General features: G+C 47.6%; 1 protein-coding gene across 2 annotated transcripts; it reads left to right on the top strand.

The window, feature by feature from the left end:
• The first annotated feature begins 8,826 nt into the window (after positions 1–8,826).
• Positions 8,827–43,099, top strand: LOC141270745 (uncharacterized). 2 transcript variants are annotated; one of them, XM_073680850.1, is made up of 6 exons: positions 8,827–8,958; positions 9,088–9,267; positions 9,350–9,473; positions 9,557–9,654; positions 17,776–17,866; positions 41,620–43,099. In XM_073680850.1, exons 1-6 carry the CDS (start codon positions 8,881–8,883, stop codon positions 42,624–42,626), a joined length of 1,578 nt encoding a protein of 525 aa, XP_073536951.1. In that variant the 5' UTR covers positions 8,827–8,880; the 3' UTR covers positions 42,627–43,099. The 2 variants fall into 2 exon arrangements, with proteins under 2 accessions (XP_073536951.1, XP_073536953.1); XM_073680852.1 differs by having other exon boundaries at positions 41,623–43,099.
• Positions 43,100–72,089: the final 28,990 nt, after the last annotated feature.

Below are 72,089 nucleotides of genomic sequence, written 5' to 3' on the forward strand. Positions count from 1 at the left end.
TGACAGGAGCCCATAGATTCTGCTGCCTCCAATAATATATACCTGATAGGAGCCCATACATTCTCCGGCCTCCAATAATATATACCTGACAGGAGCCCATACATTCTGCTGCCTCCAATAATATATACCTGACAGGAGCCCATACATTCTGCTGTCTCCAATAATATGTACCTGACAGGAGCCCATACATTCTCCTGCCTCCAATAATATATACCTGACAGGAGCCCATACATTCTCCTGCCTCTAATAATATATACCTGACAGGAGCCCATACATTCTGCTGCCTCCAATAATATATACCTGACAGGAGCCCATACATTCTGCTGCCTCCAATAATATATACCTGACAGGAGCCCATACATTCTGCTGTCTCCAATAATATATACCTGACAGGAGCCCATACATTCTCCTGCCTCCAATAATATATACCTGACAGGAGCCCATACATTCTCCTGCCTCTAATAATATATACCTGACAGGAGCCCATACATTCTCCTGCCTCTAATAATATATACCTGACAGGAGCCCATACATTCTCCTGCCCCCAATAATATATACCTGACAGGAGCCCATACATTCTCCTGCCCCCAATAATATATACCTGACAAGAGCCCATAGATTCTGCTGTCTCCAATAATATATACCTGAAAGGAGCCCATACATTCTGCAGCCTCCAATAATATATACCTGACAGGAGCCCATACATTCTCCTGTCTCCAATAATATATACCTGACAGGAGCCCATAGATTCTGCAGCCTCCAATAATATATACCTGACAGGAGCCCATACATTCTGCAGCCTCCAATAATATATACCTGACAGGAGCCCATACATTCTGCAGCCTCCAATAATATATACCTGACAGGAGCCCATACATTCTCCTGCCTCCAATAATATATACCTGACAGGAGCCCATACATTCTAGCGTCTTCACTAGTGAGCCAGGTAGAATGTATGGGCTGCAGTCAGGACCGGGAAGGAGCCCATACATTCTAGGCTCAACCCTGAATATATAGCTGCTCTGTGCTTCCAGGACCTGTGTTGATGTCACAGTCATGTGATCAGTCACATGGGGGAGGAGTAGGATGGGACTTGTAGGAAGTGAAGGGTTTTCTGTGTAGGAAGCGGCCACAGGTAAGAGCTGAAGCTGAGGAGAAGTCTACACTGGGGACCGGTAATGAGGGAGCAGGGACTGTGTGATAGAGGGGACAGGACTCAGTCCTGGGGGAAGCACCGGGACTCTACACTGGAGACCGGTAATGAGGGAGCAGGGACTGTGTGATAGAGGAGACAGGACTCAGTCCTGGAGGAAGCACCGGGACTCTGCACTGGTGACCGGTAATGAGGGAGCAGGGACTGTGTGATAGAGGGGACAGGACTCAGTCCTAGGGGAAGCACCGGGACTCTGCACTGGGGACCGGTAATGAGGGAGCAGGGACTGTGTGATAGAGGGGACAGGACTCAGTCCTAGGGGAAGCACCGGGACTCTGCACTGGGGACCGGTAATGAGGGAGCGGGGACTGTGTGATAGAGGGGACAGGACGCAGTCCTGGGGGAAGCACCGGGACTCTGCACTGGGGACCGGTAATGAGGGAGCAGGGACTGTGTGATAGAGGGGACAGGACTCAGTCCTGGGGGAAGCACCGGGACTCTACACTGGGGACCGGTAATGAGGGAGCAGGGACTGTGTGATAGAGGGGACAGGACTCAGTCCAGGGGGAAGCACCGGGACTCTGCACTGGGGACCGGTAATGAGGGAGCAGGGACTGTGTGATAGAGGGGACAGGACTCAGTCCTGGAGGAAGCACCGGGACTCTACACTGGGGACCGGTAATGAGGGAGCAGGGACTGTGTGATAGAGGGGACAGGACTCAGTCCTGGAGGAAGCACCGGGACTCTACACTGGGGACCGGTAATGAGGGAGCAGGGACTGTGTGATAGAGGGGACAGGACTCAGTCCTGGAGGAAGCACCGGGACTCTACACTGGGGACCGGTAATGAGGGAGCAGGGACTGTGTGATAGAGGGGACAGGACTCAGTCCTGGGGGAAGCACCGGGACTCTACACTGGAGACCGGTAATGAGGGAGCGGGGACTGTGTGATAGAGGGGACAGGACTCAGTCCTGGGGGAAGCACCGGGACTCTGCACTGGGGACCGGTAATGAGGGAGCGGGGACTGTGTGATAGAGGGGACAGGACTCAGTCCTGGGGGAAGCACCGGGACTCTGCACTGGGGACCGGTAATGAGGGAGCAGGGACTGTGTGATAGAGGGGACAGGACTCAGTCCTGGGGGAAGCACCGGGACTCTACACTGGGGACCGGTAATGAGGGAGCAGGGACTGTGTGATAGAGGGGACAGGACTCAGTCCTGGGGGAAGCACCGGGACTCTACACTGGGGGCCGGTAATGAGGGAGCGGGGACTGTGTGATAGAGGGGACAGGACTCAGTCCTGGGGGAAGCACCGGGACTCTACACTGGGGACCGGTAATGAGGGAGCGGGGACTGTGTGATAAAGGGGACAGGACTCAGTCCTGGGGGAAGCACCGGGACTCTACACTGGGGACCGGTAATGAGGGAGCAGGGACTGTGTGATAGAGGGGACAGGACTCAGTCCTGGGGGAAGCACCGGGACTCTACACTGGGGTCGGTAATGAGGGAGCAGGGACTGTGTGATAGAGGGGACAGGACTCAGTCCTTGGGGAAGCACCGGGACTCTGCACTGGGGACCTGTAATGAGGGAGCAGGGACTGTGTGATGGAGGGGACAGGACTCAGTCCTGGGGGAAGCACCGGGACTCTGCACTGGGGACCGGTAATGAGGGAGCAGGGACTGTGTGATAGAGGGGACAGGACTCAGTCCTGGGGGAAGCACCGGGACTCTGCACTGGAGACCGGTAATGAGAGAGCAGGGACTGTGTGATAGAGGGGACAGGACTCAGTCCTGGGGGAAGCACCGGGACTCTACACTGGGGACCGGTAATGAGAGAGCAGGGACTGTGTGATAGAGGGGACAGGACTCAGTCCTGGGGGAAGCACCGGGACTCTACACTGGGGGCCGGTAATGAGGGAGCAGGGACTGTGTGATAGAGGGGACAGGACTCAGTCCTGGGGGAAGCACCGGGACTCTACACTGGGGACCGGTAATGAGGGAGCAGGGACTGTGTGATAGAGGGGACAGGACTAAGTCCTGGGGGAAGCACCGGGACTCTGCACTGGGGACCGGTAATGAGGGAGCAGGGACTGTGTGATAGAGGGGACAGGACTCAGTCCTGGGGGAAGCACCGGGACTCTGCACTGGGGACCGGTAATGAGGGAGCGGGGACTGTGTGATAGAGGGGACAGGACTCAGTCCTGGGGGAAGCACCGGGACTCTACACTGGGGACCGGTAATGAGGGAGCGGGGACTGTGTGATAGAGGGGACAGGACTCAGTCCTGGGGGAAGCACCGGGACTCTACACTGGGACCGGTAATGAGGGAGCGGGGACTGTGTGATAGAGGGGACAGGACTCAGTCCTGGGGAAAGCACCGGGACTCTACACTGGGGACCGGTAATGAGGGAGCGGGGACTGTGTGATAGAGGGGACAGGACTCAGTCCTGGGGGAAGCACCGGGACTCTACACTGGGGACCTGTAATGAGGGAGCGGGGACTGTGTGATAGAGGGGACAGGACTGAGTCCTGGGGGAAGCACCGGGACTCTGCACTGGGGACCGGTAATGAGGGAGCAGGGACTGTGTGATAGAGGGGACAGGACTCAGTCCTGGGGGAAGCACCGGGACTCTGCACTGGGGACCGGTAATGAGGGAGCAGGGACTGTGTGATAGAGGGGACAGGCTCAGTCCTGGGGGAAGCACCGGGACTCTGCACTGGGGACCGGTAATGAGGCAGCAGGGACTGTGTGATAGAGGGAACAGGACTCAGTCCTGGGGGAAGCACCGGGACTCTGCACTGGGGACTGGTAATGAGGGAGCAGGGACTGTGTGATAGAGGGGACAGGACTCAGTCCTGGGGGAAGTACCGGGACTCTTCACTGGTGACCAGTAAGAAGGGAATCTCGATTCTCCCTTGGCTGTTAACCTGGTAAACGCCACTGTCAATCTCTGACAGTAGTATTTAACATTGCCGTTCCAGAAGCCCGTCATAAGACTTGCCCCTCAGCACCCCTGTCACATGATCGCGGGGCTCCGATGGGTTAGCATGACAAGCTGGGGTCTGCAGGAGACCCATGTGCTTGTCATTACTGATCTGCTATGAGTGCCGCCCCGTGGCAAATTTTCTCAACAGTAATATATCATATGTAATTTAAAATGGGAAAGGCTCGTCGTAAGGGACGGGAAGTGGATGTGATGATGAGTGCAGAGGACATGTGTAAGGTGAAACTGTGCCTGCTGCAGGAACACAATAAACATCCACATCATGTCGACCTAGCTTCCTGTCCCACTTAGTAGGGGGGCGCGGAACACCACTATTGTAGCCAGACCAGTGTGAAAATGTTGTTGGTTGGATAGCAGATAATGCTTCCTGTCAGTTTGCCAGCACCACCCTGTCTTCCACACAGTCCAGTCTCAGTAGCCATGAGTCTGGACCACATAATCCTCACCCTGATCCTCTTTCCTCCCACCATGCTGAGTGCCTGGAGACAAGTGATTCTACATTTGAACACTCTGAAGAGCTGTTCACATTTCCATATATAGATTCTGGCCTCTCTCCCTGGCCTTTTCAAGCGGGACATGAGGAGATTGCTAGTAGCGATGCCGAAATATTTGAGCAGCCACTGTCAGAAGAAGGTGACGGTGGGAAACTGCAATTACTGTCGCAAGAGGTGGGTGATGATGAGACACAATTGCCAACAAGTGATGTTGTTAAGTCAGCAAGTAGGTAGGAGGACCAGGTTTTAGAAGTGGAAAACGAGGTGGTGGATGATAAAGTCACTGACCCAACCTGGGAAGGTGACATGCAGTGCAAAGGGGGAGGGATTTGCGGCACCACAACAGGCAGGAAGAGGAGGCAGTGGGGTGGCCAGAGGCAGAAGGAAGTTGCCAGGCCAAGGGTTAGGTGTTCCCGAATCTGAAGGTTTTTTAAAGATAGTCCAGTTAACTCAAAAAAGGCCACTTGCAACATCTGCCATGCGAGCATCAGCAGGGGCAGCACAACTACCAGCCTGACCACCACAAGCATGCTCAGGTACATGACAGCAAAGCACCGGACTAGTTGGGCCGAATGCCAGGGTCCAGGAACAGTGTCTGCGGGTGACACCACTGCCTATTCCCCTGATCTACGAGCATGCCAATCCTCGTCCATGACGCAGGAGAAGATGCCTCCCACCCTACATCCGTCGTTGCATACTTGCAACCACGTCCTTGTCCCAGCACAGCATTTAGTTGTCCTTACCCCAGTCCTTGGAACGCAAGAGTAACCCACCCACAAGCCGCAATACTAAACTGCCACATTTCCAGACTGCTTGCCCTGGAAATGTTGCCGTTTAGGCTTGTGGAGACGGAAGTTTTTCTCCACCTCATTGTGTCAGCTGTCCCTTGGTACTCTGCCCCCAGCCGCCATTATTTTTCCAGGTGTCTCATCCCCTTGTTACACATGCACGTGTCCAATAATATCAGCTGTTCCCTGACCAATTCTGTTACTGTGAAGGTCCACTTAACTACTTGAACAAGTGCTTGTGTCAAGGGACGCTACATTTCACTGACTGTGAACATTGTGGAAGCCGGGACCCAGTCAGACACTGGGCTACAGACACCGAGGATTGTGGGCTCTGTTTCCATCAGAGTTCCTGCACTTTCGCATCACTCTCCATCTCTGAAACGTCAACATCAGTCACACGCTGGAAGCACTGCCTTGGCCAAGCGGCTACAGGCTCTGTTGAAGTTAATCTGCTTAGGTGACAAACTGCATACCGCTGCAGAGTTATTGACAGGTCTAACAGACGAGACTGACCTGTAGCTCTCGCCCCTTAACCTATAACCAGGCATGGTCGTGTGTGGCGACTCTGAAGCTTGGCAACCTCACACATGTACATGCCTGGCCCACGTCAACTTAGTGGTTCAACGGTTTCTCAAAACCTACCCAGATCTGCCTGAACTACTTGTGCAACGTGCATGCCCATTTCCACAAGTCAGCTACAGCTGCCGCCGCCCTGTCAGTGCTGCAGCAGCGTTTGGAACTTCCAGCTCATCGACTGGTGTGCGATTTGACAACGCTTTGGAAATCAACATATGTTGGCAAGACTTTGTGAGCAGCTTAGGGCAGTAGTTGAATACTAGCTACAACATGCCCGTCGGTGTTCCCGTCAGCTTCGGCACATGAGAGTTGATGAGTGGGCATGGATGTCTGACATCTGTGGGGTTCTCCAAAACTTTGAGGACTCTACCAAGATGATGAGCAGCGATGACGCCATAATCAGCTAAACCATCCTGCTTCTTTATCTATTGAAATGCTTGCTGCTCAAAACTAAAGAGGAGGCTTTGCTGGCAGAGCAAGTTATGATGGAGCAAGAAACTTAACAGGGTGATGCTGCCCAGTCTTATCTAAACTTCTCAACGCGGATTGGGTCATAATGAGGGAAGTTTTGATTGTTGGCAATCTGTCACACATGGCTGAGTTTATGTTCCGCTGCCTTTCCCGTGGACCTCATGTACATTAATTACTGGTTGGTCACCCTTCTAGACCCACACTACAAAGAGAACTTTCCATCTCTCCTTCCCGTGGTGGAGAGGTTTAATAAAATGTTGAAGTACCAGAAGGCCCTAGTTGAAGAATTATTTTAAAAATTTCCATCTGACACCGCTGGCGGCAGAGTTCACAGTTCCTTGGACAACCAGAGATACCTGCTGTCCCTCTAAAAAATAGTGGAGTCAGCCTGCTGGCCCTCTAAATTGTGAGGGCCGCCTGCTGACCCTCCAAGTTTTACACTGTACAATATTAATGCAAAAAATAAAGTTTACCTATCTCAGATGGATAAATTATATTGCAGTAGCAATATACAGCTATGCAAAACATAACTGGCTGCTGGACCTCCTAAAATGCTAAGTGAGGGCTGGCGGCTGGCCCTCTAAAATTAGAGTGCGGGCCGGTGGCTGGCCCTGAAAAAGAAAAACTTTGTCTTTCAGAGTCCCTCCTTCATAAGTTAAAAAGGATGTCTGGTCATGTCTCATACAACACATGGCCAGATAAGGTAGTAAAATGTTAAAATTACATTTCCAAGAGTGTTTTTTTCACGTAATGCGAACATGCAAAAACCCTACTTGTTATTGGAGGAGCATTTTTTTTTCCTCATTTTTTTTGCCTTATAAACAGGTCTTTATTCTGGAAAGAATGTTTCTTTCCATTTTTCCCAGTAAAATCCATATTATCATTGTTTTTGTATGTTTTATTGTCAGTCCGTAAAAGTGGCGTAATACTCTGACAACATTGTTCCCAGCAGCAACCTGGGATTTATAAATGCTTGCAAACCACCCGTCCCTTTGCCTGAAGAAATGCCATGCCAGGGAGCTCCTATGAGCTTGCTTTGGTGTTCTCCGTTCGTTGGCGCAATGGGCAATAGCAGATGACCTACTGGCTAGGAGCCATCCACTTTGCTTTTCCACCCTGCTCCCTCTTTTGTTGTGCAGCTGGAGCAGCGTGGCCACCTCTTCAATCTGTAAACACCTACCATAGTGTCATTTCTGCTCTTCTCTCCTTGTATTCTTACCCAAACAGTTTCAACAGAGCTACCATTCTCTAAAGCTTGGATCTCTGTGGCGATATACTCTTTCCTAAAATACAATGAAACACCTCCTCCCCTCTTGTTAAGCCTGTTTCTTATGAATAAGTTGTAGGTTTCAAAGCTTGTATTCCAATCATGTGTATCATCCCACCAAGTTTCAGTGATACCTATGACATCATATCTCTCTTTCTGTGTTAGCAGCTCCAATTCTCCTTGTTTGCTTCTCATGCTCTGCATTTGTAAAGACACATTTTAGTTTGTAGTGGGTTTCTCTTGCGCCTCTATTTTCATTTAGAATTTATTGGTTGGCGCCTGTGTTTCCTTATCATCAGAGATGTGCTGCGGTGGTCCGCTGATTGTGTGTACTAATTTTCCCACGTATTCATCCTCCAACTGATCAAGTGATTGGTCATCAGTGCACTCAATCTCTTCCACTTGCGGGGCTGGGCCAGGTGGATGGTCCATGGAACACAAGCCAGCTGAGTCATCAAAAAGCATGAGTGACTGCTGCATGACTTGGGGCTCAGCCTGCTTGGCAGATTTGCAAGGGGGTGAGGTAGAAGCCGGATGACCATGGTCCACAGGTGCCAACTCTGCGCATTCAGAAGGGGACCAGGTGGAGGATAATGCAAAGAACTGGAGGCACTCTCAGCCATCCAATCTAAAACCGCCTCAACATGTTCAGGTCTCACCATTCTTCTAGCGGTACTCGGACCTACTAAATTACGCAGAACGTCCTGATGCCTGCCAACTCCTATGTATGGGTTTAATATCCTCCACATGTGCCCTTATTTCAGTCTGTACTGATATCTCTGTTACTGTGCATATGTGACCGCAAGGTCAGTTAAATATTTAACAAAGATTTAGATAATTTTAGATTTTTCTCTTAGATTTGTTCTGTGTTTTTGGTGCTGCATTGGAGAGATTATAAGATAAATCTCTGTATATGACTATAATGTGATTGTGTGTTATACCGGGGGCAGGACGCAGCCGTGACTGGATGTAGTGATCATGTGAAGCCGGTAACAGCTCCGGAGATTTCTTACATGGGATCTTTATGATGTTACATCGTCATCTTCTCCCCATTCAGGTCCCTACAATATCGGATCCTCTCAGTGGAGATCTTCTATATAAGAGTATTTTCCTCATTGACCATCAAGGATGGATAGGGACAGGGACAAGATGGCGGAGAGGATATTACACCTCACCCTAGAGATCCTCTTCCGGCTTACTGGAGAGGTGAGAGATTCTGATGACGTCACATTACATCATTCTCATCTATGGGAATAACAGATGGACAGAACTGGAGAGGTGAGGACTCTGGAAATGTCTGTAGTGAGATTTATTAATGTGTCTCTCCATAACCAGGATTACACAGTAGTGAAGAAGACCTCTAGTAAGCGCTGTCAGACCCCTGTGTCTGAGGGATGGGGAAGACCCCTGAGCCCAATTACAGGGCCTCCACCTCACCCCCTGATACATGAGGACCTCAATGAGCAGAAGATCATAGAACTCACCTACAAGATGATTGAGCTGCTGACTGAAGAGGTGACACTGCTGGGAATGCTGGGACATTGTACAGTAACGCTATGAAGGGATTGGGGGATGACGGAATCATTGTATGTGTCAGGTTCCTATAAGGTGTCAGGATGTCACCGTCTATTTTTCCATGGAGGAGTGGGAGTATTTAGAAGAACACAAAGATCTGTACAAGGACGTCATGATGGAGGTTCCCCAGCCCCTCACATCACCAGGTAATAAACAGGACTAAATACACACGGCCTATAATTATCTGTATGTAAAGAATGAATTCAGTCCCTGTATGTGTTTCCTATAGTTCTATCCAGTAAGAGGACAACACCAGAGAGATGTCCCCGTCCTCTTCATCTACTGGACTGTAAACAAGAATTTCCCAATGTTCCTCAAGATCATCAGGTAGATGGAGAGAAGGTGTCATGACATCTTTCCCATGATGTGTAGACGGCTGTGAAGGTCTTGTGTTCCTTTTTTTTTTTTTCATCCACCAGTATAAGGGAAGAGTCAATCAGTCATATATCACTGACTTAATTGCATCACAATGCTCGTACTGGCCGGCGGCTCTCCCTACCCGAGCATGACAACATGTATTTCTACGCACACCTAATATCATGCCTCAAGTGCCAGCAATGAGTAATAGCACAACCTCACTCTACAGAGTCCCACATAGACTGTAGATGTAGTGCATATTTCCTATTATATATACAGTGAACCACCTAGAAACATCTCCCAAGACTCCACCAGCTTCAGGACTGACCTTCTGTAACTCTCCCCTGCCTAGCTGCAAGGCTGACACTCTGTGACTCTCCCCTGCCCTGCTGCGGGGCTGACCCTCTGTGACTCTCCCCTGCCCTGCTGCGGGGCTGACCCTCTGTGACTCTCCCCTGCCCTGCTGCGGGGCTGACCCTCTGTGACTCTCCCCTGCCCAGCTGCAGGGCTGACCCTCTGTGACTCTCCCCTGCCCAGCTGCAGGGCTGACCCTCTGTAACTCTCCCCTGCCCAGATGCAGGGCTGACCCTCTGTAACTCTCCCCTGCCCAGCTGCAGGGTTGACCCTCTGTAACGCTCTCCTGCCCAGCTTCAGGACTGACCTTCTGTAACTCTTCCCTGTCTAGCTGCAGGGCTGACCCTCTGTAACTCTCCACTGCCTACCTGCAGGGCTGACCCTCTGTAACTCTCCCCTGTCCAGCTGCAGGGCTGACCCTCTGTAACTCTCCCCTGTCCAGCTGCAGGGCTGACCCTCTGTAACTCTCCCCTGTCCAGCTGCAGGGCTGACCCTCTGTAACTCTCCCCTGTCTAGCTGCAGGGCTGACCCTCTGTAACTCTCCCCTGCCCCGCTGCAGGGCTGACCATCTGTAACTCTCCCCTGCCCAGCTGCAGGGCTGACCTTCTGTAACTAACCTGCCCAGCTGCAGGGCTGACCCTCTGTAACTCTCCCCTGTCCAGCTGCAGGGCTGACCCTCCTGTAACTCTCCCCTGCCCGGCTCCAGGGCTGACCCTCTGTAACTCTCCCCTGCCCGGCTGCAGGGCTGACCCTCTGTAACTCTCCCCTGTCTAGCTGCAGGGCTGACCCTCTGTAACTCTCCCCTGCCCCGCTGCAGGGCTGACCATCTGTAACTCTCCCCTGCCCAGCTGCAGGGCTGACCTTCTGTAACTAACCTGCCCAGCTGCAGGGCTGACCCTCTGTAACTCTCCCCTGTCCAGCTGCAGGGCTGACCCTCCTGTAACTCTCCCCTGCCCGGCTGCAGGGCTGACCCTCCTGTAACTCTCCCCTGCCCGGCTGCAGGGCTGACCCTCTGTAACTCTCCCCTGCCCCGCTGCAGGGCTGACCATCTGTAACTCTCCCCTGCCCAGCTGCAGGGCTGACCTTCTGTAACTAACCTGCCCAGCTGCAGGGCTGACCCTCTGTAACTCTCCCCTGTCCAGCTGCAGGGCTGACCCTCCTGTAACTCTCCCCTGCCCGGCTGCAGGGCTGACCCTCTGTAACTCTCCCCTGCCCGGCTGCAGGGCTGACCCTCCTGTAACTCTCCCCTGCCCGGCTGCAGGGCTGACCCTCCTGTAACTCTCCCCTGCCCAGCTGCAGGACTGACCCTCTGTAACTCTCCCCTGCCCGGCTGCAGGGCTGACCCTCTGTAACTCTCCCCTGTCTAGCTGCAGGGCTGACCCTCTGTAACTCTCCCCTGCCCCGCTGCAGGGCTGACCATCTGTAACTCTCCCCTGCCCAGCTGCAGGGCTGACCTTCTGTAACTAACCTGCCCAGCTGCAGGGCTGACCCTCTGTAACTCTCCCCTGTCCAGCTGCAGGGCTGACCCTCCTGTAACTCTCCCCTGCCCAGCTCCAGGGCTGACCCTCTGTAACTCTCCCCTGCCCGGCTGCAGGGCTGACCCTCTGTAACTCTCCCCTGTCTAGCTGCAGGGCTGACCCTCTGTAACTCTCCCCTGCCCCGCTGCAGGGCTGACCATCTGTAACTCTCCCCTGCCCAGCTGCAGGGCTGACCTTCTGTAACTAACCTGCCCAGCTGCAGGGCTGACCCTCTGTAACTCTCCCCTGTCCAGCTGCAGGGCTGACCCTCTGTAACTCTCCCCTGCCCGGCTGCAGGGCTGACCCTCCTGTAACTCTCCCCTGCCCGGCTGCAGGGCTGACCCTCCTGTAACTCTCCCCTGCCCGGCTGCAGGGCTGACCCTCCTGTAACTCTCCCCTGCCCGGCTGCAGGGCTGACCCTCCTGTAACTCTCCCCTGCCCGGCTGCAGGGCTGACCCTCCTGTAACTCTCCCCTGCCCGGCTGCAGGGCTGACCCTCCTGTAACTCTCCCCTGCCCGGCTGCAGGGCTGACCCTCCTGTAACTCTCCCCTGCCCGGCTGCAGGGCTGACCCTCCTGTAACTCTCCCCTGCCCGGCTGCAGGGCTGACCCTCCTGTAACTCTCCCCTGCCCGGCTGCAGGGCTGACCCTCCTGTAACTCTCCCCTGCCCGGCTGCAGGGCTGACCCTCCTGTAACTCTCCCCTGCCCGGCTGCAGGGCTGACCCTCCTGTAACTCTCCCCTGCCCGGCTGCAGGGCTGACCCTCCTGTAACTCTCCCCTGCCCGGCTGCAGGGCTGACCCTCCTGTAACTCTCCCCTGCCCGGCTGCAGGGCTGACCCTCCTGTAACTCTCCCCTGCCCGGCTGCAGGGCTGACCCTCCTGTAACTCTCCCCTGCCCGGCTGCAGGGCTGACCCTCCTGTAACTCTCCCCTGCCCGGCTGCAGGGCTGACCCTCCTGTAACTCTCCCCTGCCCGGCTGCAGGGCTGACCCTCCTGTAACTCTCCCCTGCCCGGCTGCAGGGCTGACCCTCCTGTAACTCTCCCCTGCCCGGCTGCAGGGCTGACCCTCCTGTAACTCTCCCCTGCCCGGCTGCAGGGCTGACCCTCCTGTAACTCTCCCCTGCCCGGCTGCAGGGCTGACCCTCCTGTAACTCTCCCCTGCCCGGCTGCAGGGCTGACCCTCCTGTAACTCTCCCCTGCCCGGCAGTAGGGCTGACCCTCCTGTAACTCTCCCCTGCCCGGCTGCAGGGCTGACCCTCCTGTAACTCTCCCCTGCCCGGCTGCAGGGCTGACCCTCCTGTAACTCTCCCCTGCCCGGCTGCAGGGCTGACCCTCCTGTAACTCTCCCCTGCCCGGCTGCAGGGCTGACCCTCCTGTAACTCTCCCCTGCCCGGCTGCAGGGCTGACCCTCTGTAACTCTCCCCTGCCCAGCTGCAGGGCTGACCCTCCTGTAACTCTCCCCTGCCCGGCTGCAGGGCTGACCCTCCTGTAACTCTCCCCTGCCCGGCTGCAGGGCTGACCCTCCTGTAACTCTCCCCTGCCCGGCAGTAGGGCTGACCCTCCTGTAACTCTCCCCTGCCCGGCTGCAGGGCTGACCCTCCTGTAACTCTCCCCTGCCCGGCTGCAGGGCTGACCCTCTGTAAGCTGCAGGGCTGACCCTCTGTAACTCTCCCCTGCCCGGCTGCAGGGCTGACCCTCCTGTAACTCTCCCCTGCCCGGCTGCAGGGCTGACCCTCCTGTAACTCTCCCCTGCCCAGCTGCAGGGCTGACCCTCTGTAAGCTGCAGGGCTGACCCTCTGTAACTCTCCCCTACCCGGCTGCAGGGCTGACCCTCCTGTAACTCTCCCCTGCCCGGCTGCAGGGCTGACCCTCCTGTAACTCTCCCCTGCCCGGCTGCAGGGCTGACCCTCCTGTAACTCTCCCCTGCCCAGCTGCAGGACTGACCCTCTGTAACTCTCCCCTGCCCGGCAGTAGGGCTGACCCTCTGTAAGCTGCAGGGCTGACCCTCTGTAACTCTCCCCTGCCCGGCTGCAGGGCTGACCCTCTGTAACTCTCCCCTACCCGGCTGCAGGGCTGACCCTCCTGTAACTCTCCCCTGCCCGGCTGCAGGGCTGACCCTCCTGTAACTCTCCCCTGCCCAGCTGCAGGGCTGACCCTCTGTAACTCTCCCCTGCCCAGCTGCAGGGCTGACCCTCTGTAACTCTCCCCTGCCCAGCTGCAGGGCTGACCCTCTGTAAGCTGCAGGGCTGACCCTCTGTAACTCTCCCCTGCCCGGCTGCAGGGCTGACCCTCCTGTAACTCTCCCCTGCCCGGCTGCAGGGCTGACCCTCCTGTAACTCTCCCCTGCCCGGCTGCAGGGCTGACCCTCCTGTAACTCTCCCCTGCCCAGCTGCAGGACTGACCCTCTGTAACTCTCCCCTGCCCGGCAGTAGGGCTGACCCTCTGTAAGCTGCAGGGCTGACCCTCTGTAACTCTCCCCTGCCCCGCTGCAGGGCTGACCCTCTGTAACTCTCCCCTACCCGGCTGCAGGGCTGACCCTCCTGTAACTCTCCCCTGCCCGGCTGCAGGGCTGACCCTCCTGTAACTCTCCCCTGCCCAGCTGCAGGGCTGACCCTCTGTAACTCTCCCCTACCCAGCTGCAGGGCTGACCCTCTGTAACTCTCCCCTACCCGGCTGCAGGGCTGACCCTCCTGTAACTCTCCCCTGCCCGGCTGCAGGGCTGACCCTCCTGTAACTCTCCCCTGCCCGGCTGCAGGGCTGACCCTCCTGTAACTCTCCCCTGCCCGGCTGCAGGGCTGACCCTCCTGTAACTCTCCCCTGCCCGGCTGCAGGGCTGACCCTCCTGTAACTCTCCCCTGCCCGGCTGCAGGGCTGACCCTCCTGTAACTCTCCCCTGCCCGGCTGCAGGGCTGACCCTCCTGTAACTCTCCCCTGCCCGGCTGCAGGGCTGACCCTCCTGTAACTCTCCCCTGCCCGGCTGCAGGGCTGACCCTCCTGTAACTCTCCCCTGCCCGGCTGCAGGGCTGACCCTCCTGTAACTCTCCCCTGCCCGGCTGCAGGGCTGACCCTCCTGTAACTCTCCCCTGCCCGGCTGCAGGGCTGACCCTCCTGTAACTCTCCCCTGCCCGGCTGCAGGGCTGACCCTCCTGTAACTCTCCCCTGCCCGGCTGCAGGGCTGACCCTCCTGTAACTCTCCCCTGCCCGGCTGCAGGGCTGACCCTCCTGTAACTCTCCCCTGCCCGGCTGCAGGGCTGACCCTCCTGTAACTCTCCCCTGCCCGGCAGTAGGGCTGACCCTCCTGTAACTCTCCCCTGCCCGGCTGCAGGGCTGACCCTCCTGTAACTCTCCCCTGCCCGGCTGCAGGGCTGACCCTCCTGTAACTCTCCCCTGCCCGGCTGCAGGGCTGACCCTCCTGTAACTCTCCCCTGCCCGGCTGCAGGGCTGACCCTCTGTAACTCTCCCCTGCCCAGCTGCAGGGCTGACCCTCCTGTAACTCTCCCCTGCCCGGCTGCAGGGCTGACCCTCCTGTAACTCTCCCCTGCCCGGCTGCAGGGCTGACCCTCCTGTAACTCTCCCCTGCCCGGCAGTAGGGCTGACCCTCCTGTAACTCTCCCCTGCCCGGCTGCAGGGCTGACCCTCCTGTAACTCTCCCCTGCCCGGCTGCAGGGCTGACCCTCCTGTAACTCTCCCCTGCCCGGCTGCAGGGCTGACCCTCTGTAAGCTGCAGGGCTGACCCTCTGTAACTCTCCCCTGCCCGGCTGCAGGGCTGACCCTCCTGTAACTCTCCCCTGCCCGGCTGCAGGGCTGACCCTCCTGTAACTCTCCCCTGCCCAGCTGCAGGGCTGACCCTCTGTAAGCTGCAGGGCTGACCCTCTGTAACTCTCCCCTACCCGGCTGCAGGGCTGACCCTCCTGTAACTCTCCCCTGCCCGGCTGCAGGGCTGACCCTCCTGTAACTCTCCCCTGCCCGGCTGCAGGGCTGACCCTCCTGTAACTCTCCCCTGCCCAGCTGCAGGACTGACCCTCTGTAACTCTCCCCTGCCCGGCAGTAGGGCTGACCCTCTGTAAGCTGCAGGGTTGACCCTCTGTAACTCTCCCCTGCCCGGCTGCAGGGCTGACCCTCTGTAACTCTCCCCTACCCGGCTGCAGGGCTGACCCTCCTGTAACTCTCCCCTGCCCGGCTGCAGGGCTGACCCTCCTGTAACTCTCCCCTGCCCAGCTGCAGGGCTGACCCTCTGTAACTCTCCCCTGCCCAGCTGCAGGGCTGACCCTCTGTAACTCTCCCCTGCCCAGCTGCAGGGCTGACCCTCTGTAAGCTGCAGGGCTGACCCTCTGTAACTCTCCCCTGCCCGGCTGCAGGGCTGACCCTCCTGTAACTCTCCCCTGCCCGGCTGCAGGGCTGACCCTCCTGTAACTCTCCCCTGCCCGGCTGCAGGGCTGACCCTCCTGTAACTCTCCCCTGCCCAGCTGCAGGACTGACCCTCTGTAACTCTCCCCTGCCCAGCTGCAGGGCTGACCCTCTGTAAGCTGCAGGGCTGACCCTCTGTAACTCTCCCCTACCCGGCTGCAGGGCTGACCCTCTGTAACTCTCCCCTGCCCGGCTGCAGGGCTGACCCTCCTGTAACTCTCCCCTGCCCGGCTGCAGGGCTGACCCTCCTGTAACTCTCCCCTGCCCGGCTGCAGGGCTGACCCTCCTGTAACTCTCCCCTGCCCGGCTGCAGGGCTGACCCTCCTGTAACTCTCCCCTGCCCGGCTGCAGGGCTGACCCTCCTGTAACTCTCCCCTGCCCGGCTGCAGGGCTGACCCTCCTGTAACTCTCCCCTGCCCAGCTGCAGGACTGACCCTCTGTAACTCTCCCCTGCCCGGCAGTAGGGCTGACCCTCTGTAACTCTCCCCTGCCCGGCAGTAGGGCTGACCCTCCTGTAACTCTCCCCTGCCCGGCTGCAGGGCTGACCCTCCTGTAACTCTCCCCTGCCCGGCTGCAGGGCTGACCCTCCTGTAACTCTCCCCTGCCCGGCTGCAGGACTGACCCTCCTGTAACTCTCCCCTGCCCGGCAGTAGGGCTGACCCTCTGTAACTCTCCCCTGCCCGGCTGCAGGGCTGACCCTCTGTAACTCTCCCCTGCCCAGCTGCAGGGCTGACCCTCTGTAACTCTCCCCTGCCCAGCTGCAGGGCTGACCCTCTGTAAGCTGCAGGGCTGACCCTCTGTAACTCTCCCCTACCCGGCTGCAGGGCTGACCCTCCTGTAACTCTCCCCTGCCCGGCTGCAGGGCTGACCCTCCTGTAACTCTCCCCTGCCCGGCTGCAGGGCTGACCCTCCTTTAACTCTCCCCTGCCCAGCTGCAGGACTGACCCTCTGTAACTCTCCCCTGCCCGGCAGTAGGGCTGACCCTCTGTAACTCTCCCCTGCCCGGCAGTAGGGCTGACCCTCTGTAACTCTCCCCTGCCCAGCTGCAGGGCTGACCCTCTGTAACTCTCCCCTGCCCGGCAGTAGGGCTGACCCTCTGTAACTCTCCCCTGTCCAGCTGCAGGGCTGACCCTCTGTAACTGTTCCCTGCCCAGCTGCAGGGCTGACCCTCTGTAACTCTCCCCTGCCCATCTGCCTACAGTCCATAACGATCTCCTAAAAGTGACTACAATAAACCATTAGCATTACCCATATAGTTACAGTACTTTTCCTCAGTGTCCTGTAATAACAATATATCCTGCAGCACCACATGTAAAGCTTTATGTCATACATCAATTCTCTTTAGGAGGTGTCAGCAAATTCCATTACCTTACACCAGGAACATGACAGTGAGTTTTCCTTGTTTTCCAGCCTTCACCATTTTCAGATCTTAACCCTATAAAGCATCTCTGGGACGAGGTAGAATTGGTTGTTCAGAACATCTCAGCACCTTCATCTAATTTGCAGCAGCTGCAAGAACCTATCCTGTTGGCATGGGCCAGTATTCCTGGAGAACAATCTCAACATCTTGTGCAATCTATGGGTGTCTCTAGTAATGTGGCCATTCAGTGTATGTTTTATACTTGGTGGAGATGACAGGATAAAGCTGATCATAGACATTAGATGTTGTCTGGATCTTCTCACAATGTGACCATTCAGTGTATGTTTTATACTTGGTGGAGATGACAGGATAAAGCTGATCATAGACATTAGATGTTGTCTGGATCTTCTCAAATGTCTTCATCTGTCTGTGACTTTTACAATATTTCTTACAGGGTAAAGATCTGACCCATGTTAATACTACAGAGACATATGTGATGGTTGATGAGCGGTGTAAAGAGGAGATTCCTACAGATAACCGCACAGGTGAGTAGTGACCACTAAATGCAGAGAAGTCACCGGTTCTAATCAGTCACTGGCTTGTAGAGTAACTTTAGGTGTTTGGTTTTTTTTCAGTTGTGTTCACATTAAATTTTTGATGTAGATGTAGGAGCTGATTCATTACGGATTTACCGGGACTATTTTTTTTTTTATTTTCACAATGTGCTAAGAACTATCATGCCAGTAGTCACTTCCTACCTACCTTTTGTGCCTGCTGCTGATCTCTACTGACACATAGTGGTCACAGACGGCTCTTACTGGTGATTCAGCTTCTCTTCCACTCTGCTCTGTTGATGGGGCGTGACTGTTGGTGTCATGCTGATTGATAGTTTAACTGCGGAAAGCTGGCTGTCAATCACCATGACATCGGAAGTCATACCCTATCGACAGAGCAGCTCAGAAGAAGAAGAGCTGCTCGTTGATGTGGAGCAGCTAAATCACCGGCCAGAGTAGTCTGTGACCACTCTTACCGAGCTCTGTGTACAGCGGACAAGTAATTGCCTCTGTTTGCAAATACCTGCCTGTTTAGTTTTAGGCCCATAGTAGAAAAAAAAAAAAAGTAAGTCTTGAACAATCTCCTCAAGATTGACACTCTGCACACCAGTCTTTAATGAAGGGGGTAGTGGGGTAAGTAATGCTGAATTTATTCAGATATGCACACTCTACATCTACTTAGTGGTATGCGCCAGAAATGGTACCCAAGTTAAAGGCGGATTTGAGCAACATTTCTGATGGGTGTAAGTTGATGCCTGTGCCTTGACCACACCAAGCTCTTGGGACTCTGTGCCACACTTTGTGTCTATGAACACTCAGTCACAGGGTAGACTTTAGCGTTCCCATGAATACAGCAGACACCCACCATCTTCCCAGGAATGAGAAAGTGTGATCGTCACTAGGGTTGGCAAACTTCCTGAGTCCAACAGACCAGTCATTGCTACTCTGTTCACTGATACAGGACATACCTGCGGCCCCTCACTGGTTTGAGGGTGAGCACTTACGGCAGGATATGCATAATGCGAACAGCACTCACTGAAGCTTTGTCAGTTGCCTCTGTGATCATGGGGCAACAGGCAGCTATGTATCCTGGGGCCTGACACTTTAAACAAATCACATTTTGCCTTTGGCAAGACGTGGCTCTAGTTCCCTTCTATTGGGTGTCAGCCCCCCTTTGGTAACCCCAGTATGGAGATGTTAAGACCCCTTGCTTCCCCAAGGAACTCACAACTGTCTGGTACCTTTCCACCAGGACCATTCCAAGGATCTCCCGGGGCAACCCACGACTGTACCGGCCTCTGAAGGGAGTGTATGAAGCTGTCCATGATGAGTCTGTCTAGCATATGAGCTGGGGAGGAAGATTATGGTTTTGAACCGGGTGTAGGAGATCAAACATTTGGGACCGGTGTGGGTCAATATGATAGGCCCAGTGGTGCATACGTTGTGCCCTTACAATCAGTCACTGAACGGCTGTGTCAGGAGGCTTGGCTTGTTTTAAAAAGTGGGTGCTTTAAATATGCAAGTAATGCATGATGGGGGAGAGGATGTGCGTCATTACCACGGCGAGGCCCACGACGCCACCAGGGCAGAGCAGCGCTTGCGCAGAGTGCGTCTGTGCTGCCGGAGCTGCAAGCGATGTCATGAGGGTGAGACCACGCCAACAGCGGCAGGAGGAGTGGTCTGCTCATGGTACCACAACAGCGCAGCCCAGCCGCTTCTCGGTGGAGACTGAGATGAACAGCTAGAAAAGTGTGTCCACAAATAGTGACATTGTAGAGTAAGCAATATGTAGTAAACAAAATAGTGTTATGGTAATTCTCGGACAGGAATCTAAACATGAGTGACACAGTTCACATTAACAATAAAGGATCAAAAAGAAAGTGAAAACAAAATGAATATTAATGCTTGATAGTAGTCATCATGAATTTGGCGGACATGCTTAGATTTCTGGAGGTATCAAAGATCCAAATGGTCTAGTAATGTAAACAGACCGGAGCTCATGTAATATAAAGGTGTAGAAGATCAAACCAAATTAGGTCATAGAGGTACCTGTATAACAAAACACAAAAGATGATGAGGACATACAGTTATAAAAATATAAAAGATGTACTAAATAAAAGAAAAAGTGTTAAATCATCAAAGAAAAACTGGCCATTTCATTTAACCTTTTGGGAGCTACAGTATCCAACAGAATGATCCAGCATGTTTCTTTTTGAATCCGCTTATGTTTTCTGTTGCCACCTCTAATGGCTATATCTATATCTCTATATTGAACCCATTCTACGCCTGGGTGGCGAGTATTTTTATTTATACATTTTTAATTTTAATAATGGTGCCGGAGTCAGCATGTGCCCATACAGCGCTATCCTGCACCATTTTTAAAAGACACTGTCTTCAAATTCACGTATTCAGTGTCTTCAGTAAAATGGCGCTATAGTGCGGTTTGCACACGTGCTGACTCCGGCGCCTCACTGCGCAGGCGCCACCCATCCCGGCTTTGGACAGAAGGACGCGTCCAGCATAGATAAGATGTACTGAGAATACAGGGGGGGTGTACTCACTTAAGCTGAGCGCTGTATATATAACGTACTGAGAATACAGGGGGGTGTACTCATTTGCGCAGAGAGCTGTATATATAACGTACTGAGAATACAGGCGGTGTAATCACGCTGAGCGCTGAATGTATAAAGTGCTGAGAATACAGGGGGTGTACTCACTTATGCTGAGCGCTGTATGTACAGTCATGGCCAAAAGTTTTGAGAATGACACCAAAATTATATTTTCCCATGATCTGCTGGCCTCTGGTTTTTATTAGTGTTTGTCTGATGTTTATATCACATACAGAAATATAATTGCAATCATATTATGAGTACCAATAGGTTATATTGACAGTTAGAATGAGTTAATGCAGCAAGTCAATATTTGCAGTGTTGCCCCTTCTTCTTCAAGACCTCTGTAATTCTCCCTGGCATGCTCTCAATCAACTTTTGGACCAAATCCTGACTGATAGCAGTCCATTCTTGCATAATCAATGCTTGCATTTTGCCAGAATTTGTTGGTTTTTGTTTGTCCACCCGTCTCTTGATGATTGACCACAAGTTCTCAATGGGATTAAGATCTGGGGAGTTTCCAGGCCATGGACCCAAAATCTCTATGTTTTGTTCCATGAGCCATTTAGTTATCACCTTTGCTTTATGGCAAGGTGCTCCATCATGCTGGAAAAGGCATTGTTGGGCGCCAAACTGCTCTTGGACGGTTGGGAGAAGTTGCTCTTGGAGGACATTCTGGTACCATTCTTTATTCATGGCTGTGTTTTTAGGCAAGACTGTGAGTGAGCCGATTCCCTTGGCTGAGAAGCAACCCCACACATGAATTGGTTTCAGGATGCTTTACAGTTGGCATGAGACAATACTGGTGGTAGCGCTCACCTCTTCTCCGAATAAGCTGTTTTCCAGATGTCCCAAACAATCGAAAAGGGGATTCATCAGAGAAAATGACTTTGCCCCAGTCCTCAGCAGTCCCCTCCCTGTACCTTTTGCAGAATATCAGTCGGTCCCTGATGTTTTTTCTGGAGAGAAGTGGCTCCTTTGCTGCCCTCCTTGAAACCAGCCCTTGCTCAAAGAGTCTCCGCCTCACAGTGCGTGCAGAAGCACTCACACCAGCCTGCTGCCATTCCTGAGCAAGCTCGGCACTGCTGGTAGTCCCATCCCGCAGCTGAAACAGTTTTAAGATACGGTCCTGGCGCTTGCTGGTCTTTCTTGGGCGCCCTGGAGCCTTTTTGACAACAATGGAAGCTCTCTCCTTGAAGTTCTTGATGATGCGATAGATTGTTGACTGAGGTGCAATCTTTGTAGCTGCGATACTCTTCCCTGTTAGGCCATTTTTGTGCAGTGCAATGATGGCTGCACGTGTTTCTTTAGAGATAACCATGGTTAACTGAAGAGAAACAATGATACCAAGAACCAGCCTCCTTTTAAAGTGTCCAGTGATGTCATTCTTACTTAATCATGACTGATCGCCAGCCCTGTCCTCATCAACACCCACACCTGTGTTAATGGATCAATCACTAAAACGATGTTAGCTGCTCCTTTTAAGGCAGGACTGCAATGATGTTGAAATGTGTTTTGGGGGTTAAAGTTCATTTTCTGGGCAAATATTGACTTTGCAAGTACAGTAATTGCTGTTAAGCTGATCACTCTTTGACATTCAGGAGTATATGCAAATTGCCATTACAAAAAATGAAGCAGTAAACTTTGGAAAAATTACTATTTGTCTCATTCTCAATACTTTTGGCCATGACTGTATAACGCACTGAGAATACAGGGGGGTGTACTCACGCTGAGCGCTGTAGATGTAACATACTGAGAATACAGGTGGTGTACTCACACTGAGCGCTGTATGTATAAAGTACTGAGAATACAGGGGGTATACTCGCGCTGTAGATGTAACATACTAAGAATACAAGGGGTGTACTCACTTACGCTGAGCGCTGTATATTCAACGTACTGAGAATACAACCTGAGTGCTGTATGTATAACGTACTGAGAATGCTTGGGTTGTTCTCACGCTGAGCGCTGAATGTATAACGTATTAATAATACAGGGGGGTGTACTAATTTACGCTGAGCGCTGTATGTATAACGTACTAATAATACAGGGGGGTGTACTAATTTACGCTGAGCACTGTATGTATATCGTACTGAGAATACAGGGGGGTGTACTCATTCACGCTGAGTGCTGTGCATATATATAATGTACTGCGAATACAAGGGGGTGTACTCACAATGAGCGCTGACTGTATAAAGTACTGAGAATACAGGGGGTGTACTCACTTATGCTGAGCGCTGTATGTATAACGCACTGAGCATACAGGGGGTGTACTCGCGCTGAGCGCTGTATGTATAACGTACTAGAATACAGGGGGGTGTACTCACTCACGCTGAGTGCTGTGCATATATATACACTGTGTTCCAAATTATTATGCAAATATTTTCTCAGATTTTCCCAAATTACCTATATGAATTGCAGTCATTGTAATTTTCCAGTCAAATAACTATTTGAGTACAATTGAAAGGTTTTTGTACAAACTGCCTATGATAACAGTATATTTAAAAAAAAATAAAAGACTCAAACTGCACTCAAAATGCATGTTCCAAATTATTATGCACAGCAGAGTTTTCAACCTTTTCATTTTAATAAAGAACAAAAAAAAAAAATGGTCATTTTTGAAATTATAAGCATTAGCAGGTTATTACAGACTGAAATCAAACAGTTTTCAACTTAAAACTTTATTCTAGGTGATGTTACATTAGCACATAGGACCCCTTGTTCGAAAGGAGCTTCTGAACTCTCTCGTCCATTGAATTTGTCAGGTTTAGGATGGTTTCTGCTTCAATTGTTTTGCATGAGGACAGAATACTCTCCCAGAGCTGTTGCTTAGATGTGAACTGCCTCCCGCCATCATAGACACTCCTTTTGATGATGCTCCAGAGGTTCTCAATGGGGTTGAGGTCAGGGGAGCATGGGTGCCACACCATAAGTTTGTCCCCTTTTATGCCCATAGCAGCCAGAGATGCAGATGTGTTATGTGCAGCATGAGACGGGGCATTATCATGCATGAAATGATCTCGATGGTCTAGATGGATGGAGTGGAGGATGGCTGGTTGATGGACACCCCATGCAAACACGGCTACGGCGCTAACAAGGAGGAGGTGGAGTAATGTTTTGGGCTGGAATCATGGGGAGAGAGATTGTCGGCCCTTTTAGGATCCCTGAAGGGTTAAAGATGAACTCCATAATGTATATTGAGTTTCTCAAACAGCACTTCCTTCCATGGTTCAAGAAGAAGAACCGTGCATTCCGCAGCAAGATCATTTTCATGCATGATAATGCCCCGTCTCATGCTGCACATAACACATCTGCATCTCTGGCTGCTATGGGCATAAAAGGGGACAAACTTATGGTGTGGCACCCATGCTCTCCTGACCTCAACCCCATTGAGAACCTCTGGAGCATCATCAAAAGGATTGTCTATGATGGCGGGAAGCAGTTCACATCTAAGCAACAGCTCTGGGAGGGTATTCTGTCCTCATGCAAAACAATTAAAGCAGAAACCATCCAAAACCTGACAAATTCAATGGACGAGAGAGTTCATAGGACCCCTTGTTCGAAAGGAGCTTATGTGCAAATGTAACATCACCTAGAATAAAGTTTTTAGTTGAAAACTGTTTGATTTCAGTTTGTAATAACCTGCTAATGCTTATAATTTCAAAAATGACCATTTTTTTGTTCTTTATTAAAATGAAAAGGTTGAAAACTCTGCTGTGCATAATAATTTGGAACATGCATTTTGAGTGCAGTTTGAGTTTTTTATTTTTTAAAAAATATACTGTTATCATAGGCAGTTTGTACAAAAACCTGTCAATTGTACTCTAATAGTTATTTGACTGGAAAATTACAATGACTGCAATTCATATAGGTAATTTAGGAAAATCTGAGAAATTATTTGCATAATAATTTTGAACACAGTGTATAATGTACTGCGAATACAAGGTGGTGTACTCACACTGAGCGCTGAATGCATAAAGTACTGAGAATACAGGGGGGTGTACTCACGCTGAGCGCTGAATGTATAAAGTACTGAGAATACAGGGGGTGTACTCACTTATGCTGAGCGCTGTATGTATAACGCACTGAGCATACAGGGGGTGTACTCGCGCTGAGCGCTGTATGTATAACGTACTGCGAATACAAGGTGGTGTACTCACACTGAGTGCTGTATGTATAACGCACTGAGCATACAGGGGGTATGCTCGTGCTGAGCGCTGTATGTATAATGTACTGAGAATACAGGGGGGGTGTACTCACTCTGAGCGCTGTAGATGTAACATACTGAGAATACAGGGGGGTGTACTCACTTAAGCTGAGCACTGTATGTATAATGTACTAATAATACAGGGGGGTGTCCTCAAGCTGAGCACTGTATGTATAATGTACTAATAATACAGGGGGGTGTACTCACTGAGCGCTGTATGTATAACGTACTGAGAATACATGGGGGTGGACTCACTTAAGCTGAGCACTGTATGTATAATGTACTGAGAATACAGGGGGGTGTACTCACTGAGCGCTGTATGTATAACGTACTGAGAATACATGGGGGTGGACTCACTTAAGCTGAGCACTGTATGTATAACGTACTGAGAATACAGGGGGGTGTACTCGCTTAGGCTGAGCGCTGTATGTATAATGTACTGAGAATACTGGGGGGTGTACTCACTTATGCTGAGCGCTGTATGTATAACGCACTGAGCATACAGGGGGTGTACTCGCGCTGAGCGCTGTATGTATAACGTACTGCGAATACAAGGTGGTGTACTCACACTGAGTGCTGTATGTATAACGCACTGAGCATACAGGGGGTATGCTCGTGCTGAGCGCTGTATGTATAATGTACTGAGAATACAGGGGGGGTGTACTCACTCTGAGCGCTGTAGATGTAACATACTGAGAATACAGGGGGGTGTACTCACTTAAGCTGAGCACTGTATGTATAATGTACTAATAATACAGGGGGGTGTCCTCAAGCTGAGCACTGTATGTATAATGTACTAATAATACAGGGGGGTGTACTCACTGAGCGCTGTATGTATAACGTACTGAGAATACATGGGGGTGGACTCACTTAAGCTGAGCACTGTATGTATAATGTACTGAGAATACAGGGGGGTGTACTCACTGAGCGCTGTATGTATAACGTACTGAGAATACATGGGGGTGGACTCACTTAAGCTGAGCACTGTATGTATAATGTACTGAGAATACAGGGGGGTGTACTCAGTTACGCTGAGCACTGTATGTATAACGTACTGAGAATACAGGGGGGTGTACTCGCTTAGGCTGAGCGCTGTATGTATAATGTACTGAGAATACTGGGGGTATACTCGCGCTGTAGATGTAACATACTAAGAATACAAGGGGTGTACTCACTTACGCTGAGCGCTGTATATTTAACGTGCTGAGAATACAGAGGGGTGTACTCAACCTGAGTGCTGTATGTATAACGTACTGAGAATGCAGGGGGTGTCCTCAAGCTGAGCGCTGTATGTATAATGTACTAATAATACAGGGGGGTGTACTCACTGAGCGCTGTATGTATAACGTACTGAGAATACATGGGGGTTGACTCACTTATGCTGAGCGCTGTTTGTATAATGTACTGAGAATGTAGGGGGGTGTACTCAGTTACGCTGAGCATTGTATGTATAACGTACTGAGAATACAGGGGGTGTACTGTCTTATGCTGAGTGCTGTATGTATTATGTACTGAGAATACAGGGGTGTACTTTCACTGAGCGCTGTATGTATAACGTACTGAGAATACAGGGGGGTGTGCTCACATACGCTGAGCGCTGTTTGTATAACGTACTGAGAATACAGGGGGGTGTACTCACTTAAGCTGACCGCTGAATGTATAACGTACTAATAATACAGGGGGGTGTACTAATTTACGCTGAGCGCTGTATGTATAACGTACTGAGAATACAGGGGGGTGCACTCGCTCACGCTGAGTGCTGTGCACTCGCTCACGCTGAGTGCTGTGCATATATATAATATACTGCGAATACAGGGGGTGTACTCACACTGAGCGCTGAATGTATAAAGTACTGAGAATACTGGGGGGTGTACTCACGCTGAGCGCTGAATGTATAAAGTACTGAGAATACAGGGGTGTACTCGCGCTGTATGTATAACGTACTGAGAATACAGGGGGGGTGTACTCACGCTGAGCGCTGTAGATGTAACATACTGAGAATACAGGGGGGTGTACTCACTTACGCTGAGCGCTGTATACACTGTGTTCCAAATTACTATGCAAATAATATTTTCTCAGATGTTCCCAAATTACCCATATGAATTGCAGTCATTGTAATTTTCCAGTCAAATAACTATTAGAGTACAATTGACAGGTTTTTGTACAAACTGCCTATGATAACAGTATATTTTTTAAAAAATAAACTCAAACTGCACTCAAAATGCATGTTCCAAATTATTATGCACAGCAGAGTTTTCAACCTTTTCATTTTAATAAAGAACAAAATAATGGTCATTTTAGAAATTATAAGCATTAGCAGGTTATTACAAACTGAAATCAAACCGTTTTCAACTCAAAACTTTATTCTAGGTGCCCCGTCTCATGCTGCACATAACACATCTGCATCTCTGGCTGCTATGGGCATAAAAGGGGACAAACTTATGGTGTGGCCCCCATGCTCCCCTGACCTCAACCCCATTGAGAACCTCTGGAGCATCATCAAAAGGAGTGTCTATGATGGCGGGAGGCAGTTCACATCTAAGCAACAGCTCTGGGAGGGTATTCTGTCCTCATGCAAAACAATTAAAGCAGAAACCATCCAAAACCTGACAAATTCAATGGACGAGAGAGTTCAGAAGCTCCTTTCGAACAAGGGGTCCTATGTGCAAATGTAACATCACCTAGAATAAAGTTTTGAGTTGAAAACTGTTTGATTTCAGTTTGTAATAACCTGCTAATACTTATAATTTCTAAAATGACCATTTTTTTGTTCTTTATTAAAATGAAAAGGTTGAAAACTCTGCTGTGCATAATAATTTGGAACATGCATTTTGAGTGCAGTTTGAGTTTTTTATTTTTTTTTTAAATATACTGTTGTCATAGGCAGTTTGTACAAAAACCTTTCAATTGTACTCAAATAGTTATTTGACTGGAAAATTACAATGACTGCAATTCATATAGGTAATTTGGGGAAATCTGAGAAAATATTATTTGCATAATAATTTGGAACCCAGTGTATTTAACGTACTGAGAATACAGGTGGTGTACTCATGCTGAGCGCTGTATGTATAACGTACTGAGAATACAGGGGGGTGGACTCACTTAAGCTGAGCACTGTATATATAATGTACTGAGAATACAGGGGGTGTACTCAGTTACGTTGAGCACTGTATATATAATGTACTGAGAATACAGGGGGTGTTCTCACGCTGAGCGCTGTACGTATAACGTACTGAGAATGCATGGGGTGTACTCAAGCTGAGCGCTCTATGTATAATGTACTAACATTACAGGGGGGTGTACTCACTCTGAGCGCTGTATGTATAACGTACTGAGAATACAGGGGGGTGTACTCACTCACGCTGAGTGCTGTGCATATATATAATGTACTGAGAATACTGGGGGTGTACTCCCTAATGCTGGGCGCTGTATGTATAATGTACTGAGAATACAGGGGTGTACTCACACTGAGCACTGTATGTATAACGTACTGAGAATACAGGGGGGTGTACTCACTCACGCTGAGTGCTGTGCATATATATAATGTACTGAGAATACTGGGGGTGTACTCCCTAATGCTGAGCGCTGTATGTATAATGTACTGAGAATACAGGGGGTGTACTCACACTGAGCACTGTATGTATAACGTACTGAGAATACAGGGGGGGGTACTCGCTTACGCTGAGCGCTGTTTGTATAACGTACTGAGAATACGGGGGGTGTACTCACTTACGCTGACTGCTGTACGTATAACTTACTGAGAATGCAGGGGGGTGTACTCAAGCTGAGCGCTGAATGTATAATGTACTAATAATACAGGGGGGTGTACTAATTTACGCTGAGCGCTGTATTTATAACTTACTAATAATACATTGGGGTGTACTAATTTACGCTGAGTGCTGTATGTATAAAGTACTAAGAATACAGGGGGGTGTACTCACTCACGCTGAGTGCTGTGCATATATATAATGTACTGCGAATACAGGGGGGTGTACTCACTGAGTGCTGTATGTATAAAGTACTGAGAATACAGTGGGTGTACTCACGCTGAGCGCTATGTGTATAACATACTGAGAATACAGGGGGGTGTACTCGCACTGAGCGCTGTATGTATAATGTACTGATAATACAGGCGGGTGTACTCACTTACGCTGAGCACTGTATGTATAACGAACTGAGAATACAAGGGGTGTACTCACTTACGCTGAGCGCTGTATGTATAACGTACTGATAATACAGGGGGGTGTACTCACGCTGAGCGCTGTAAATGTAACATACTGAGAATACAGGGGGTGTACTTAATTATGCTGAGTGCTGTATGTATAATGAACTGAGAATACAGGGGGCGGGGTGTACTCACTCACACTGAGTGCTGTATATATAATATACTGGGAATACAGGGGGTGTACTCACTCAACGCTGAGTGCTGTATGTATAACGTACTGAGAATACAGGAGGGTGTACAGCCGAACAGTGTGTTGTCTGCCGGGTGCTCGGGTTCGACATATTGCGGATCGGATAGACTGATTGCTGGGTGGGACTGGGTAAAACCCAGCGGTCATGGTACACATCGGTACCAATGACAAAGTTAATTGGAGGTGGAAGGTCCTTTATAAATGAGTACAGGGAACTAGGAGAGAAGCTGAAGGCCAGAACCTCCAAGGAGGTGTTTTCAGAAATACTGCCGGTACCCCGAGCGTCACTAGATAGACAGCAGGAGGTTAGGGAGATAAATAATAGGCTCATAAATTGGTGCAGGAAGGAAGGGTTTGGGTTCGGCCGACTTCGCTGTCGGCTACATGCTCTACTGTAGGGATGGGCTGCATCTCAACGGGGAGGGTGCAGCTATGCTGGGGGAAAAAATGGTCAGATGGATGGAGGAACTTTTAAACTAGGATCTGGGGGGAGGGTATTTGTGCTAATAAGGGGATAGATAGAGTAGACAGAGAGTGGGACAGCAGGGGTTATAGAGGATCTAGGGGGGCTGGGATACGCAAGGAAAGTAGGGAGCCGAGTAGGAGTAACAAATGTGCTAATGGTATTAAATGTTTGGCAAATGCAAGAAGTCTCGCAAGCAAAATGGCTGAACTGGAGACTCTCATGTCGGTTACGGAATATGATGTGGTGGGTATTACGGAAACCTGGCTGGATGAAAGCCAAGACTGGGTGACCTACATGGAGGGTTACACTACATTTAGAAAGGACAGGAAAGACAGAAAAGGTGGAGGAGTGTGTATTTTCCGAAGATCCAACTTAAAACCTGTGATCAATTACAACATTGGGGGGAGCTGCAACAATGTAAAGTCAGTCTGGGTAAATGTACATGGGATGGCCATAATGGAAATTTGCTGATTGGAGTTTGTTACAAGCCACCTAATACAGCTGAACTGGTAGAGGACGAAATGCTGGAACAAATTAAAAAGGCAGCGAATAATAATAGGGTTCTTATTATGGGAGATATTAAATATCAAGATATCCAATGGGATATAGAAGCGTCCAGTTGTGCTAAAAGCTGCAAGTTCTTATCCACAGTTCAGGACATTTAGGCTATGTGCCCACGTAGCAGTTTTGATGCAGAGCGTTTTTGCCTCTGCGTTTTTGCAGGTTTACATGCGTTTTTTCTGCCAGAGAGAAGCGTTTTTACATTCGTTTTCGCATGCGTTTTTTCAAGCAGTTTTCCAAGCGATTTTAGCATCACTTGGAAAAGTGCTTGACAACTTGTTCACACTATATAAATCCATGCAACCGGCATTGATTTATATAGTGTGACCAAGTAATAGTTAAAAAAAAGAATAAGAATGGTAAAAAATAATAAAAAAAAAAGATTATACTCACCTTCCTGTGTCTTCCCGGTGTCATCTCTGCTGTGTCCGGTCTCTTGCATTGCTTGCGGTGGTGTGAAGGACCTGCGGTGACGTCATTGAGTCATGTGATGGGTCATATGACTCAGTGACGTCATGGCAGGTCCTTCACAACAGCGCGAACATTGCAAGAGACCAGACGGCGTGGACAAAACACCGGGAGGACATCGGAAGGTGAGTATAAACTTTATTTTTTATTTTCAATTCTTTTTTTTTTACAGATTCTATGGCACCCAGGTCTGGATGAGTCTGCTCTCCTCCAGACTTGGGTACCATCTGCACATTAGAATGCGCCAATTACGCAAGTACAGATGCAGTCTTGCGGAATTGGCGCGTTCTAATACAAGTCAATGGTGGCGATTACGCTGCGTGTCCGCAAAATTAATGGACATGCGTATTTTTGAGCGCAGCATGGGCATTGAAAGTGTGGAATTGCATTGGAGACCATGGGGGAAGGTTTCCCAAGCGTTTACGCTGCGGAAATTCCGCAGCGTAAACGCTTGAAAGACGCATCGTGGGCACACAGCCTTACCTCTCTCAGCTGGTAGATGAACCAAACAGGGGAGTTAATCTGCTGAATCTAGTCAAATAGACCAGATACTGTTTCAGATCTACAGATGCGGGAGCATTTGGGAAACAGCGACCATAATATGGTAAGTTTCAGTATAATATTAAATAAAACATTTCAAAAAGGAAATGCAAAAACCTGGAATTTTAGGAAAGCTGATTTCAACAAATTAAGGGAAGAGCTTAATCGTGTAGACTGGGACCATGTCATGGTAACTGGTGATACCGAACGTAAATGGGGCATGTTTAAGGAAATGCTACTAGAATCCTGTAGAAAATGTATACCCTCTGCTAATAAAATGTCCAGGAATAAAAAGAAACAATTATGGATAAATAAGACAAAGTTTAATAAGACGAAAAAAAAAGGGCATTCAAAATCTTTAAGGCCGAGAATACAGAAATAGCATTTCAGGAGTATAAAGATCTAAATAAGAAATGTAAAAAAGAAATCAAGCTAGCAAAGTTATCTATAGAGAAACAAATCGCCAGCGACATTAAAATAAATCACAAAAATGTTATATATACAGTGGGTACTGAAAGTATTCAGACCCCTTTAAATTTTTCACTCTTTGTTTCATTGCAGACATTTGGTAAATTCTAAAAAGTTCATTTTTTTCTCAATAACGTACACTCTGCACCCCATCTTGACTGAAAAAAACAAATGTAGAAATTTTTGCAAATTTCTTAAAAAAAAAAAAAAAGAAAAACTGAAATATCACATGGTCATAAGTATTCAGACTCTTTGCTCAGTATTGAGTAGAAGCACCCTTTTGCGCTAGTACAGCCATGAGTCTTCTCGGGAATGATGCAACAAGTTTTTCACACCTGGATTTGGGGATCCTTTGCCATTCTTCCTTGCAGATCCTCTCCAGTTCCGTCAGGTTGGATGGAGAACGTTGGTGGACAGCCATTTTCAGGTCTCTCCAGAGATGCTAAATTGGGTTTAGGTCAGGGCTCTTGCTGGGCCAGTCAAGAATGGTCACAGAGTTGTTCTGCAGCCACTCCTTTGTTATTTTAGCTGTGTGCTTAGAGTCATTGTCTTGTTGGAAGGTGAACTTTCGGCCAAGTCTGAGGTCCAGAACGCTCTGGAAGAGGTTTTCATCCAGGATATCTATGTACTTGGTCGCATTCATGTTTTCTTCAATTGCAACCAGTCGTCCGGGCCCTGCAGCTGAAAAACACCACCCTAGCATGATGCTGCCACCACCATGTTTCACTGTTGGGATTGGGATTACTCAAGGTTCCTAAGGCCACTGTCCTCTTAGGAACCTTGAGTACTGCAGAAATTCTTTTGTAACCTTGGCCAGATCTGTGCCTTGCCACAATTCTGTCTCTGAGCTCATGGGGCAGTTCCTTTTGATCTCATGATTCTCATTTGGTCTGACATGCGCTGTGAGGTCTTATATAGACAGGTGTGTGCCTTTCCAAATCAAGTCCTATCAGTTTAATTAAACACCTCTGGACTCCAATGAAGGAGGAGAACCATCTCAAGGAGGATCACAAGGTACTGTTACCCCTTTATAAATCACTGGTGACAACACATCTGGGATATAGGATCCAGTTTTGAACTCCACATTTTAAAAAGGATATTCAGAAGTTAGTCAGTTCAAAGGTGGGCAAGTAGATTATTACAAGGGATGTAAGGGATCTCCTATGATGAGAGGTTGAAAAAGTTGAGTCTGTTTAGCTTAGAAAAACGACGCCTCAGAGGGAATCTCATTTACGTGTGTGTGTGTGTGTGTGTGTGTGTGTGTGTGTGTGTGTATGTATGTATGTATGTATGTATAATATATATATAATATGTATATATAATCAATGCCACAAGCTACCAGACCTCTGGGATTGGGGGTCAGAACAGGTATTTGCGCTCCTGATGTCCTTAATATGTTCTTGTATGTAGATTTTTAGGGGTCTGGTGGTCATCCCTATATAGATCAGTCTGCAGGGGCAGCTAATATGGTAAATTACTTCTTCTGTCTCACAGGTGATATAGGGGACTATTTTGAAAGTTTAATCTTTACTGGAGTTGAGAAAATTTTACTGTTAGGCTATGTGCACACGATGCGTTTTTAATGCGTTTCCGCAGCGGTTTTGTGCACATGCTGCGGAAATTTCCTCTGTGGATTATCATTGCGGAAAAAAACGCAGCACTACCAATTATTTTGCGGAAGTGCTGCGTCTTCGCCGCCATTGACTTGCATTAGACCGCATGGATTACGCATCACTGTATATGTAGATGCGTAATCCAAGCGTTCTAATGTGCGGATGGTACCCGGGTGTAGAGGTGAGGAGAGAATAAAATAAAAAGTAAATGTATATTTACCTTCTGGCGGCCCGCGCAGCGCTCCTCCTTGCTTCCCGGCACTTTACAGTGGATTGAAGGACCTGCGCTGACGTCAGAGTCATGTGACGGGTCACGCGACGCTGACGTGGGCAGGTCCTTCAATCCACTGCTGCCGGCAGCCCGGGACCGAGCGAAACAAGCCAGCGCGGGCCATCGGAGGGTAAGTATATATTTATTTTTTTATTTTCAGAGTGTGACCTAGTGTTAACAAGCACTTTCCAAGTGATGCTAATCTCTTGGAAAGCGCTTGTCAATCCGCATGCGGAAATGTCAGTGAAGAACGCTTCACATCCGCATGTCCCTGGCAGGAAAACGCATGTACAATCCGCATGCGTTTTTTTCTGCCAGGGAGATGCAGAAACGCTCAGGAAAGAATCCTGAGCATTTCTGCATCGTGGGCACATAGCCTTACTGTTTTAGGGTTATGTTTACAAACAGAGCATCTTCCACAGGGATAATAACCACATGGGGGACCCTTACTGCCAAACAGATACTGAATCTCTGGGGGAATATAATGACTATTGGATAACCTGTCGCCCAATGTATGTGATTTCCGCCAAGTCACCGATGCTGGTTTAGTGAGTTGGTGGCAAAGGTCTTTGTCTGTAAGCAGAATGGGCCAGTGTTTAGCAAGAATATTCCTGATGTTGGTACAATTGGCATTGAACATAGTGACGAATCTAGGTGTCGAGGCCCCTATTTGTCTTTTAAAGTTCATCAATTTTTTTTTTCTAACTTGCGAGGAGGGATTATCTGTCTATGTCTTTGGCTCTCAAGAAGCCTTTGTTGATATCATAGTTTTGTGTAGCCTCTATTCCGAAATAGAGATCTTTTGCTTGTTTCAAAAATATCATCGTTTGAACAGATTCGGTGAGCTCTTAAAAACCTGACCAATAGGAATAGAACTCTTGAATTTAAAGAGGTGTGAGGTAAAATGTAGTAAAGCAGGGGTCCTCAAACTTTTTAAACAGGGGGCCAGTTCACGGTCCCTCAGAACATTGGAGGGCCGGAATATAGTTTTTAAAAAAAGCTATAAACAAATTCCTATGCACACTGCACATATCTTATTTTGTAGTAAAAAAAACAATACAGGAACAAATACTATATTTAAAATGAAGAACAAGTAAAGTTAAATCAACCGGTATTTCAATAGGTAGGTAACTGTACCCAATAGGCAGCATAGGTCCTCAATAGGCAGGTAAATGTCCCCAATAGGCAGCATAGGTCCTCAATAGGCAGGTAAATGTTCCCAATAGGCAGCATAGGTTCCCAATAGGCAGCATAGGTTCCCAATAGGCAGCATAGGTCCCCAATAGGCAGGTAAATGTACCCAATAGGCAGCATAGGTCCCCAATAGGCAGCATAGGTCCCCAATAGGCAGCATAGGTTCCCAATAGGCAGGTAAATGTCCCCAATAGGCAGCATAGGTCCCCAGTAGGCAGGTAAATGTTCCCAATAGGCAGTATAGGTCCCCAATAGGCAGGTAAATGTCCCAGATAGGCAGTATAGGTCCCCAATAGGCAGCATAGGTCCTCAATAGGCAGGCTGTTTCCCCCTTATAATGCCCTATGCAGGCTGTTCCCCCCCCCCCCCTTATTACACCCCATGCAGGATTTCCCTTTCTCCCACCATATAATGCCCCGTGCAAGATATCACTCCCCTGTCTTTATAATGCCCCATTCAGGATGTCACCCCCCCCCCCCATATAATGCCCCATTCAGGATGTCACCCCCCCCCCATATAATGACGCAAGCAGGATATCACTCCCCTGTCTTTATAATGCCCCATGCTGGATGTCACCCCCCCATATAATGCCCCATGCAGGATGTCACCCCCCCCATATAATGCCCCTGTGACGGCACTCGGGAGGGCGCGGTGTAAAGACGTCACCGCGCCCTCTGACCTGAGACGTCACAGGGAGCGCAGACCAGGAAGACAGCGGATCTGCGGAGGCACGGGGAGAGGTAAGTATCGGGCTGCCGGGGCTCTGAGAAAGTGGGGGGTAAAGAATGGGAGAAGAGGGTTGCATTGACAATCCAACACAATTGGCAGCACTTTGAACACATTTTATAAGTGGTCATGAAAGAATAAAGTTACGTTAAAACCAAGCACACCATTGTTTTTCTTATGAAATTCTCAATAAGTTTGATGTATCATTGAAAAAAATAGTTGGATCCAAAATGGCCGACTTCAAAATGGCCACCATGGTCACCACCCATCTGGAAAAATTTCCCCCCTCCCATATACTAATGTGCCACAAACAGGAAGTTGATATCACCAACCATTCCCATTTTATTTAGGTGTATCCATATTAATGGCCCACCCTGTAGATCATTATTATTGAGGTGACAGATGAATTCGTCAAGCTGCAACATGGAGCCCTGCCAGATAAACAGCACGTCATCAATATAGCTTGACCAAGAGATAACTGCATCATGACATGATATGTTAAGGACCATTTCCCTTTCCCACAGCCTCAGGAAAAGATTAGCATGTGAGGGAGCACAATACGCCCCCATTACTGTGCCCTAGAGCTGTAGGAAGGGGCAGTCTTTAAAGATAAATTTATGAATGAGAATAAATTGAAGCAGTGTCAGGATGAAATCAATCAGTTCTGGGTCCAACTTAGTCATTTGAAGAAAATACTTGGCTGCTTGATTTTTGTGCAATGAACCATTGTCTTGATATCCTTATAAGGCAATCTTCCTTGGGAGCCTTGGTTGGGATTCTCCTGTCTCTTATCACAGGGAAAAATTCCATCTCTCCCTCCTTTTTTTTTAGCTGTGCTTCTCCCATTTTTCTAATTACTTGATTTTGTATAATTATTTATATGTATTTTTTTTAATAAACTTTAATATAATTCTTTCATCCCTCTTGCCTTTGGATTTCTTGAATAATTATGATATATATATATAGGGTCTTTTACTGGATATTTAAAAGAAACCTATTTTTTTTGGGTTATGTTATCTTCTCAATATTGTCTGCTTTTGCTCCTGCAGTCGCTTTTACCCAAGACATTCGGTTTCCCCGCGGCAGTTACATGTGCCCCTTGTGATTTGTGCCCCTTGTGATTTGTGCCCCTTGTGATTCGTGCAGATGCCTCTGCACCAACTGTAATGTTTCTACTCACTCTGTTGCGCTTCAGGTAAGCACGGGAAGTGGTTTAAGTAAAACATCCAGATTGGTTTATTAAGACTCCATAAACGGCCTGTCAGTGAAGGCAAAACAAACGGTTCAATTAATGGCACTTTAGTGATAATTTAGGACACTCAGGCTGGATAGCATTCAGTATACCAGACATCACACATGAGGCATTCTTACCTGATTGCTCATAACCTGGCTCTTGCCACACCCTATTAACACTCTCAGCGCCATACATGCTGGAGCTTACCACACCCTATTAACACTCTCAGCACCATACATGCTGGAGCTTACTTCCGGGCTTACATCACTGAGGACAACCACCTCCGTGGTACATATCCATAGCTCCCAACCGTTCCAGATTCGGCGGGACTGTCCCGATTTGAGGGACTGAGACAGTCCCGCGTCACATCACATCTCAGCTGTTCTCCCGGCTTCTATTTATACTTGCCTTTCTGACTCGTCTTCATCACTCCATAGCTCCTCCTCCTTGGGGGAGGGGCCATTCATCTCTTCTCAATGCATAAATTCAAATTGTATATTTACCTTTTCTCCTTCTTGTTATCGGGTCTCCCCGGGACTCAAACTTGCATCACAGTGTTCAGAGGCTGTTGCTCTACCACTGATCTACAGCCCATAGTGATCTTAATGGGTGAATTTGGTAATCTTGACCTCTATATTGCAGGCAATGCTTCAGAAGCAGAGTATACATCTCCATAGAAATACTTTGTGTATATAACAATGTATTTTTATGGTGGCTGTATACTGAGGTGAAGAAAAATAATTTTTTTTGGTTTTTATAAAAGTAGTAAAATAATAAGCAATTACAATTTTTTTTTCTTGCCTTTGAGTCTACCCACACCTTGAATGCACAACCTTGACATTATAGATGGGAGATTTATTATGCTGAGCCACAAACTCTAGTGATGTCACTGGCAGAATTTTGTGTACTTTATCTGTACAGCAGATTATACTGATATATTGTAGCCAGCAGTGTATTTCTATGTATTTTTATTCTAGAGGGAGAATAAGAGATTTTTTTAATAATGAAAACACTTGACAATGAAAGTCATTTTTCATACTTTTTTTTTAAATAATAAACATCAAAAATCAGAAAATAACATGGACATATTTGGTGTCCCTGTAATCACAACGACCCGCACAACACCGCGATCAGATTATTTACGAGGATCAGTAAAAGGCGTAAAAAAATGGCGTGATTTGATATTTTTCTCTATTAAACCCATAAAAAATGTAATAAAACTGTAATGCTGGGGCCGTGCGTTTTTTCTGCAGGTGTCCTCACCACACGGCGCAGTAACAATCTTATTGTGTGTTTGCGGCGTTTCTTTTATGTGTTTTCCCTCTTATTTGATGCGATTTCGGTGCAGATATGAAGCAGAGTTTTTAACTTTTCTTTATTACATTTAATACAAAATTCTGCACTTAAAAATGCAGCAGCGGTTTTTTCTTCATGCGTTTTTTCAGAAGAAGCCTATAGCGAGTGTACCCAAACCGCAGAGTTCAGCGGGGTCTTTAGATCACAGAGAGCAGAGATTTCATGGAATCACATTCACTTTGCTTCAAAATTTACACCTTGTTCAGATGTAGCGTAACTGCTGCTTATTTTCTATTTAACTGTCCAAGGAAAGTGGATGTGATTTCATGAGAACTGCGCCTGCTATTAGAATACGACAAACAGTATTTTACATTATTTAGAAGTTAGTATTTATCTATTTTCCTGTCTCTTCACTAGTTTTTACATGTGTTCTTCCTTTCCCTTTTCTTTCCTATTCCTTTTCTTCCCCTCGTACCTCTTAAATGTTTTATATATAAGGTATCTTATATGTGTATTATAACCCCTTTCCCTCGCCTATTCTGTACATGCCAATCATTTTCATTTTCCTTCTTTCCGTTTAATTTTTTCTTTTTCCTTTTTTCCCCCCCCATTTTCCTTACTAAATCATATTTTTCCTTCCCCCTTCTCATCCCTAACCCTTTCCACCATTTATTTTGCCTATATCTTTCATCCCATTAAAATTTGCTTTCTTTGCTTTTATTTTGTTCTTGTTTGCTTATATTTTACTGTGTATTTATAATATGTCCTCCCCCTTTTTCTATATTACTGTGTATTTATAATATGTCCTCCCCCTTTTTCTTTACCCCATTTATGTAAAAAATTCTTAAAGTAGTTTTTATTAACAAAAAAGACGCCACCTGGGTGTCCAAGTACGCGGCTGAACTCTAGGGTTTTGGTGCTTTTTTTTTCTCTAGATGCTTCCAGGTGTAGCCTAAAAAAATGCAGATACTTTATTAAGTGCAGAATCAAAGCTTTTCTGTATTATAAAAAGAACAATAAAAACACAGCTTCACATCTGCACCAAAAATGCATCAAATAAGGGGGAGAACATTGTTATTGTGTAGTTTGGTGCAGACAGCTGCAGAAAACAAAAAACAAAGTATTTCTGCAATGTGTGAACACGGCCTTACAGTCACAAAAAAAAGCCGGATGTCATATAGTGAAGCTACATAAAGTTGAGAGTTCTGGCGGCTCTGACTGTGAATGAAGGAACAAAATATAATCCCAACTAGAGAAGCGCAGAACGCACAGATGATGTCGCACCGGCCCTAGGTGAAAAAAAGCCGCACCAGGAATGCCAGAAAGTTAGAGATTCGCGACCTCCCGTCCAGTCACCAGGTAGCACTGATCTGGATGCTGGACCAGAGACTCGTGAATTGATCCGCTCATCTCTAGTTTCAACTGTCCCAGATACAGTGGACAGTCCTGGATTTGGGTCTACGCCCTGCAGTCTCGGGCGTCTGCTAAATTTCCCTCACTGCCGATGCCCCTCTGACATCTCCTGCCAGGGGAGAAAAAAATGGTAAATGGGTATGGATTGGGGTGTGGCCAGGGTGTGGCCAACATTTGGTCTGTCCCTCTTTCTGTTCTTCAAACTCCCATCAATGATGTGTCCGGAAGCCATCTTACAGAAGCTTTGAAAAATCTCAATTTTTACATGTGCGGAAAAAACTAATGACTCACAGATTGCAAAAACTGATACATCGACTAAAACTGGATCCAGGACAAAGTTATTCAAGAATGACCAAAAAAAACTGATTTCTGATTGAGGCCTAAAGCTGCAGTCACATTCTGAAGTGCTGTGCGCTGAGCACTCTGTCTGGGGTTTATGTCTTTATACACAAGAACGGTATGCACACGGGCCTTTGACGTGTCCTTTCACTGCAATGATTTTTTTTTTTATTATTTCAAAATCACTTTATTGGGATTTTACATAACACATTAATGTATTATAAAATGAACAAACTATTGTAAGAGCAGGAGGATGGGTAGAGGTAGTGAAAGGAGTGGATTGTGGTAATGGTTGAACTTAACTCCTTCATTTCCCAAGCGTGTTTTCACCAGGAATAATTTTACACTTATGACCACTGTCACTTTATGTGGTAACAACTCTAGAATGCTTCAACGGATCCCACTGACTGTTTTCGTGTTACATATTGTACTTCATGATTCGTGGTAAAATTTGTTTGATATGACTTACGTTTATTTGTGAAAAATCGGAAATGTGGCAAAAATTTTGAAACTTTTACAATTTTCAAACTTTTAATTTCCCACTTCTCTTCTTTACGTCAGCACAATTTTTGAAACCTAATTTTTTGTTAGGAAGTTAGAATGGTTAAAAGTTGACCAGTGACTTCTCATTTTTTTTTCAACAATTTACAAAAACATTTTATAGGGAACACATCACATTTGAAGTGACTTTGAGGGGTCTAAATGACAGAAAATACCCAAAAGTGACACCATTGTAAAACTGGACCCCACAAGGTGCTCAAAACCAAATTCAAGAAGTTTATCCATCCTTCAGGTGCTTTACAGGAACTGAAGCAACGTGAAAGGAAAAAAATAACATTTCATTTTTTTTCCAAACCTTTTAATTTAGACCCAATTTTTTTTTTTTCACAAAGGTAACAGGAGAAAATGGACTGCAAAATGTGTTGGGCAATTTCTCCTGAGCACGCCAATGCCCCATATATGGGGGAAAACTACTGTTTGGGCGCACAGCTCGGAAAGGAAGGAGCACTGTTTTGACTTTATGAACGTAAAAATTGGCTGGAAGCGAGAGCGGACACCATGTTGTGTTTGGAGAGCCCCTGATGTGCCTAAACAGTGGAAACCCTCCTCAAGTGACACCATTTTGGAATGTGTGATGAGCACCTTGAACCCCCAGGTGCCTCACAGAAGTTCAGATCGTAGTGCCATGAAAATAAAGTAATCCCATTTTTCCCACAAAAATGTTCTTTTAAACCATATTTTTTATTTCACAAGGGTAACAAGAGAAAATGCCTCTGTTAAGTGGTGTTCTTCTTTTCAGAAGGGCATGAAACTGTGGCTGACCGCGCTTTTATGCATGCCTTAAAAGACGGACACCACTGGATCGTAGACCAGGCGGCGTCCACAGTGCCTCCATCTGCCTCATCATTGGGAATCTTCCGCCGGGGGTTCTGTCTGAATCAAGTATTTCAGAGATTTACACGGAAACCCCGGTGTATGCGCTCAGTGCAGAGCGCAGAATAAATGTGAGCCGAGCCTTACTGCGATCTTTGGGAGGCAGAATGAACAAATCAACAGCAGGTGAAGAATTGGTTTTATGTTTTTTAACGCCGTTCCTTGTGCAGTGTAAGCAATTAGACGACTTTATTCTTCGTTTCTGTTCGATTGAAGCAATACCAGAAAAAACAGCAATACAGGAATTATGTGTTGTTTTTTTTTATGCTGTGCCACTTGTGGCAAAAGTGATAAACCAGGTTTATTCTTTGTGTCAGTATGACTGCAGAAATACCACATTTATATAATTTTATGTTTTGGCGTTTTACACAATAAAAAATATTTTTTTTCTAGAAAAAATAAATAGTTATATGCTATTAAGTATATAATATAAATAGTACTATAATTCCAATGCAATGTTACTGACAAATAATAAAATCATTTTTATTCTTAGCAGATGACTGTACCAGAAGTTCTGAAGGACAGCTGATATTCTCAGATTTTTCAGCAGATAATCTTGGTATCACAGCCGATACTTGTGAAGAACATGTCATTATACCAGATACACCTCAAGATATTATCAGAAAAAATCTGTCATCTGATCCTTTTCAGCAGGTCCTTGTTTCTGCTTCATCAAGGACAAATATGCAAAACAAAAGTCACACAAGGGCTGCTGACCATGAAATAGCTGACATATGGGAGAAACCATTTTCATGTTCGGAATGTGGGAAATGTTTTACAATGAAACACCACCTCTTTGCACATCAGCTAATACGCACAAGGAAGAAATCATTTTCATGTTCAGAATGTGGAAAACGATATAGTGGGAAATCCGTACTTTTTCACCATCAGAGAATTCACACAGGCGAGAAGCCATTTTCTTGTTCAGAATGCGGGAAATGTTTTACAGAGAAATCAAATCTTGTTACACATCAAAGAATTCACACAGGGGAGAAGCCATTTTCATGTTCAGAATGTGGGAAATGTTTTACAACAAAATCATGTCTTGTTAGACATCAGAAAATACACACAGGGGAGAAACCATTTTCATGTTCAGAATGTGGAAAACGATATAGTGAGAAATCCGACCTTTCTCACCATCAGAGAATTCACACAGGGGAGAAGCCATTTTCTTGTTCAAAATGTGGGAAATCTTTTACACACAATTCAAATTTTGTGATGCATCAGAGAATTCACACAGGGGAGAAGCCATTTTCATGTTCAGAATGTGGGAAATGTTTTACAGAGAAATCAAGTCTTGTTACACATCAGAGAATTCACACAGGGGAGAAGCCATTTTCTTGTTCAGAATGTGGGAAATGTTTTAGATATAAATCAAATCTTGTTACACATCAGAAAATTCATACAGGGGAGAAGCCATTTTCATGTTCAGAATGTGGGAAATGTTTTAATCGGAAAACAAATCTTATTACACATCTAAAAACTCACACAGGAAAGTAGCCATTTTCTTTTTATTCAAATTCAAAGTTTTATTGATTGTGTAACATCATAATATAACAATAAACACAAAATCAAAGACTGAAAGAGAAAAAAACAGAGAAAAGTGATATATCAACTTCATTACATAAAGAATCAAAGCATATAAATAAAGAGTGATAATCCTGGTATAAATATCCTGAAACCGATGTAGTATATGGATAAGCAAGACAATTCAAGGATGGGAAGTGAGGAGAAGAAAAAGAAAAATCAAGGGGATCCATGGGTATTCATCACTTTATAGTTTAGATTGGATTAAAAACTTAGGATAGTTTGGTAGAGTGGAAATGAGGGGAAGGTTTCCCAATGGAACCATTTATTAGGGTTTGTAATAGGCTCTTATTGTCTTTGGGCTATTATCTTTTCAATAGCATAGGTTCTAGCCATTTCTATGAAGCATTCTTCTAAAGAAAGGGGTCTACTGAATTCCAATGATGTGGTATTGTTTTAGCGGCCTAAAGTAGATGTCTTTTAATAGGGATTTTCTTATACATGTTTTCTATGCTCAAACAGGTATACAACTGTGTAGCCTCTGGTGTCCTAGGTACTGATACTCCTGTCACCTCCTTAATAACTCTGATGACCTCGTTCCAGAAAACTAGAGCCGGGCAAGACCACCATATATGTGACATAGTCTCACCCTGCAACGCCAACATAGAATGAATACCTCAGGGAACAATTTATGCAAAGCGGTGGGGACCCGGTACACACAACATTTCCAAAAGGGATTATAGAGACACGGGGTCGAGGGGTTTATTGAACCCTCAAACAGACAATAACATATAGAACAGTCCCACAAAATACCCACGTTGGTGCACAATTGCAAAATTACAGCGTGTTCAGAGCAGCTGCGACTTGAGGGCTTCCAAGGCCGACTACCCCCACCAGTGGCACCCCGCTTTTGCCAGGCACCCACAGAGAAGAGGTAACAACAAGCTTAGGAAGCTGTCAGTCTATTGAGGCACATGGCCAGGTGGCTGACTGGTCCCAACCTGGTTTCTCTGAATGCCTCCTTGGAGCTAGGTGACCGGATGCTCCCTGTGAAGGATCACCTCGCCTCCCACCTGACGTCACTATTACGCCAGACGGATCACGTGATACACATCCGTACTTTGCACCAACGTAACGTTCTGCACCCCTCTGGGACATGTAAGGTCAGATTGGTACAGTTTTACAGACACCGGGTTCTGGAAGGTACCGAGCGTGAGAAGAGGTGGCCCACTCAGTCACTGACGTGGCACCACACTCGCTCACATCACTGTCAGGCTGAGAGGCCCCTTTGACTAGCCCCAGTGAAACAGAACCTTTTCAGCCTGGTAGAGCCGCCACCAGTTCCTATTTGATATAAGACCCGGTCCGTTAACTGAAATTATATCGGGCCAGAAACAAGCCCCGGTAGCATGGGAATTAAACCGAACAACGGACATGTGGATTCGTGGAACGAGATAAAACAGCAGCCTAAGGTTAAATTATATACTTAATCGACTTAAGGGTACACTAGACAATACACCATATACACAAGTGTTATACACTTGAAACCAGAAGTTTACATACACTATATAAAAAGACACGCATGCATGTTTTTCACAATATCTGACATGAAATCAGAATAAAAATTTCCTGTTTTAGGTCAATTAGGATTACCATAATTTTTAATATTTGCCAAATGCCAGAATAATGAGAGAATGTTTTAAGGCATTTTTATTACTTACTGCAAAGTCAAAAGTTTACAGACACTAAGATTACTATGCTTTTAAACAATTCTGGACTGCCCATATGATAATGTCATGTGTTTGGAAGCTTCTGATAGTTTTTTTTGGCAACATCTGAATTTATTAGAGACACACCTGAAACACACTGCTTTTTTGTGTAGCATCATGGGACTTCAGGGCTCTAGCTATCATCCTCCCAGGTTTGTTTCCAAATTCATAGAATTTACTATAGCCCAGTTGAAGTAAGCGCCTATGGGAGATCTAGATATCTATATGTTTGGCTTCCATTCTGGTTTTAAGAAGGTTCCTAAGTGTTGTCATGAAAAGTGCCTGTTTGTAGATCATTTCTAGTTTAATGATATTCTGGAGGGCTGTTTTTAAAGCCTGTGCCCTGTTCTTTTTGATTCTTGCACCATGTTTGATGAACCCCACTCCCCCCTTAGGACACATATAAAAACTTCCAATTTAATTGCGGTGGCAGTATTTTCGGCAGGGCTGTGGAGTTGGAGTCGTGGAGTCGGTGCCCATTTTGTCGGAGTCAGTATAAAATGTACAAACTCCGACTCCTAAAATATATAATAAATTTGGTACAGTAGTTCAATGCAGTTTGTGGGGAATATTTTTTCATAAGAATTTGGGAAAGTTATGAAATGTCCTATAAATGTCTGTCCTATTCCTGATATAAGGGTCTAGACTTTTAGCTGAGATGAATCTGTGCTACAGTAAATTTATCTCTTAAACATGAGCCATGTATGAGGGAGTCGGTGTCATGGAAATTGAGGAGTCGGAGGTTTTTCTTACTGACTCCACAGCCCTGATTTTCGGATTAATGATCCACAATATAATTATGCAATTTTGTATGTCAGATGAGCATCGTGTATCTTGTAGTAAGGACTCATGAAGCAGCCAGGACCATATTGTTTGGTGAGAGAGGGCACTTTAAGGGAACAGAACACTGGGGCATGTTTGGACCAGGGAACATTTCCATTGCTAGTATGTTAAAGCCAGGGCAGGGCACTGTGATGAAGAAAAATATAGTCTAGTCTGCTATATAAGTCCTGAGGGTTAGAATAGAAACTGTATTCCTTATCCGAGGGATGTGGGAGTCTCCAGTGTCATACAGTTGTATTTACAATAGAGCTTTTTTTATACGTTTAATGACTGTATAAGAAAGATGGGATATACTCTTGAAGCGGTGTAATGTCAGGTTGAGAGTGGCATTTAAGTCACCACAGTGCAGGTCCGTCTCTTTTACCAATGGAAGTGAGGTATCAATCAGCTTAGAAATAAAATTAGCCTGGTCGTGTTTTGGGGCATACACATAATTGTAAATATTTGGCCGTCAATGCATAGCGAAAGAATAATATATCTCGCCTCAGAATCTATTGTACAGACAATAATTTGTTGTGTCAAGGATTTATGGATTGGAATTGCTACCCCCTTGGAGCAGTGACTGGATTATGGACAAAGTTCCAATTAGTATAATGTTTGTGTTTGATCGATGGTGAGTGATTGGATTTTCAATGTTTCCTTTTCCTGGAAGCATTTTTCAGGGGTATTGAGTATCTTTGTGCTGAAAGAAGCAATGTTTAATTCCACCATTTATATTTGATCAGGAATTCTTCACATAAGATTCAGATAAGAAACAACCAGGCTACTTGGTCCACTTTATCAAAGTAAGATTAAAAGAAGTTAGAAAGGACATAAACCAAATAGAGAAAATGGAAAACAAAGGCAGTGGGATAGCCTCTGCAATAGGAATTAGAGAATGAGAATCACATTTAACCCCTTAACCACCGCCTAAACGCCTTTTCACGTCGGTCGTTAAGAGTACTTATCCCTCAGCGCCGCTCTTTTACGGCACTGAGGAATAATGGTAGAGCGCCACCCAGAGACGGCAATTCCTGTGGGTGTCAGCCATATGTGACAGCTGACAGTCTGCAGTATCTTCCCCAGCAGGTTTTGAAGCCGATCGGGGCAGATTAACCACTTAAATAACGCTGTCAATCGTGACAATGGTATTTAAGTTAATATGAGGAAGAGAGAGAAGTGTGTACACAAGTAGTGATGAGTGAGCATGCTCGCTACTGCTCTGTATTCGCCCGAGCATCTCAGTGTTTGAGATGTGCGGCGAGTACTTCCGGGATGCTCGAGCGGGACGTGCAGGGGAGGGGAGGAAAATGCAAAATAAGCTGATAGGCGGGGATTTCAGGGCTTCCTAAGCAGATAGGCCTGACTTTCTTGGCGCCCCCCGGGCGCTAAGCTGAAAAAAACCAATTTTATAAAACTACATTTCTCTACAAGCAAACTGCTAATATGGGACCTACAGGTATGTATAGATTTACATTTCTATAACCTGTTTGCCCATATTAGAGGCCTGATATCTGCCAGGGGGTGACAGATTGGGGCATTATATGGGGAGGGGGAGGGACATCCTGCATGAGGCATTATATGGGGGGAAGGGACATCCTGCATGGGGCATTATATGGGGGGGAGGGACATCCTGCATGGGGCATTATATGGGGGGGGGGACATCCTGCATGGGGCATTATATGGGGGGGTGAAGTGACATCTTGCATGGGGCATTATATGGGGGGGAGAAGTGACATCCTGCATGGGGCAGGATATGGGGGGTGATATCCTGCATGGGGCATTATATGGGGGTGACATCCTGCATGGGGCATTATAAGGGGGAACAGCCTGCATAGGGCATTATGTGGGGGGAACTGCCTGCATGGAGCATTATATGGGGGCCAGTATCCTGTATGGAACGTTATAAGGGGACCAGTATCCTGTACGGATCGTTATATGGGGGCCAGTATTCTGTACGGAGCGTTTTATGGGGGCCAGTATTCTGTATGGAGCGTTATATGGGGGGCAGTATTCCGTATGGAGCATTTTATGGGGGCCAGTATTCTGTATGGAGCATTTTATGGGGGCCGGTATCCAGTATGGAGTGATTCTGGTTTCTGAGCTATTGTGGAATTTACAATAGTTACTGCTCATGTAATGTAAGAAGTGAAATCTTTGGCATTGTACTATATATATATTACTCTGCGGTATCTGTGCATCATGAATCGTGGTAGGGGGGCCCACTGAGACTCTAAATAATTTTAAGTTTTCTATGGGATTAAGGTCTGGAAACTGGCTAGGCCACTCCATGACCTTACTGTGCTTCTTTTTGAGCCACTCCTTTGTTTCCTTGGCTGTATGTTTTGGGTCATTGTCTTGCTGGAAGACCCAGCCATGACCTATCTTCAATGCTCTTACTGAGGAGAGGAGGTTGTTGGCCAAAATCTCGCGATACATGACCCCATCCATCTTCCCTTCAGTAGCGTGCAGTCGTCATGTCCCCTTTGAAGAAAAGATCCCCCAAAGTATAATGTTTCCCCCACCATGCTTCACAGTTGGGACGATGTTCTTAGGGTTGTACTCATCCTTCTTCCTCCAAACACAGCGAGTTGAGGTAATGCCAAAGAGCTCAATTTTTGTCTCATCTGACCACAGCACCTTCTCCCAATAACTCACAGAACCATCCAGGTGTTCATTGGCAAACTTCAGACGGGCCTGCACATGTGACATCTTTAGCAGGGCGACCTTGCGGGCACTGCAGGATTTTAAATCTCTAACGCGTAATGTGTAACCTATAGTTTTCTTGATGACTGTGGTCCCAGCTTCCTTGAGATCATTAACAAGTTCCCCCCGTGTAGTTTTAGACTGATCTCTCACCTTCCTCATGATCAAGGATACCCCACGAGGTGAGATTTTGCATGGTGCCCCAGATCGATGTCGATTGACAGTCATTTTGTATTTCTTCCATTTTCTTACTATTGCACCAACAGTTGTCTCCTTCCCACCCAGCGTCTTACTTATGGTTTTGTAGCCCATTCCTGCTTTGTGCAGGTCTATGATCTTGTCCCTGACATCCTTAGAAAGTTCTTTGGTCTTGCCCATGTTGTAGAGGTTAGAGTCTGACTGAGTCTGTGGACAGGAGTCTTTTATACAGGTGACTATGTAAGACACAGTGGCGTACCGCCAATCGCGATGGGGCCCATGAGCCGGGGAACCCGTGAGCCAGAAGGGCCCCGAAGCAGCAGGGGAACGAGGAGGATAGGTGAGTATTGGGGGGGGGGGGCAGCGGAGGAGCGGGGCACACGCAGTAGCGGCTGCTTCAGCTACCATATGTGCCCGCTGCTAAAGGGCCATGAATATTCCCTCTTCTCCACTCCCATGGACGTAAAGAAGAGGGAATATTCATTCTCTTTAGTAGCGGGCACGGAGGAGCGCTGAGCCGTGGCTCCCGCTGACAGTGCACCTCGGCATCTGATAGCTGCTCAGATGCTGACATGAGCTGCCTGGCAGACTGGACACAGCAGCGCTGGAGCAGAGGTAGGAAGGAAGGTGAGTATACCTTATTTTTCAAACTATAAGATGCACCGGACCATAAGACGCACCTAGGTTTTAGAGGAAGAAAATAGAAAAAAAAATTAAGCAAAAAATGTGGTCATGATGCACTCTTATGGGGGAGGGGGTCTGCTGCTGACACTGGTTTTGGGGTAATGTCCCCCAATTCTGTTACTATCCTCCATCCTGGTATGTATGGCCCCTCCTTCCTGGTATACGTGGCCCCCATCCCCACCCTGGTATACGTGGTCCCCATCCCCACCCTGGTATACGTGGCCCCCATCCCCATTCTGGTATGCATGGCACCCCAATCCCCCATTCTGGTATGCATGGCACCCCTTGATCCCCCATCCTGGTATGCATGGCACCCCTTGATCCCCCATCCTGGTATGCATGGCACCCCTTCATCCCCCATCCTGGCATGCATGGCAACCCTTCATCCCCCATCCTAGTATACATGGCACCCCTTGATCCTGGTATGCTTCGCACTCCTTGAACCTGGTATGCATGGCACTCCTTGATTCCCCCATCCTGGTATGCATGGCACCCCTTGATTCCCCCATCCTGGTATGCATGGCACCCCTTGATTCCCCCATCCTAGTATGCATGGCACCCTAATCCCCCATCTTGGTATGCATGGCACCCCTTGATCCTGGTATGCATGGCACCCCTTGATCCTGGTATGCTTGGCACTCCTTGATCCTGGTATGCATGGCACCTCTTGATCCTGGTATGCATGGCACCTCTTGATCCTGGTATGCATGGCACCCCTTGATCCCCTATCCTGGTATGCATGGCACCCCTTGATTCCCCAATCCTGGTATGCATGGCATCCCTTGATTCCCCCATCCTTGTGTGCATGGCATTCTTGATTCCTCCATCCTGGTATACATGGCACCCCAATCCCCCATCCTGGTATGCATGGCATCCCTTGATTCCCCCATCTTGGTATGCATGGCAACCCTTGATCCACCATCCTGGCATGCATGGCACCCCTTCATCCCCCATCCTGGTATGCATGGCACCCCTTGATCTTGGTATGCTTGGCACGCCTTGATCCTGGTATGCATGCATTCCCCCATCCTGGTATGCATGGCATCCCCTTGATTTCCCCATCCTGGTATGCTTGGCACCCCTTGATCCTGGTATGCATAGCACCCCTTGATCCTGGTATGCATGCATTCCCCCATCCTGGTATGCATGGCATCCCCTTGATTTCCCCATCCTGGTATGCTTGGCACCCCTTGATCCTGGTATGCATAGCACCCCTTGATCCTGGTATGCATGGCACCCCTTGATTCACCCATCCTAGTATGCATGGCACCCCTTGATTCCCCCATCCCGGTATGAATGGCACCCCTTGATCCTGGTATGCTTGGCACCCCTCCATCTTGTTATGCATGGCACCCTCTGAGCCCCATCATGCTCTCCACAAAAAAAATAAACAATCATACTCACCCCCTTTCTCCTCCAGCACTGTGCCCCGCTCTGCTGCCGACACTCCCACAGAGTGAGCAACGCATGGCAGGGCGCGCATGGCGTTCCTTCCATGCGCCCTCACACAGTGAAGTGCTGTGCCGGAATAGTCACTGCTCCCATTCACTCTCTTCAATAGCTGGCACACTGTAGCCGCAGCGCGGCTCCTGCTGCTGTTCTAAGGTCAGTGTGCCCATTATTAAAGACCATGAATATTCGCTACAACCCATGGGAGTGGGTTGTAGCGAATATTCATGGACTTTAATAGCGGGCACATCGGCCGCAGCAGGAGCCTCGCTGCGGCTACAGTGTGCGCACTATTAAGGAAAATGAATATTCCCTGCTCCCCACGCCCATGGGCATGGGGAGCAGGAAATACTCATTTTCTTTAGTACCCGGCACAGGGTAGGCTGCCTCCTGTGCCCCGCTCCTCCGCTGCTACCGCTCCCCCCATAACACCCACCACCCATAGCCACAGCCGAATATATGTTCGGATTGTGAGATGCACCCCCCCACTTTCCTCCTAAATTTTGGAGGAAAAAAGTGCATGTTATAGTCCGAAAAATACGGTGTTTATTTTTTTGTGTGTGCAGTGATGGGGCCACACATACCAGGATTGGGGGATGTGGAGGCCACGCATACCAGGATTGGGGGATGAGGGGGCCACGCATACCAGGATTGGGGGATGAGGGGGCCACGCATACCAGGATTGGGGGATGTGGAGGCCACGCATACCAGGATTGGGGGATGAGGGGGCCACGCATACCAGGATTGGGGGATGAGGAGGCCACACATACCAGGATTGGGGGATGAGGAGGCCACACATACTAGGATAGGGGGATGTGGGGGGCCACACATACAAGGATTGGGGGATGAGGGGTGCCATACGTACCAGGATGGGGAAATTTACCAGTAGCTGCTGCATTTCCCACCCTAGGCTTATACTTGAGTCAATATGTTTTCCCAGTTCTTTGTGGTAAAATTAGGGGCCTCGGCTTATACTCGGGTCGGCTTATTTAAAATATATGGTATTTTAAAATCAGCGAGTACGTGGTGACCATAATACTGCAGGACTCTGGGGAGCATTATACTATATGGGGGCTGCATTTTACCCTATGGGGCGAGTAATATACTGAATGGAGGACTATGGGGAGTGCATTATATTCTATGGAGGACCATGGGAATTTCATTATACTATATGGAGGATTATGGGGGGCGCATTATACTATATGGAGGATTATGGGTGGAGTATTATACTATATAGAAGGTTATGTGGCGCCATTATAATATTTTGAGGGCTATGTGGGGGACCATTATACTGTATGAAAGCAATTATACAATGTGAAGGTTTGTGTGGAGTCCCTCATACTGTTTGGAGGGCTGTGTGGGGGCCATTATACTGTTTGGATGGCTAGTGCGGGCCATTATACTTTATGTAGGCCCATTATACTGTATGGAGGCTGTGTGGGAGTCACAGTTGGGGGATCATACTGTGTTAGGGTCACCATACTTTGCCTTGGGAGATGAAGTGGGGTACAATAGGGTCATTATACTGTGCATGTGGAGGAATGCACCATGGGGGTATCATACTGTGTTTGGGGGCACTTTTATTGGCATCATACTTTATGGGGGCAATGAAAGAGGAATCTAGGACTTCAGCAGGAGGAAAATTACTAAGTAAAGGCTGGAAAGTTGTGAGATCTGCTCTTCTGAGACAAAGACAAATATTTATTTATTTTTTTGTGGGGGGTGGGAAGGGGGCCCAAATAGAGCTTCTGCTATGGGGTCCCATGATTTCTATGTACGCCCCTGGTAAGACAGCTGTCTTTAATGCAGGTAATGAGTTGATTAGGAGCGTCTAACTGGTCTGTAGGAGACAGAACTCATAATGGTTTGTTGGGGATGAAATACTTATTTCTCACAGCAAAATACAAAAAAAATTATCTAATTTATACAATGTGATTTTCTTGATTTTTTTGGGATATTCTATTTCTCAATGTTAAAATTAACCTACCGTATTTTTCGGACTATAAGACGCACCGGACCATAAGATGCACCTAGGTTTTAAAGGAGGAAAATAGGAAAAAAAATGTAAGCAAAAAATGTGGTCACGATGCCCTGTTATGGTGGAGGGGGTCTGCTGCTGACACTGGTATTGGGGTAATGTCCCCCAATTCTGTTAATATCCTCCATCCTGGTATGCATGGCACCCCTTTATCCCCCATCCTTGTATGTATGGCACCCCTTTATACCCCATCCTGGTATGCATGGCACCCCTTTATCCCCCATCCTGGTATGCATGGCACCCCTTTATCCCCCATCCTGGTATGCATGGCACCCTCTGAGCCCCCATCCTGGTATGTATGGCACCCCTTGAGCCCCCATCCTGGTATGTATGGCACCTTCTGAGCCCCCATCCTGGTATGTATGACACCTTCTGAGCCCCCATCCTGGTATGCATGGCACCCTCTGAGCCCCTATCCTGGTATGTATGGCACCCCTTGAGCCCCCATCCTGGTATGTATGGGACCTTCTGAGCTCCCATCCTGGTATGTATGGCACCCTCTGAGCCCCCATCCTGGTATGCATGGCACCCTCTGAGCCCCTATCCTGGTATGTATGGCACCTTCTGAGCCCCCATCCTAGTATGTATGGCTCCTTTTGAGCCCCCATCCTGGTATGCATGACATCCTCTGAGCCCCCATCCTTGTATTTATAGCACCCTCTGAGCCCCCATCAAGCTGCCTACAATAATAAAAAAAAACACTCATACTCACCTCCTCTCTGCTCCAGCGTTGTCCCGCACTGCGGCCGACACTCTCACTGTGTGAGCTCCGCATGGCAGGGCTCGCATGCCGTCCCTTCCATGCGCCCTCACACAGTGTGAGACGCTGTGCTTGAATAGTCACTGCTCCCCACGCCTGGACTCTGTGCATGGGGAGCAGTGACCATTCAGTCTGTTCAATAGCCGGCACACTGTACCGCAGCGCGGCTCCTGCTGCCGCTCTGTGGTCAGTGTGCCCGCTATTAAAGATCATGAATATTCACTACAACCCATGGGAGTGGGTTGTAGGGAATATTCATGAGCTTTAATAGCAGGCACACAGACCACAGAGCACAGCAGGAGCCGCGCTGCAGCTCCAGTGTGTTGGCTATTAACAGAAATGAATATTCATTGCTCTCCTTTCCCATGGGTGTGGGGAGCAGGAAATATTCATTTTCTTTAGTAGCAAGCACAGCTAGGCTACAGCAGGTGGCTGCTGTCTTCTGTGCCCCGCTGATCCCCTGCTGCCGCTCCCCCACACTCACCAACATGCGGCCATACATATAGTATTATATATAGAATTTGGACTATAAGATGCACCCCCCACTTTCCTACAAAATTTTGGAGGAAAAAAGTGCATCTTATAGTCTGAAAAATACGGTACCCTTAAAATTATAGATTGTTCATGTCTTTGTCAGTGGGCAAACTTACAAAAACAGCAAGGGATCAAATACTTATTTCCCCCACTGTATATATTCCTATATTTATTATAGGAATACATTAACAGTGACACAAGAATCTATACCCTATATTTGGAGCTGTATGTTGTATCTGTTTGAAAAACCCGAGTGTGGCATAGTGGAGGAGGACAGTGGGTCTTTACATGGACCTTGTGGATACCGAGTCAGATGGGGTAACCTCTCTGTATACCATTCATACCACGTGTCTTGGGTTTGTTGTAATTAGTCTGTTGCTATTTGATTTATGCATCTTGTCTGTTTAACATCTATCATCATTATCTTGGTTGTGGGGTTTCTTCTCCTGCTGTTTACTATAGGAATACCTTAACAGCAACAGAAGCATCTATACCCTATATTTGGAGCTGTGTGTTGTATCTATTTGAAAAACTTGAGTGTGGCATATTGGAGGAGGACAATGGATCTTCTAGATGATTACTGTAGCCAATGTGGACTTTTTAAATGCTTTTAATTGTGTAGTCTTTCATTGTTCAATAAAATTTATATATTCTTCATATCCTTGGTGATCCTGATTACCTAAGTACACACTTCTCTCTCTCTTCCTCATATTGTGTTACAATTTCAAGTGTGTTATCAGTGATCCCATTTGTGTATTGGTAGTGCCCTCAGTCTCTTTTGAATCAGTGGTATTTAAGTGGTTACAAGGGGGTTACAAGACCCCCTTAGTAACCATCGGACACCCGCGATGAGAATCGCGGGTCCTGATGGTTACCATGGTACCCTGTGATCATTTGATGATCCCAGGGTACGGTGGCCTGTGAGATCCAGCTATAAGCTGAGTCTCACATGCACAGTCAGTGAGTCACTCTCATGCACTGCAGTACACGAGTGATTAAAGTGAAAATTATACATGTCCCACAGTGGGATTTAGTGAAAAAGTAAAAAAAAAAAGTGAAATAATAAAACACTGCGTTTGTGATCAAACAAAAATAAACAAAAAAATATACACATAATTGGTATCGCCGCATCCGGAACAACCTGCTCTATAAAACTGTCATGTTATTTATTCCGTATGGTGAATGTCGTAAAAAAAATTAAAAAAACGCCCAAAATTTCGCTTTTAATCATACTGACTCACAAAAAAATGAATGAAAAGGATCATAAAGTCTTATGTGAAAAAATATTCTAGAAATAAAAATGCCAAACCGTCCCGCAAAAAAAAAGCCCTAATATGGCTCATTCAGCAGAAAAAAATAAAAAAGTTACATCGCTCAGAATGTGGCGATGCAAAAACAAATTCATTTTTGTAAAATATTGTATTTAGTCTGTAAAAATAGCAAAGCATAAGAAAAAAATCTGGTATCGATGTAATCATATCAACCCGACGAATAAATCTGTCTTATCACTTTTACCACACGGTGAACGGTGCAAAAAATAGAAAATAAAAACTTTAGCTGAAAATGCTGGTTTTTGTTCATTCTCTGTTTGAAAAATGTGAATAAAAAGCGATCAAAAAATATTATGTGCAAAATGGTACAAAAAAAATCTGCAACTCGTCCCAAATAATAAGCCCTCATACAGCTCTGTTCACCAAAAAATTAAAGAGTTACAGCTCTCAGAATATGGTGGCGAAAATAACTACTTATTATAAATAAACATTTTTACTGTCTGACAAAAGCAAAACCTAAGAAAAAACTGTATAAATGTGGTCTCGCTGTAATCGCACGACCCCTGGAATAAATTCGCCTTATCGCTTATACCGCACGGTGAACCGCGCAAAAATAAAAATAAGAACTATTCTTGTACTGCTGTTTATATGTTCATTCTGCCTCCCAAAAATCGAAACAAGACTCGGCACACATTTATCATGTGCTCTCCACTGAGCGCTAAAGTCGGAGTTTCCATGTAAATTCCCGAAAACTGTGAATCAGACGAAACCCCAGGCGGAACCACTCACTTATGAGGCAGATGCAGTCACTTTGGACTGGTCTCTGTTCCGGCTGTGTCCCATCATTTTAGGTGTCTTTTTAGTGCACAAGTGTGGGCCTAAAAAGATCGAAACCATCGGAGCAGACACCAAATGGACTCCAAAGTGTCTCCATCTGCCTTATTATGGTGGGTGATTCCATTGGGGGTTATGTCTGAATCGCGTTTTTGTGGGATTTGCACAGTAACCCAGAAGTAATTTGCTCAGAATAGAACTCAAGATTGTGATCTCAGCCTTATTCTGGAAGCAATCGAAAAATATTATGTACCCCAAAATGTTAGCAATAAAACCCCTAATTTATCCCACAAAAAACTAGCCCCCACTCAAGTCCGTCATTTGTCACTGAAAATATAGGGGGTTGCACATTACTTGTATAACAAAGACTCTGGAAAAGCGACATTGCTCCTACCCCCTCAAATAAAATCCTGTGAATTCTGTGCTCTCAAATCCAAACGCCCCCCTCCTTCTAAGCCCCACTGTGCTTAAACCACAGTAGGCGGCCACATGTTTTGCATTATTGTAGTGGGGAGAGAGCACTTAACAATTTACAGGGTGCGTGTCACCAGAAACACAAGCTGGGTACAATGTATGGGGGTGCTACAATATATGGGGGCACAATGTATGGGCACTAAACTGGCATATTTGCAATTCTCCAGAAAAAAAGCCTGGCGTGGATGTTACATAAGTCACTGCAGCCGTAGATGAATTCATTGAGAGGTGTAATTTCTACAGTGGGGTCACTTTCGTGGTTTTCTGTTGTTCTGGCACCTTAGAGGCTATGCAAATATTGCCCGCAAACTATTCTACCAAAATCCAAATAGCTCTCCTTCCTTCTTAGTCCTTATGTGTGGCCTAACATTAATTTCTGACAACATATGGGGCATCTCTGCGTTCGGGAGAAATTGCACAGTAAATGATGGGGTCCAGTTTCATCTATTAACCCTTGTATACCTGACAGCAAATAAAAAAATTACATTTTTACCACAAAAATATCATATTTCCACGTCTCCTTGTTATAAAATTCTGTTAGGTAGTGTGGTAAAGCGACAAGCTCGGCTGTATACAGAAGTAAAACACGGGATACAAACACAGCCCATTCGGCTAAAGAGACAAATACAAAATACAAAACTTGTAGCAGAGTCCGTATCTCGGCCAAGGTCTGGCCACTCAGGATTAGCCACACACAGGTTCAGCACAGCACGTGCTAGCTCCACTCTGGAGCAGGTTTACCCAGGTACTGAACACACCTGAGTGTCAGGGCTTGCTATTTAAAGCCCAGACCCTCCCTGATTGAAGACAGAGTAGATAACGTCCTGCCCTGCACTTCGTTATCCACTAAAAACATTCCCTTGTAAACGTGGTCCTATTAACTCTCTCGTTAGCTTCATGTAATCGTTACAGAACCGCCATTCTCCATCCGTCTTGGGCACAAGAATAATCGGGCTAGACCAGCCGCTCTTAGACTTCTCGATAACGCCCAGGCTCAACATTCTCCTCACCTACTTGGAGATCACCTTGCAGCGGGCTTCGGGAATTCGATATGGCCTTTGGTTCACCCGTACGTGCGGTTGCATCAGGATCTCATGCTCCACAACTTGCGTACATCCGGGCAACTCTGAGAACAGGTCTCAGTTTCTCTTCAAGAGTTCTCGGCATTGTTGTTTTTGGGCCGGTGACAGTGTCTCTGCCACTGTGACGTCCTCGACCCTGGCTTCAGGATTTGCCCCTAGAGACGGAGCTTCCACTGTTTCCCTGTTTCGCCACGGCTTCAGTAAGTTGATGTGGTAGATCTGGTACGGCTTCCTTCTATCTGGTTGGTGGGCTTTGTACACTGCTCAAAAAAATAAAGGGAACACTGAAATAACACACCCTAGATCTGAATGAGTTAAATATTCTCATTGAATACTTAGTTCTGTACAAAGTTGAATGTGCTGACAACAAAATCACACAAAAATCATCAATGGAAATCAAATTTATTAACCAATGGAGGCCTGGATTTGGAGTCACCCCCAAAATTAAAGTGGAAAAACACACTAGAGGCTGATCCAACTTTGATGTAATATCCTTAAAACAAGTCAAAATGAGGCTCAGTATTGTGTGTTGCCTCCACGTGCCTGTATGACCTCCCTACAACGCCTGGGCATGCTCCTGATGAGGTTGTGGATGGTCTCCTGTGGGATCTCCTCCCAGACCTGGACTAAAGCATCCGCCAACTCCTGGACAGTCTGTGGTGGATGGAGCGAGACATGATGTCCCAGATGTGCTCACTTGGATTCTGGTCTGGGGAATGGGCGGGCCAGTCCATAGCTTCAATGCCTTCATCTTGCAGGAACTGCTGAAACACTCCAGCCAAATGAGGTCTGGCATTGTCCTGCATTAGGAGGAACCCAGGGCCAACTGCACCAGCATATGGTCTCACAAGGGGTCTGAGGATCTCATCTCGGTACCTAATGGCAGTCAGGCTACCTCTGGCGAGCACATGGAGGGCTGTGCGGCCCTCCAAAGAAATGCCACCCCACACCATTACTCATCCACTGCCAAACCATTTATGCTGAAGGATGTTGCAGGCAGCATATCGCTCTCCACGGCGTCTCCAGACTCTGTCACGTCTGTCACATGTGCTCAGTGTGAACCTGCTTTCATCTATGAAGAGCACAGGGCGCCAGTGGCAACTTTGGCAATCCTGGTGTTCTGTGGCAAATGCCAAGCGTCCTGCACGGTGTTGGGCTGTGAGCACAACCCTCATCTGTGGACTTCGGGCCCTCATAACACCCTCATGGAGTCAGTTTCTAACCGTTTGTGCAGACACATGAACATTTGTAGCCTGCTGGAGGTCATTTTGTAGGGCTCTGGCAGTGTTCCTCCTTGCACAAAGGCTGAGGTAGCGGTCCTGCTGCTGGGTTGTTGCCCTCCTACGGCCCCCTCCACATCTCCTGGTGTACTGGCCTGTCTCCTGGTAGCGCCTCCAGCCTTTGGACACTACGCTGACAGACACAGCAAACCTTCTTGCCACAGCTCGCATTAATGTGCCATCCTGGATGAACTGCACTACCTGAGCAACTTCTGTGGGTTGTAGAGTCCGTCTCATGCTACCACGAGTGTGAAAGCACAACAAACATTCAAAAGTGACCAAAACATCAGCCAGAAAGCATTGGTACTGAGATGTGGTCCTACCTGCAGAACCACTCCTTTATTGAGTGTCTTGATAATTGCCAATAATTTCCATCTATTGTCTATTCCATTTGCACAACAGCATGTGAAATTGATTGTCAATCAGTGTTGCTTCCTAAGTGGACAGTTTGATTTCACAGAAGTTTGATTTACTTGGAGTTATATTCTGTTGTTTAAGTGTTCCCTTTATTTTTTTGAGCAGTGTAGTTGACTTCACTCAGCTTCTCAACTACTTCGTACAGTCCTTGCCACTTAGCCTGGAACTTACTTTCGGCCGTGGGCACCAACACCCGATCTGCAGGGCTGAATTGTCTCAGCCTTGCGGCCCGATTGTAGACTCTCACCTGGGCTTCTTGTGCCTGTAGCAGGCTCTCCTTCACGACTGGAATTACCCTTTCGATCCGGTCCTGCATTTGGGCCACATGTTCAATGACATTCCGGTGGGGTGTAACCTCTGCTCCCAGGTCTCCTTTTCTATGTCCAGAAGTCCCTGAGGGTGTCAGCCGTCTAGCAGTTCAAACAGCAAGAACCCCGTAGAGCTCTGGGGAACTTCCCTAATGGAGAACAGCAGGTACGGCAGCAGGCAATCCCAGTCTTGCCCATCCTTCTCCACAACTTTCTTTAACATCGACTTTAAGATCTTGTTGAAACATTCTACCAGTCTGTCCGCCTGCGGGTGGTATACAGACGTTCGGAGTTGTGTAATTTGGAGTGCCTTACACAATTCTTTCATCACCTTCGACATAAACGAAGTTCCCTGGTCCATCAGAATCTCCTTTGGCTGACATGTCCGGGAGAAAATATGTACCAGCTCTCTGGCGATACTTCTCGAGGAGGAATTCCTTAATGCTAGCGCTTTCAGATATCGCATTGCATAGTCCAATACAACGAGAATGTATTGGTGGCCCAGGGTGGACATCACCAGGGGCCCAACAAGGTCCATGGCGATCCGATTAAATGGGAACTCTATGATAGGTAACGGAAATAGGGGGCTGCAGAAATGGGACACGGGACCGGCAGTAGTTCACAATCTCCCGGTGACATCCAGGTCAGTAGAACCTCTGCAGGACCCGCTCCCGAGTCTTGTCTATCCCTAGATGCCCACCCAATATGTGAGAATATATAGGCCTATAGGTTCCCGGCACTACCAACTGCTCTATTTTTTCCCCTTTTGGGTTACTGACCCTATAAAGAAGGTCCCCACTAAGTGAAAAATATGGGAACCTGGTGTCAGTCCCCGGCTCCTGAGCTCACAGACACATTGTCAAATGTGTAACTTGCCTGGCGGCGTGCTTGCATGGTGCACCACCTCCCACCATGCAAGACCACAATCTTACCTGTCAGTCCATGCTGCTCTCTTTGTTTCAGTACCTGCTGTGTCCATGTCTCTTGTCTGATTGCTTAGGGCATCGGCGCAGCTTTCTGCTTGTTTCTTATAGCTACTGTGTGCACAGTCCTAATGCATCCCCAGCCTATTGCTGTGAGTCACTGAATACTTAAACCCCCTCCACCCAGTAGGAGGGGCCTGAGCAACACTTTCCATCTGTTTGTTCCTTGCAACTTAATTGCCAAGTCCTGTCCTGTATCTAGTCTGTTTCTTCCACCCTGGGGGCTGTATACCCAGGCCTGTTACCTGTACCTGTGACTTTAGTCAGTTTCCGCCACCCTGGGGGCTGAGTTCCCAGGCTCGTTCCTGTATCTTGTTCCTGGTTCAGATCCTGTCTGAACAGTGTCCTAGTCTGTTACCTGTTTGTCTCTATGTCTGTACCTTTCCCTTTTCCTGCAGTATCTGAACCTGCACCTAACTCCAACTCGTTGTCTCTGTACTTCTGTTTGTGAGTTTTGTGTCTACTCGCTACTTCATTGCAAGCACTTTGTGTGTATCTGGTTCTGTTCATTCTGTTTCCCTGCCTCTGTATCTAACTCCTGTGTTCCAGCTATCTTCTTGTGTTCTCCAGTCTGTTCCATGTGAACAGAGCCCTGTCCTGTCTACCACATCTGCGGTTTTTGATTTGCTCTGCTTGCTCATCGCATCTGCTGGTTTTGCTCTGCTTTGCTTGTTCACCGCATCTGCGGGTTTTTTTCTGCTTTGCTTGTTCACCGCATCTGCGGTTTTGCTCTGCTTTGCTTGTTCACCGCATCTGTGGGTTTTGCTCTGCTTTGCTTGTTCACCGCATCTGCGGTTTTGCTCTGCTTTGCTTGTTCACCGCATCTGCTGGTTTTGCTCTGCTTTGCTTGTCTACCGCATCTGCGGGTTTTGCTCTGCTTTGCTTGTTCACCGCATCTGCGGGTTTTGCTCTGCTTTGCTTGTTCACCGCATCTGCGGGTTTTGCTCTGCTTTGCTTGTTCACCGCATCTGCGGTTTTGCTCTGCTTTGCTTGTTCACCGCATCTGCGGGTTTTGCTCTGCTTTGCTTGTTCACCGCATCTGCGGGTTTTGCTCTGCTTTGCTTGTTCACCGCATCTGCGGGTTTTGCTCCGCTCTGCTTGTCTACCGCACCTGCGGCTCCGTTCCTGTATCCCAGTCTGTACTGGTCCCTATCCTGCCTGCGTTTCTACCTGCCAGTACCCACCTCTCTGCATGTCAGCCATGCCTGCCTGTGCCCACCTGTCTGCATACCAGCCGTGTTTGCCAGTACCCACCTGTCTCCATGACCCACCTGCCTGTTCCTGCATTCCCCAGTGTGGGTCAACAGCTGTGACCGGGGTCTGACCTGGAGAAGCACCTGGTCCCTCTGCTCTGTTCCTCCCTGGTTCACAGAGTCGACTGAGCCGCCGTGCGACCTTGGTCGGATCGGGTTGATACTTAGTTACGCCCCTCCAGGCACTCCTCGGTTCATGGTACAGTGGGATTACTAATCACGCTCACGCCAGTCAGTCCGGGAGCGAGCGCAACAAAATGCATACTTCAAAGTGAGATCCTGCATCTGCACAGTACTAAAGTTCCTCCCAGACACCGCTAAGTCTGGAACCTCATCCCCCGGGGTCACCACCTAGTCTTCATCCCCCGCAAGGACACACAGGGGGAAGTCATCTGCCTCTGACTGCGACGGTGATGCATCATGGTGTGGCCGGCACCCAGTTGAGATACTTGGCACCCCCGCTTTCCGCCACATGTCCCAAAACAGACTAAAGTCCCACCCTATTATCACCAGGAGGAGCAGATCCCTAACCACCCCAACCACATGGGACTCAGCTCCACAGTCTGTATGTATTGTCACTCTGGTCATAGGGTAATCCTTTGCATTCCCGGGGATCAACTGGTGTGGGAGCGTGGCCCTTATGAGAGTCACCAAGCTCCCTGAGTCCAGGAGTCCTGCTACCAGTACCCCATTAACGGTCACGGGACATGATTGTGGCCCCTCACCAGGCTGCAGGCGGGGTAGGCATAGTAGGAACAGTGATATCCCAGGCTACAGTCCATTTTCTCAGAGGTTAGCTACATGGCCTGGGCTGTGACACCGCCAACAAATAATATCTCTCGAAGGGACCTTGGGCACCACCTCCACCGCCCCTTTGCACCTTGGATGCACCCCCGACTGGGACCCCAATATGGAGTGGGCTGTTTTTCCACGGAACCCTCGACCCCGTGGTACCTCTCAACCAACCCGACCAGTTCCTCAGCATTCCGGGGATCACCCAAGTCTGTACCGACCTCGATAAGGAGTGCACGAATCGATCCATTGCTACTTGCTCTATGACCTAAGCCGGGGTAGAAGATTCCGGTTGCAGCCATTTTTGTACCAGGTGCAACAGGTCAAACATTTGGGTCGCGGTGGTTTCTCGCGGTGATACGCCCAGTGGTGGACGCGCTGTGCCCTGATAGTCATTGTTACCCCCAAGCGTGCTAAAATTTCAGTCTTTAATTTGGCATACTCTTATCACTCTGTAAGGGTAAGTGATAATACGCCTTCTGGGTTCCCCCATCAGGTATGGTGCCAACACCTTTGCCCAATGCTCTGGTGGAAGCCTCTCCCTCTCGGAGACCCTTTCAAACACCATCAGAAAAGCCTCTATATCATCACCTGGGGTAATTTTCTGCAGAGCTCCCCATACCACCTTTCGGACAGCAAAGTCGTCGGATCGCCTCTGCGAGCAAATCGATCTGATACTGCTGTTGTCGGATCTGGTCCTGTTGGGCCTGCTGCTGGAGCTGCTGCATAAGCAATTTAGTGGTCTCCTGTTGCGCCATCTGCTGTTGCTGTAGCATCTGCTGGTGCTGGGCTTGCTGCTGCTGGTGCTGCACCTGCAACAAATGCTTAAGGAGGTCCTCCATCTTGCCTGGCATCACTTGCTGGCTCACAGCCAACTTCACCCAGGACATGCAGGCCTTCCTGTGACAGTCACACGTGTTCGCTGGGAGTTTTGCCCACAATTCTAACACCAATTGTGGTAAAGCGACAAGCTCGGCTGTATACAGAAGTAAAACACGGGATACTGTCTCTTTAAATTTTGGGGTTAGTTTATTCAGCAGTCATAAACTACCCAGTAGTCCATAAAGAAAAAAACAAACACAGCCCATTCGGCTAAAGAGACAAAAACGAAATTCAAAACATGTAGCAGAGTCTGTATCTCGCCCAAGGTCTGGCCTCTCTGGATTAGGCACACACAGGTCCAGCACAGCATTTGCTAGCTCCTTCCTGGAGCAAAGTTTTCCCAGGTACTGAACACCTCTGAGTGTCAGGGCTGGCTATTTAAAGCCCAGACCCTCCCTGGATTGGAGATAGGGTGGCTAATGCCCACCCTGCACTTCGTTATCCACTAAAAACATTCCCTTGTAAATGTGGTCCTATTAGCTCTCTGCACCTAGTGTGCAGCAGGAGAAACTTGCATGTTTTCACATCACTGAGGCTATGAGTCAAAGCTACACATATCTACCTTCCGACACACTACCAGTGACTTTGTCACAGTAAGTTCAAAATACTCACTACACCCCTAAGTGAATTCCCTAAGCAGTTAAGTTTCCAATATGGGGTCACCTGGGGCTTAGTTTTGCTGTTCTTGCACCTCAGGGGCTCAGGTAATAGAGCCCGCAATCTATTAAAATGGTATCTGCATTCTAAAAGACAAGTAGCACCCCTTCCCATCCTACCCCTACTGTTAGCTCAAACAGTAGTTTTACACCACATTTAGTGTATCAGCGTACTCAGGAGAAATTTTGGGGTCCATTTTCTAATGTTACCTGTGTGAAAAGAAAAAATTTGGGGCTAAAATTACATTTTTGTGGAAAAAAATTTATTTTTTTATTTTCACTGCTCTACGATATAAACTTCTGTGAAGCATCTGGGGGTTCAAGGTGCTCACCACACATCTAGATACGTTCCCGAGGGGTCTAGCTTCCAAAATGGTGTCACTTGTGGAGGGTTTCCACTGCTTAGGCTCTCCAAATGCAACATGGCGTCCGCTAATTATTCCAGAATATTTTGCATTCAAAAAATCAAATGGAGTTCATTCCCTTCTGAGCCCCGCCATGTGCCCAAACAGTGGTTTTCCCCCACATATGGGGTATCAGCATGCTAAGGAGAAATTACACAACAAATTTTGGTGTTTATTTTCTCCTGTTACATTTTGTGAAAATAAACAATTTGGGGCTAAAGTAACATTTTTGTGAAAAAAGTAAAATGTTCATTTTTTCCTTCACATTGCTTTAGTTCCTGTGCAGCACCTGAAGGGTTAATAAACTTTTTGAATGTGGTTTTAAGGACTTTGAGAGGTGCAGTTTTTAGAATGGGGTCACTTTTAAGTACTTTCTGTCATACAGGCCTCCCAAAGTCACTTCAAATATGATGTGGTTCGTAAAAAATGTTTTTGTAAATTTTGTTGTATATATGAAAAATCACTGGTTATTTTAAAACCCTTATAACTTCCTATCAAAAAAAAATTTTGTTTAAAAAATGATGCAGATATAAAGTAGACATGTGGGCAATTTTATTTATTAAAGTGAACCTGTCAGCAGGATTTTGCTAAGTAAACTACAGGCAGTGTCATGTTGTGGCTGCTGCTCTGCAAGGAACACCCCAAAGCACAAGTATGTTCCTCATCACACTATTTTGTGTGACATATCTCTCTGACTTAAGGGCATAAGAATTCAAAGTTTGAAAATTGCTAATTTTTTGCCAAATTTCCATTTTCTTTCACAAATAAACGCAAGTCATATCAAAGAACTTTTACCACTATCATGAAGTACAATATGTCACCAAATTACAGTCTTAGAATCAGTGGGATCCATAGAAGCGTTCTAGAGTTATTCCCTCATAAATTGACACTGGTCAGAATTTTAAAATTTGGCTTGGTCATTAAGGACATAATTACATAATTGGCTCGGTCACTAAGAGGTTAAGGAGCTTGTGTGCCCATAATGGGCACAACAGAGACTCCCAACCTAATTGGGGAAAAGAAAGGGTAGTCATGTCACGAAATAGCTCTCCTGGAAATGAGAGATATGTACTAATAGTAACATCAACCAGCATCCTCGTAGAAGTAAAATAGTCTAGAAAAAAATATGCAACCTCTGGCAAACGGCAGAACTATAGGTAATGACCGACTTGCTTTGATCAGAACCTCGGTCAACAGTGGGAATTTTCTGATCCTGAAGGTGAGAGAACTGGCAATATGTAATCCTCGGTGATGGTGAAGAGACCCACTGCTAGCCAGCAAGAGTAGTAGTAGCCGTCACACTGCCACACGCCCTTGAAGGCCAGATATACTTTTCACCCACCTCCCGGTCTTGGCAAGGGGAACCTTAGCAGAGCCCTTCCCAGGAGGAGAGTAGTATGTTGGCTGGTAACCAGATACACAAACAGCAGTCAGGGCAAACACACCAGAACCAAAAAACTGCAGTGCAATAGCAAAAACTAAGGTCAACAATAATAAACAAAGCACAGACACCAGAGCATGAACTGCCTCAGAAGCACAGCAACACTGACCTTTACCACCCACCAGAACTAAAAAATAATCAGCAACAAAAGGAAGAAGTGGCAGATTTAAATATGCACCCCAGCAATAACCCAACCACACTGGGGCAAAGCCCAATCTCCACCTCCCGACCATAGAGACAACAGAGAAAGAGAGAGAAGACTGGAGGGAACCTCCCACCATCTGACTGCCCCAGCAGGTACGGCATCCCCCTAGCAGCAGCTAACACCAGGGGACCTGGGGTCCCCGCACAGCATTATCGCTGGGAGCAGTGGTGTTTTGCCTCCCAGCGATGGAGTGTATCTTTTAGAATGCGATATCCGGGCAGTGCGAGCACCCCCTCTAGCTCTGCCCCCTGGAGGTGACACCCCGCTTCCCAAGGTCAGTGAAGGGCGATGGGTGACCAGCCGGAGCCTGCCCAGAAGTGTGAAGGGCCCACTCAGGTATGGAGCTACCATTCATGATAGTAGCCCCCTCTTGAGGAGAGACCTCTGGACTCTCAGTACCTGGTTTGCTAGTAAACTTGGCATGGAATTCGGCAATCAGCTCATTGGCATGAATGTGCCCCTTGGGGACCCATGACCTCTCTTCCGGTCCATACCCCTTCCAATGAATGAAATACTGAACAGAAATCCGCACTTTTCTGGAATCCACAATCTTTTCGACCTCATACTCTTCCTGACTATCCACCAGGACAGGGCCCGGGGGGAATGAGGGACCATAGGTTTCTGAGCTTTCTTTAGAAGGGACCGAGGAAAAACATTAGGGACCCTAAAGACAGCAGGGAGCCTAACCCTAAAAGCAACTGGATTAACCACCTCCAGAAAAAAACTCCCCTTTTCGGAGAATATCTCTGGAAACTGCTCCAAATACCAAGGAGTTTGGGTGGTAGGGCACTCAATGCGAGGAATCTCGTGAAAACCTTTCTCCCTACACTCCTCCCCCACCCAATGACATCCCTAGTAATCCAATCAATACACGGATTATGTTTTCTAAGCCAAGGAAGACCCAGTACCACGGGATCTGGAAGGGTCTGAAGGACCAAGAATGTTATTTCTTCTTTGTGGAGGCATGCCACCTGCAGGGATACTGTACAATCAGTACAAATGTCTAATTTCTGCACACTGAAAAAGAAGAGAGCCAATATAATGGGAAAACACACTTTTTTAAACAAGGGTATCTGTGTGCCTAGTTGAGGGCTCCCTGATCCAACTAGGCGTGGTATTTTCCCGGATACTCCAGACGACGACAGTCTTTCACCATATATTTAGCCGATCCGCAGAGGAGGCACAATCTTCATTCCCAGCAGTGGCATCTTTGCTCATGTGAGGGGGCCACCTTTCCCAGTTACATCGGCTCCTCCCCGAAAGCTGAAGGTAGTTCTAGAGACGGCACTACTCTCTTACTAGACCAGAGGCTTTGTTCCATAACCGATCTTGTCTCCTCCTGTCCAGACACACTATTAGTCATGGCGGCTTCCAAACTTTGAAATGGTGAGTAGTGCACCATCATGTCCTTTATAGAATCTGCCAGTCCATCCACGACCATGCTCTTTAAGGCTGCATCATTCCAACCCACCTCGATTGACCACTGTCTGAATTGAGAACAATAATCCTCCGCCGGAAGGTTTCGGTGAATGAGTGCTCTGAAGTTAGATTCAGCAATAGTCCCAGTGCCCTAAAAATTCCTAAACAGAGTTACGGGCCAGGGAATCACCCCCCAGAGTAAAGGCCGATGTCTAAGGATCACCTCTAAGTAAAGAAATAACAAGCCCAACCTGAGACCTCCCGTCCCTTGAAGACAAAGTTGTAAGCTGAAAATATAACTTGCAATTCTCTCGAAAATTAAGAAATTGCTTGCCATCTCCCAAAAAAAAATCTGGCAATGGAACTTTAGGCTCACGGGATCCTCCGATCCCAACCACATGGTCAAATACATGGGGAATAGAAGCTCCCCCATGAGAGGGCACCTCAGTACATAACTGAACCAGGGATTGGGTATGATGCCCCACAGTAGCAGTCAAATCCTGAAATATGCTAAGCAGATTCTGCATCTCCCCTACCAGCTGACTGGATGGCTCCATGGGCTGATTATTAAGTAATGCTGGGTGATGGTGAAGTGACACACTGCTAACCAGCAAGAGTAGTGTGTCAGTCACACTTGGCGCTAGCCGTCACACTGCCGTAAGCCCTTGAGGGCTGGGTATACTCTCCACCCGCCTCCTGGTCCTGACAAGGGGGAACTTTAGCAAAGCTCTTGCCAGATGGAGAGCAGTACGGCGGCTGGTGACCGTACACACAAACAGAAGTCAGGGCAAACACATCAGAACCAAAAATCTGCAGTGCAATAGCAAAAACTGAGGTCAATAATAATAAACCAAGCACAGGCCCCAGAGCATGAACCACCTCAGAAGCACAGCAACACTGACCTTTACCACCCACCAGACCTGAAAATAATCATCAACAAAAGGAGGAAGTGGCAGGTTTAAATATGCTTCCCAGCAGTCACCTAACCATGCTGGGGCAATGCCCAATCTCCACTTCCAGACCAGAGAGACACTGGAGGAGAGAGAAGACAGGATGGAACCCCCCACCGTCTGATTACCCCAGCTGGTACGGCTTCCCGCACCCGCTGGCAGTAGCTAACACCAGGGGACCGAGGGTGCCTGCACAGCATAATCACTGGGAGCAGCGGAGTCCTTCTCCGATAATGCAATATCCGGACTGAGCGAGCACTCCGGCTAGCTCCGCCCATGGAAGGTGACACCCCGCACTCTATGGCCAGTGGAAGGGTGATGGGTGACCAGGCGGAGAGCTGGAGCCTGCCCAGATGCATGAGGGGCCCGATCAGGTACGGAGCTACCATTCCTGACACCATATTGGAACAATCACCAACTTTAGTAAGCTGTATATATGTCTGGGTGAATGAGAACATATCTTGCGACCGCCACAACCAAATAAAAGGCATTGTTAAGAAAGAGAAAGTCAGAGGTGCGAGCACTGGAAGCGAGAGAAGCATCCCTTAACATCGGAGTGTTCCTGTAGCGGCTAGGACGCGGAGTCAGGTTGTTCCCTTTGGATCTTGGGATGGGTTGCCTTTGTTACCCTGATGGCCTTCCTTTGGTGGGAGTCCTCCACGTAGGGGAGCTGCGGCGTGGGTCAGGCGGTTTCTTTGTCAACCTCCGGAGCCCAGGAGACTTGCTTGAAGATCCTCTGGGGAGCAAAACATACAGGTACATCTCACAAAATTAGAATATCATCAAAAAGTTAATTTATTTCAGTTCTTCAATTCAAAAAGTGAAACTCATATATTATATAGAGTCATTACAAACAGGCTTCCTAAGCATTTAAAAAGGTCCCTTAGTCTGTTTCAGGAGGCTCCACAATCATGGGGAAGACTGCTGACTTGACAGATGTCCAGGAGGCAGTAATTGACACACTCCACAAGGAGGGTAAGCCACAAAAGATCATTGCTAAAGAAGCTGGCTGTATCAAATCACATTAATGGAAAGTTGAGTGGAAGGAAAAAGTGTGGTAGAAAAAGGTGCACAAGTAACCGGGATAACCGCAGCCTTGAAAGGATTGTTAAAAAAGTACCATTCAAAAATTTGGGGGAGATTCACAAGGAGTGGACTGCTGCTAGAGTCATTGCTTCAAGAGCCACCACACACAGATGTATCCAGGACATGGGCTACAAGTGTCGCATTCCTTATGTCAAGCCACTCATGACCAATAGACAACGCCAGAAGCGTCTTACCTGGGCCAAGGAGAAAAAGACTTGGACTATTGCTCAGTGGTCCAAGGTGTTTTCAGATGAAAGTAAATTATGCATTTCATTTGGAAATCAAGGTCCCAGAGTCTGGAGGAAGAGTGGAGAGGCACACAATCCAAGCTGCTTGAGGTCTAGTGTGAAGTTTCCACAATCAGTGATGGTTTGGGGAGCTATGTCATCTGCTGGTGTAGATCCACTGTGTTTTATGAAGACCAAAGTTAGAGCAACCGTCTACCAGGAAATTTTAGAGCACTTTAAGCTTCCTTCTGCCGACAAGGTTTTTGGAGATGGAAATTTCATTCTCCAGCAGGACTTGGCACTAGTGTTGAGCGAGCATGCTCGACACTGCTCGGTACTCGCCCGAGCTTCTCACTACTTGGTATGTTCGGCGAGCACCGAGCATTTTCGGGTTACTTGGGCGGGAGCTCGGGTCTCCGCCCTGCATGTTTGGCGCTCTTTACAGAGCCAATGAACATACAGGGATTGCCAGCCAGTCACTGTAATGCCGCAGCCATGTTGGTTGTGGGCATTACAGTGATTGGCTGGCCGCACAGCGTCACCTCGAGTATTTAAAACCGGGCGCCGCCATCTTGGACACAGTCGCTCCGGATCAGAAAGTGTAGGGAGAGTGCTGCTGAGCTAGGGAGAGGGTTATACTGCGAAATAGGTAGTGTAGGGTCTCTAAAGCCTGCAAAATCAAACAAACAGTCCTTCTGAAGACTAATATCCATCCCAGATATCAGGCAGGCAGGCTGTATAGGAGACGCAGTGGTTATACCAACAAACACTGCATTACAGTCCTGTGTGCTGCTGCTGCTCAAATTGCTAGACTTAGCCCCAGGTCTCAGGGGCCAGGAAAAATCCTTTTTTTTTTTTCATCTAAATCCTCTTTTTTTTTTTCCCCTCAGTCAGACTGTACAAATACATGTCTTATTAACCTTTTGGTATTCCGCCCCCCCCCCCCCCAAAAAAAAAATAATTGAGTGTGTCTGTGAGTGTTCAGACACAAATATATCTGTTTAAAAGAGTCTGGTTTCGGCCAGATAACTAGAACTGTGGTTTTGCAGTTCCAGGGTTCAAATCTCTGTATTATCCACCTTTTTGCCTTTTTTCCATAAAAAAAAAACAGTTTGAGTGTCTCGCTGACTGTTCAGACACAAATATATCTGTTTAAAAGATTCTGGTGTAGGCCAGAGAACTAGAACTGTGGTTTTCCTCTTCCATGGTTCAAATCTGGGTGTAATCCACCTTTTTTCCATAAAAAAAAAACAGTTTGAGTGTCTTGCTGACTGTTCAGACACAAATATATCTGTTTAAAATATTCTGGTGTAGGCCAGAGAACTAGAACTGTGGTTTTCCTCTTCCACGGTTCTAATCTCCTTTTTATTACCCTTTTGCCATTGATAGTGCGAGTGTAAGCTATTTTACTTCATTTACAATGGGCAAGGCGCGTGGCAAGGGACGTGGAACTGGACTTTCTGGTGATGGTGCGTGCAGAGGACGCGGCCGTGGCCAAGGTGAAAATGTGCCACAACCAACAGCCACATCTTCTCGCTTCCAGTTCTTGACCGAATTACTAGGGAAGCACACAACAACACCACTATTGCCAACTGATCAGTGTGAACAGGTTATTAATTGGATAGCAGATAATACTTCCAGTCACCTGGGCACCACCACCTCCGGTCGGTCTTCCACACGGTCAAGTCTTAGTAGCCGTGAGTACTCCTCCTCACCCTGATGCTCCTTCCTCTCACCATGCCGAGTGTCGTCAGACAGCAACTGATCCCACAGTTGGACACTCTGAAGAGCTGTTCACTGGTCCATTTCACTATTTGGGCCCCTCGCCTGCTCTGCTTGAAGTGGTGGAAGAGGAGATCCCATGTAGCGATGGCCAAATATTTCAACATCCACGGCCACAGGAAGGCGACGCTGGCAATTTGTCACAAGAGGTGGACGATGACGAGACACAATTGCCACGAAGTGAGGAGGAGGACCGTGGTGCGGAAGTGGAAGAGGAGGAGGTGGTGGATGATCTAGTAACTGACCCAACGTGGCATGAGGACACGCAGAGCGAGGCCAGCAGCACACAGGGGGAGGGAGGCAGAGTACCCCAACAGGCAGGAAGAAGCAGTGTGGTGGCCGCAGACAGAAGGCAGGCAACCTTTCCCCGTAACACCAACACGAGGGACGTTGCCAGTACAACCGGTAGGTCTTCCAGAGTCTGGAATTTTTTTAAAGACTCTGCTGATAACCCCAAAAAGGCCATTTGTACCACCTGCCAGGCCAGCATCAGCAGGGATGACAAAACTACCAGCCTGACCACCACCAGCATGATCAGGCACATGTCACCAAAGCACCCGACTTTGTGGGGTGAACCCCAGGGTAAACGACCAGTGTCAACGGGTGTCACCACTGCTTCTTCCGCTGTTGTGCGTGTAAGAGAACCCCCTGTTGTGCGTGCAAAGCAATCCCCTGTCCATACTGCATGCAAAGATGCCCCCTCCTCTCAGTCTTCACTTGTTATGGCAGT

This window comes from Phyllobates terribilis, unplaced genomic scaffold (genome assembly GCF_046119375.1).
Source record: "Phyllobates terribilis strain yellow unplaced genomic scaffold, ASM4611937v1 Scaffold_5__5_contigs__length_657084704, whole genome shotgun sequence".
In the NCBI taxonomy this organism is placed as follows: domain Eukaryota; kingdom Metazoa; phylum Chordata; class Amphibia; order Anura; family Dendrobatidae; genus Phyllobates; species Phyllobates terribilis.

What these genes read in the sequence shown, in the direction of transcription:
- LOC141270745 (XM_073680850.1), top strand. Translation starts at nt 8,881, where the DNA reads ATGGATAGGGACAGGGACAAGATGGCGGAGAGGATATTACACCTCACC. An exon ending in TTGAGCTGCTGACTGAAGAG is followed by an intron (nt 9,268 to 9,349) that starts GTGACACTGCTG and finishes TGTATGTGTCAG; the next exon opens with GTTCCTATAAGGTGTCAGGA. An exon ending in TCCTACAGATAACCGCACAG is followed by an intron (nt 17,867 to 41,619) that starts GTGAGTAGTGAC and finishes TTTTATTCTTAG; the next exon opens with CAGATGACTGTACCAGAAGT.